Consider the following 72089-nt stretch of genomic DNA (forward strand, 5'->3'; position numbering starts at 1 on the left):
ATCTTGATTTCCTAATTTGGTTATTTAACAGGAGACTTTTGCCCACAACAGTGACCATGACGTAAATCACCAAAACACCCATATTGTTTTTGGCAGAATTTTTTTTTACCCTCAGAATATTGAAATGGTTAAATCTGTATTTATGACAGTTGAAATTATTACAATGATATGAAAAAAAAGTAATTGCTCCCTTCCCAGATGTCACCTGTTAGTGCTTAAGGGTTCCCGTACACATTAGAAAAATTTCACTCAAAAATTCTTGGTATTTGCCATTCTTCAAGATGGGCAGACAATTCATTAGTATGCATACACTTGCCATTTGAGATACCATCACCACCAATACTGTTCACAAAGTTTATGGTGGAAGTAGTGGTGTTTTTGAAACTTCCGGTTAATGCAATCATTCCTTATCGAGATGTACTTTTGTTCTAACAGCAAATTGTTCCTTTTTCCTCAAAAAAAGATATTAGAAGGAGTGAATCGTTTCCTCAAAATATAAGATTGATCCTAAACTTAAAAATATCTGCTTCCTTCCCACAGAAAAGAGAGAAACGAATCTCTAGTAGGGAGAAAAGATGTTCGTTCCACCAGAAAATCCATGTTCATCCTCCTACATTCTGTATTCCATCAGTAACTTGGTATCCTTTCTACTTGAATCCTTTAAAACTCAAGTTCTTCAACCTGGAACAAATTATTATTCCATATCTAGTGAAATAATCCTTAAATTGCTGGATAAAACCAATTAACCTAAGCAGAGGTGTTTTTTGGAATCCTGATCCAGAAGTGCTGTTGACCCTGGACGTAAGTGCCTGTGGATGGGGAGAAAAGTTTTTGGACATTCTTCTTCAAGGTCAATGTCCATCATCTCCAAGAACTCACTCTTCAAGTTATAATGAAAAAAAAACAACCTGTGAAGTACTCAAAAAACTATAAGTTCATCTAAAATGTCAAATCATCAACAGTAGCAATACTAAAGCACCAAGTAGGAGATCAAACTATAGGAAGACACAGCTATAGGACCTGCCAGGCCAAATCTTTCATTTGGCTGAACATCCTATTCTGTGTCTATCAGTGAAACACTTGAAGGGAAGAGGAAATAGAGAAACTCATTGTCAAAGGTCAACATATTTTCAAGACTAAATCCAAAGAAGGGCAACCACAAGTCTTCAATCTGAAAACTGGCAGACCGTCCAACTCTTAGACAATCCCTGATATTTTAGAGTCAGCAGACAACATCACTCAAGGTAGCAATTTCTGTTCCACTATCTTACCATAGCGTAACCATTGTTACGTTGATGGACTATGTTTTGATTCCTGATCTGATGCTGGCCCCTTGGCCTAATTACTTGGGATGACCACTCTTATGTTCCTTGCCACTTCTTTCTTTCCGAAACTATCAAGGGAAAGTGCAACCTTGAAAAAATTGTTACTCAAACCACCTTAAAAAATAGTATTGTTTCCTTAGCCCCAATTTTGCCAGCACCAATGATTTAAAGACATTTTTCAAATCTTCCACTTGCGTATCTGCATTCTACTAAATTTCACTCAGACTTCTGCATGTTCAGCTTGTTTTTACCTGACTTGTAGTGTTTCTAGAAATGTAAGCTCTGTCTGATCTGATTTTCCAATGACTGCTACACCAAAATGTTTACTTATCATATGTTACAGAATTGATAAAAAAAACAGTCACGTTTATCACACTAGCACCATCAATTTTTTCTCCTAAACTCTTCATAACTCAGGTCACTCACATGCCCTCACAATCACATTTTGAAGAAACGTGGGAGGAAATTTCAGAAACTATGAGAAAAAAATGCTACAATTTTTATACGCCACCAATTATTGGTTGCAATATCAGACGCAGTCAACACACAACTTTAAAAGTGTATTCTAATTTGATGAATTCACGGCATATTCACAGGATAGTCCATACATTTATGAAGGTCCTGAAGATATTTATCATCTCCATTCATTAGTAAAAATACTCTGAAAATGTTTGAGCGCACAATTATTGCTCTGCAAATGTGTCGAAATTCTAACTGGGCAGTTCGCTTCAATTTGGCCAGGAAAATTGATTTCCATAGAATTCATGCAATGTGAATCAAATGTGCAAAAGTCCTTGAAGTGATAATATGCCCTCCACTGAGCCCTATTCTCAAGATAATCAAGTCTGCTTGGGATCACATTAAGAGTAGTGTTGAGCCACCCCCGTAGTGTTCGGGTTCGGTTCGGTTCGTCGAACACCGGGATGTTCGAGGAACTGTTCGTCGAACACCTTAGAACACCGTCGAACACCGTTAAAACCAATGGCAGGCAAACAAAAACACATAGGAACACATGGAAAACACCTTCAAAGGTGTCCAAAAGCTCACAAACTGCTCAGAAGACGCTTTCTTTAAAAAAGCCGGCCGGCAATTCAGCAGCGGCATACACCGGTACCCGACAATTTAGACATGAAGGAATAGAGCATCACACATAGATTAGATAGATAGAAACATGTCAGTCACATATATATGAAGTACAGTGACAGTGTTGCTTACTGTACTTGTCATTTAGTGTAAAGGATTTATTAAAAAATATAATAGTGTTTTCGTGCACCGTCTCTTTAAAAAAGCCGGCCGGCAATTCAGCAGCGGTACCCGACAATTTATAACAGACAGAATAGAGCTTCACACATAGATTAGATAGATAGAAACATGTCAGTCACATATATATGAAGTACTGTGACAGTGTTGCTTACTGTACTTGTCATTTACTGCAAAGGATTTATTAAAAAAAATAATAGTGTTTTCATGCACCGTCTCTTTAAAAAAGCCGGCCGGCAATTCAGCATCTGTACCCGACAATTTATAACAGACAGAATAGAGCTTCACACATAGATTAGATAGATAGAAACATGTCAGTCACATATATAATAAGTACAGTGATAGTGTTGGTTACTGTACTTGTCATTTAGTATTAAAATAAAGGATTTATTATTAAAAAAAATTGGCGTGGGGTTCCCCGTAATTTTAGTCTCTAGCGGAGGTTAAGCAGACGGCTGGGGCAGATGTTTGAAGCCTGGGAAGGGGGTAATACCCACGGAGCTTCCCAGGCTACTAATATCAGCCCCCAGCTGAATACCTAGCCTTTACTAGCTATTAAAATGGAGGACCCCCCCCAAAAAAATGACGTGGGGTCCCCCCTAATTCAATAGCTAGCAAAGGCTAGGCAGACAGCTGGAGGCTGATATTAATTGCCCAGGAAGGGAGCCATGAATATTGGCCCCCTCCCAGACTAGAAACACCAGCCGTCAGCTGCCCCAGAAATGGCGCATTCATAGGATGCGCCAATTCTGGCACTTAGCCTCGCTCTTCCACGCTGCCCTGGTGCGGTGGCAGGGGGTAATAGGGTTGGGGTTGATGTCAGCTTATAATGCCAGCTGACATCAAGCCCAGGTTAGTAATGGAGAGGCGTCTATAAGACACCCCCATTACTAACCCCATAGTCAAAGTTAAAAAAAAAACACAAACACCCAGAATAAAGTCCTTTAATTGAAATAAAGACACAATTCTTTATTGTTCTAAATTAAACCATACTTACCATCACGCCCATTCCAGCTGAAGCCAACGATCTCCTGCAATAAAAGAAAAATAATAAAGCAACCTCATCCTTACCTTTCCATGGTTCCCAGGACAGCTTCAGCTCTGCTACATCGAGATGACAGGCTGGACCTGCAGAATGCTGCCATCCAGCCTGTCATCCCGCAGACATTGAGAAGCGCAGGCATGCTTGCGCTCCTCAGTGTCTGACTGTGACGGCATCCAGATGAGCCGACAATGAACTCGGCTCACCTCATGTACGTCACTGACAGCGTGGGAAAATTCTCCTGCACTCAGCGCTTCAGCGTGAGAATTTTCCCACGCTGTCAGTGACGTGCATGAGGTGCGCCGAGTTCATTGGACATGACCTCGGCCCCATCTGGATGCCGTCACAGCCAGACACTGAGTAGCGCAAGCAAGCCTGCGCTTCTCAGTGTCTGCGGCATGGCAAGCTGGATGGTAGCGTTCTGCTGCGGTCCAGCCTGTCATCTCGATGTAGCAGAGCTGAAGCTGTCGTGGGAGCCATGGAAAGGTAAGGATGATGTTGCTTTATTATTTTACTTTTATTGCAGGAGATCATTGGCTTCAGCTGGAATGGGCGTGATGGTAAGTATGGTTTAATTTAGAACAATAAAGAATTGTGTGTTTATTTCAATTAAAGGACTTTTTTCTGGGTGTTGTGTTTTTTTTAAATACTTTACTAGAAATTCATGGTGGTCATGTCTAATATTGGCGTGACCCCATGAATTTCGGGCTTAGGCCAGCTGATAATGCCAAGCTGGTCTTAACCCCTTTATTACCCAGTGAGCCACCGCACCAGGGCCCTGGATGAGTTGGGTACAGCGCCAGAAGATGGCGCTTCTATGAACGCGCCATTTTCCGGGGCGGCTGCGGACTGCAATTTGCAGCGGGTGGGGCCCAGAAAGCTTGGGCCTCCCTGCGCTGCAGATTCCAGCCCCCAGCTGCCTAGTTGTACCTGGCTGGACACAAAAATAGGGCGAAGCTCCACGTATTTTTTTTTTAAATTCATGAAATTCATGGAATAATTAAGAAAAAAAGGGCTTCTCTATATTGTTGTGTCCGGCCTGGTACAAATAGGCAGCTGGTGGTTGGGAGCAGCCCGTTCCTGCCTGCTGTACCTGACTGGACACAAATATAGGGCGAAGCCCCACATCAATTTTTTTTTCATTATTTCATGAATTTCCTGAAATAATTTAAAAAAAATTGACGTGGGGCTTCGCCCTATATTTGTGTCCAGTCAGGTACAGCAGGCAGGAACGGGCTGCCCCCAACCACCAGCTGCCTATTTGTACCTGGCCAGACACAACAATATAGGGAAGCCCTTTTTTAGAAAAATTATTTCATGAAATAATTTAAAAAAAATTGACGTGGGGCTTCGCACTATATTTGTGTCCAGCCAGGTACAGCAGGCAGGGACGGGCTGCCCCCAACCACCAGCTGCCTATTTGTACCTGGTTGGACACAACAATATAGGGAAGCCCTTTTTTTCTTAATTATTCCATGAATTTCATGAAATAATTTAAAAAAAAAATGCGTGGGGCTTCGCCCTATTTTTGTGCCCAGCCAGGTACAACTAGGCAGCTGGGAGCTGGAATCCGCAGCGCAGGGAGGCCCAAGCTTTCTGGGCCCCACCCGCTGCAAATTGCAGTCCGCAGCCGCCCCAGAAAATGGCGCGTTCATAGAAGCGCCATCTTCTGGCGCTGTACCCAACTCATCCAGGGCCCTGGAGCTGTGGCTCACTGGGTAATAAAGGGGTTAAGGCCAGCTTGGCATTATCAGCTGGCCCTAAGCCCGAAATTCATGGGGTCACGCCAATATTAGACATGACCACCATGAATTTCTAGTAAAGTATTTAAAAAAACACAACACCTAGAATAAAGTCCTTTAATTGAAATAAACACACAATTCTTTATTGTTCTAAATTAAACCATACTTACCGTCACGCCCATTCCAGCTGAAGCCAATGTCTTCTGCAATAAAAGTAAAATAATTAAGCAACCTCATCCTTACCTTTCCATGGTTCCCAGGACAGCTTCAGCTCTGCTACATCGAGATGACAGGCTGGACCGCAGCAGAAAGCTGCCATCCAGCCTGTCATCCCGCGGACACTGAGAAGCGCAGGCATGCTTGTGCTCCTCAGTGTCTCGCTGTGACGGCATAAAGATGAGACAAGTTCATGTCCAATGAACTCGGCTCACCTCATGCACGTCACTGACAGCGTGGGAGAATTCTCCTGCACTCAGCACTTCAGCGTGAGAATTCTACCACGCTGTCAGTGACGTACATGAGGTCAGCTGAGTTCATTGGACATGAATGAGCTCACCTCATGCACGTCACTGACAGCGTGGGAAAATTCTCCTGCACTCAGCGCTACAGCGTGAGAATTTTCCCACGCTGTCAGTGACGTGCATGAGGTGCGCCGAGTTCATTGGACATGACCTCGGCTCATCTGGATGCCGTCACAGCCAGACACTGCAGAGCGCAAGCATGCCTGCGCTTCTCAGTGTCTGCGGGATGACAGGCTGGATGGCAGCGTTCTGCTGCGGTCCAGCCTGTCATCTCGATGTAGCAGAGCTGAAGCTGTCGTGGGAACCATGGAAAGGTAAGGATGAGGTTGCTTTATTATTTTTCTTTTATTGCAGGAGATCGTTGGCTTCAGCTGGAATGGGCGTGATGGTAAGTATGGTTTAATTTAGAACAATAAAGGAATGTGTCTTTATTTCAATTAAAGGACTTTATTCTGGGTGTTTGTGTTTTCTTTTAACTTTGACTATGGGGTTAGTAATGGGGGTGTCTTATAGACGCCTCTCCATTACTAACCTGGGCTTGATGTCAGCTGGCATTATAAGCTGACATCAACCCCAACCCTATTACCCCACTGCCACCGCTACAGGGCAGTGGGAAGAGCGAGGCTAAGTGCCAGAGTTGGCACATCCTATGGATGCGCCATTTCTGGGGCGGCTGACGGCTGGTGTTTCTAGCCTGGGAGGGGGCCAATATTCATGGAACCCTTCCTGGGCTATTAATATCAGCCCTCAGCTGTCTGCCTAGCCTTTGCTAGCTATTAAAATAGGGGGGACCCCACGTCATTTTTTTGGGGGGTCCCCCATTTTAATAGCTAGTAAAGGCTAGGTATTCCGCTGGGGGCTGATATTAGTAGCCTGGGAAGCTCCGTGGGTATTACCCCCTTCCCAGGCTTCAAACATCTGCCCCAGCCGTCTGCTTAACCTCCGCTAGAGCCTAAAATTATGGGGATCCCCACGCCAATTTTTTTTTAAATAAATCCTTTATTTTAACACTAAATGACAAGTACAGTAATCAACACTGTCACTGTATTTCATATATATGTGACTGACATGTTTCTATCTATCTAATCTATGTGTGATTCTCTATTCCTTCTATTCTAAATTGTCGGGTACAGATGCTGAATTGCCGGCCGGCTTTTTTAAAGAGACGGTGCATGAAAACACTATTATTTTTTTAAATAAATCCTTTACACTAAATGACAAGTACAGTAAGCAACACTGTCACTGTACTTATTATATATGTGACTGACATGTTTCTATCTATCTAATCTATGTGTGATTCTCTATTCCTTCTATTCTAAATTGTCGGGTACAGATGCTGAATTGCCGGCCGGCTTTTTTAAAGAGACAGTGCATGAAAACACTATTATTTTTTTTAATAAATCCTTTATACTAAATGATAAGTACAGTAAGCAACACTGTCACTGTACTTCATATATATGTGACTGACATGTTTCTATCTACCTAATCTATGTGTGATTCTCTATTCCTTCTATTCTAAATTGTTGGGTACAGATGCTGAATTGCCTGCCGGCTTTTTTAAAGAGACAGTGCATGAAAACACTATTATTTTTTTTAATAAATCCTTTACACTAAATGACAAGTACAGTAATCAACACTGTCACTGTACTTCATATATATGTGACTGACATGTTTCTATCTACCTAATCTATGTGTGATTCTCTATTCCTTCTATTCTAAATTGTTGGGTACAGATGCTGAATTGCCTGCCGGCTTTTTTAAAGAGACAGTGCATGAAAACACTATTATTTTTTTTAATAAATCCTTTACACTAAATGACAAGTACAGTAATCAACACTGTCACTGTACTTCATATATATGTGACTGACATGTTTCTATCTATCTAATCTATGTGTGAAGCTCTATTCTGTCTGTTATAAATTGTCGGGTACAGATGCTGAATTGCCGGCCGGCTTTTTTAAAGAGACGGTGCATGAAAACACTATTATTTTTTTTGATAAATCCTTTACACTAAATGACAAGTACAGTAAGCAACACTGTCACTGTGCTTCTTATATGTGTGACTGACATGTTTCTATCTACCTAATCTATGTGTGAAGCTCTATTCTTTCGGTTCTAAATTGTCGGGTACCGGTGTATGGCGCTGATGAATTGCCGGCTTTTCATGTTTCACTGTTGGCACTGTTCCCATCGATTTGGGCAATCACTGTAATGCCACAACCACCATGGCTGTGGCATTACAGTGAGTGGCAGACAATCCCTGCATGATTGGTGCTCTAAATAGCACCAGACATGCAGGACACTCTTTTGGTGCACGAACAGTTATCGAACATAACCTCGAACAGCCGAATTTTTTGCAAATCGTTCGGGTTCGTCGAACAACTCGAACACCGCCCAAAACAGCTCGAATTTGAGATTGGCGAACAGTTCTAGTCGAACACCGCTCATCTCTAATTAAGAGACAGAAGGATCGGCACAAGCCTCATACACAGAAGATCTATGGCTGGTTCTCCAAGATGTTTGGAACAACCTCCCTGCAGAGTTACTTCCAAAACCGTGTGTACAAGTGACCGAGAATAAGTGCTGAGGCAGCTATGCCCAGATGCTACCAAGGTTCTTCTTAAGGATGCTTTAACATAAATGTAAATGTTAGGTTATGTTCACATCGCATTTGAGCCTATGGTCAGTGGATCCATCAGGGCTTTTTGTCTGAATAAGGAGACTCGGGCGTATGCACTGATGGTGCCATTGACTATAATGATGCAGACAGAGTCACAGTGTTGGACATAATTTTTGGATGTATGCGCCTGTCTGAAAAAGGCTCCAAGACTCAGTAGACCACATCTTGGAGTTGGCCTTCAATAGGTATATATGACCACAAATTATGTCAAGCAGAGCGCACAGTGACTCCGTCTGCATCATTACAGTCATTGGCCTCATGAGTGTATTCGCCCAAATCCCATTTTCTAGAGCTTCAAACATAACGTCACACAAAGCCACTGACAGTAGGCTTGATGTGAACATAACCTTACCTGTCATTATACATGTGGTGGCCTGGTGATCGACAACCAACATGAACCGATAGGACAGTTGAAACCGCAGAAGAAGGGAGAACTCTAGAGGCCATGTACAACATATTATTATGGGCCGCATATGGTCATGTTATAGGTACATCCATTACCCTTTTACATAAGCTTTACATTTAGGAGATTCACGGGCTGCAAGCCTATGCACTTAGGTTCATGTCTGGCTAATTTAAGATGGAGGCTCAAAGCAGAATACTTATCCGATTCTGTGCCAGCCAAAAAGGAGGGAAATGAACAGTTCTAAAGGAGAATACTTTGGGCCTTATATACCAAAGTATCTTCTAGTAACCAATCAGAGCACAATTTGTATTCCCTAAATTGCTCTTGCAAAATAAAAGCTGGCATCTGATTGGTTTCTTTAGGTGACAAGGGCTATTTTACTGTTCGTTTTCATTAATAAGACCTCATGTCTTGTCAGTGTTTGCGTGTACCCCACATTTCTACTATAATAAGACACATTACTAGAATATATTCTAGATAGCTTTAATACATTAGGCAGAAACATTTCAAGTAAAAAGTAATGCAATAATAAGAGAACATTTACAGTAGAAACGATTTTAAGGACTCAAATAAATTATTCTATTCAGCTAAATATTACAATTCCTCTAATAGTGAATCAGAAACATTTTACTGAATTTCAAGGAATCTGTAAATCTCCACGATGGCCACGACACAGAAGTGCTCCAGTGTTGGTAATCTGGTGCCGCGTGCCAAACGCCGTTCAGATTTGCCAATCCGCAGGCGTTAAACCACCAGCCTGCACCATATTGGTCACTGCAGCTCCTATACTTTATGTCACTACTACCACATAATGGGTGACACTTGTCATGGTAATTATCCCAAGTGCTGAAATAGCTGCCATGCTGGTTGCTCCCGGGAATGTCTGGAAATCCAAGGAAAGCATCACCTACAATGGAAAATAGAGAAAATGTTCTACGTCTTTCTTTAACAATTTTTTTTATGGTTTTGCACTTTTTATGGATTTGTTCTGAATCCGCTCACCTGCTGTACCCGAATAATTTGCTGCTGACAATTTATAGAATTTGTTAGCCTCTCCTATGCTAAAGGATCTGTATTCTGCGTAGGCTTCATTCCCATCAAAGTCCCCCAGACTGATGTGCAGTTTGCAGCGTCTTTGTGTCTGGTGGGTCAGGGCATACATGTTCTTGAGTCCAAGCCAATGTTCACCTTTAAGAAGAAAAAAAGTCAATTACATAGAGGAAAGAAATTGTAAACAGTAGTGATACAATAAGTAACTGGCAACAGCAGAAAATCTCCACTAAAGGGCTGTTTCTAGTAAAAGATCAACTTTTTCCACTTATAAAAAAATAAATTTTATGCCCATAAATAATCCTAAATACAAAATTGATGAAACCCTTTTGTCTCTGCATGAAAACCCTTTAAGTGATTCCCATATAGTTGTTAACGTTTTCCTCCATTCTGATGCCCACTTTACCTTGAAGTCTTCCGAATCCGTTCTCATACTCTATCCATGTTGCATAAAAGTCTAAATGATCTTCTCCATTGTGGTTTTGGATAAGAGTCCAGCCGCCACTTCCAGACATTTCACAGTAAACCTAAACGGGGAGAATAAAGATCATAAATGTAAATCTTAGAATAATGAATCAAAAATGACATTTCAAATTATTTCTACCTTAACGATACATAGAAAATTGTACGTTTACTGAAGATTTCTAAGTTTGTGGCCCATTGACGGTCACCATTTTACCATACTCCAAGGTGGGGTCTAACTCTAGGATGGAAAATTTCCAAATTTGTCCCCCAACCATGTTCTTAGACTAAGAGCCAGAGGAGCATGCACTCCACTCCATAGAAAACCAGGCCATTATGCTGAATGAGTACAAGAAGCTGTTTACAGAGGATCTGTCACCAGGTCAAAAGGGCCAAATTTTTCTCCTATTTTATTCCAATTTTACGCCGAGTATTCAGCTTTTTGTTTAAAAAAAAATCTGCCAAACATATCCAGAGATTTGGTCTTTTTATTTAGTGGTAATTTTTAGGGTCTTTACCAAGGGGACAAAGCTTCATAAATAGACGCCCCAGGGGATCCATTCCCACACCTGCTCGCTGCTTACAATCTACAAGGAAATAGTGGGACACAATAGGTGAGAAGTGCTTGTTATTTCAGGTCCAGCCATTATAATGAATAGGGATGTTCATATAAAGCTGCATGATCCGGTCATCAGACCGTATGTTCAAGTGCAATAATCAAGTGCAGTTATCATGTGCATGGAGGGTGTGGAGACAGATGAATAGGAGGGAGCAGATTCTGAATAATATTTAGAAGGAGGGAAGGGGGGAGAGTTGGGTTACAGAGTTCAGGTGATAGATTTGTCTAAAGAGATGGGTTTTTAAAGCACGCTTAAAAACGTGGGGGCTAGGAATCAGTCAGATCATCTGGGGTAGTGCATTCCAGAGAACTGGTGCAGCATGAGACAAGTCTTGGAGATGGAGGTGCACTAAAGAAATTTGCTCTTATCTCTTGATCAATAATGTGGATTAAATCTAAAAAAAATCATGAATAGTATGGGGGCAGAGGGATTAAAAAAAGAACAAAAGCACAAAAGCTGCCTACTTTTGACATGGTGACAGATCCTCTTAAAAATGCTCTATTTCATCTCTATGTAGAAAGACGATGAAAACTACTCCTGTCGTCCAGACCAAAATGGTCATTTTGGACACCTTTGCTCATAGCAATTGGGGCGGGATCCAAAGGTCTGTAGTAGATTGTAAATGAAAATAATGTCATTTTGGGCTCATCCCTTAAAAAAAAAATTTTTAGAAAAAATTTAAATTAAAATAATAATGAAAATAAAAATATCATTGGATATAGGCGCTGAAATTTTAAGAGTAAAAGTCCTTCTCATTTTAACCTTGAAAAAACAGCCAGGATTATTTTTACCGTCTCACCTGAAAACCAAATTGGGCATTTCTCGGTTTGATCATGTATATTCCACTGGTAGCGGTATGATTCCTTTCCCATATATTAGAGCAGTCATATCCTACCGAAAGTAAGAAATGAAATACAATGTGTTAAAAAAGAGACAAATTATCAACTTATGAAAATACAATAACTGATGTCAATTCATTATATTCTATATACTCTATATATATTTTTACAATCTCTACACTTGAAAACTAAATTTAAAAAATTTGTAGATTTTGACTATCTTACCTTGAGCCACTGGAGACTGAGCCTGAAAGCAAAAAAAACATTATTATTATTTAAAACATTTTAGAAGCATCACTTACTGTATATAAAAAATATAATTAAAAAATGTATGTTTTTGAATTCACCCAACAGGATAAGACTTGGTTTTAGTGGATTCCCGCCAATCTTTTTGAGGTGATTGCGTTCTTTTAGTCTATTTGCACTACTCTAGTGCCCTAACATTTCACCTATTACAGGACATTTGATACGACCATGAATCATCAGCATCCAATGAAAGTGAGAAGAGCAACAGTGCTCATGATTGACTATTGCTGCCCAATAATACGGGGCTCTTCAGCGACCCAGTTCTCAGGATCATAACGGCCATGTCGGTCGGAGCCCAACGATTGAAGAGCTGTTCCCTATCCTATGAAAATACCTCTTTAAGCATTGCCTCTTCATATATACATGTATATTCATACTACTGATGTATTTTCCTTTGTCCCATTTATAAACCAGTTTTTTACCTAATTTGCTATAATAAAACTTTTCAATTAAAGAGTTATAGCATTTTTATTTACTAAATCTAAAGGATTTAATTTTCTTAAATTCTATATTTCTTAAAAATTACAATTCATTAAATCTTTAAAAAAAAATTAAAATAAAATTGCTTTCAATTTCCTATGATATTTCAAAAAAATCAAGGTACTCACCTGTGATACAGTTAGGAGGCAATAATTGCTTACTAAAAAGAGACACATGAATATGTTTATGGCCGCCATGGTTCTATTCCTAAAAAAGGTAAAAATGCAAGTTAATTTGAATAATGATAAAAATTCTCAAAATATAAGGCACATCAGATTTTTTAGAAATTAGACAATTTGTAAAAAGTGTAACATGCATTACTTAATAGAGAGTTTAGTAAGAAAGACAATTCTTCTTGCAATTCTAACTCAAAGAAGCCAAAGTCCAGATCACCTACAACTGAGCCGAGTACAATGAACTTCTCATCACTTCCGTCCCTTTTTATAGCCCAAAGTAGAAGGTGGAGTCAAAAACTTGCAAATCCGGTGGCAGAAACTTCATTATCGCTCTTATTTATCACACAATTAGGACATTAACATTTTAGTTTCTCACTTCTGTAGGCTTTGATATCTCAGTGAATTTAAGGTTTCATTTTGTTTCTAAATGTTATTTTATTTTTATTATATCTAAAAAATAACTAATCTAAAAAGAGTTTGATAATTACAAATTAAAATATACAATGTATATAATATAGGTTTAACCCCTTCTGGATGTGGCCAGTTTTAGTTTTTTCCTCCCCATCTTCCCAGACCCATAACTTTTTTATTTTCCCGTCCACATAGCCATATGACGGCTTGTCTTTTGCAGGACGAGTTGTAATTTTGAATAACACATTGATTTTACCACATAATGTACTGGAAAACGGGAAAAAAATGTAAGTGCTGTGAAATTGTGAAAAAAACACAATTCTGACATAGTTTTCAGGAAATAGTTTTAACGACGTACATTGTCTGTTAAAAATGATCAAGATATATGATTCTACTCATAGGTACAATTACAGTGATACCAAACATGCCCAGGTTTTTCAATATTTTAGTGGTAAAAAGAAGTATGCAGAAAAAAATATGGGGGGGGGGTTGGGGTGTTGTGTCGTCATTTTCCGAGACCCATAAAGTTTTTATTTCTCAGTCAATGGAGCAATGTGATGGCTTATTTTTTTGCAGGGTGAGATTAAGTTTTTATTGATACCATTTTGGGATAGATTTGACATTTTGATCGCCTGTTACAGCATTTTTTCGAATATTGCAGCTTCATAAAAAACTTAATTTTGGCGTTGTTTAATTTTTTCTGTTTACAGTGTTTACCAATCGGGTTAATTATTTTTATATTTTGATAGATCGGACTTTTTTGGATGTGGCGATACCACATACAGTACAGACCAAAAGTTTGGACACACCTTCTCATTTAAAGATTTTTCTGTATTTTCATAACTATGAAAATCGTACATTCACACTGAAGGCATCAAAACTATGAATTAACACATCTGGAATTATATACTTAATAAAAAAGTGTGAAACAACTGAAAATATGTCTTATATCCTAGGTTCTTCAAAGTAGCCACCTTTTGCTTTGATGACTGCTTTGCACATTCTTGCCATTCTCTTGATGAGCTTCAAGAGGTAGTCACTGGAAATGGTTTTCCAACAATCTTGAAGGAGTTCCCAGAGATGCTTAGCACTTGTTGGCCCTTTTGCCTTCACTGTGCGGTCCAGCTCACCCCAAACCATCTCGATTGGGTTCAGGTCTGGTGACTGTGGAGGCCCGGTCATCTAGCGTAGCACCCCATCACTCTCCTACTTGGTCAAATAGCCCTTACACAGCCTGGAGGTGTGTTTGGGGTCATTGTCCTGTTGAAAAATAAATGATGGTCCAACTAAACGCAAACCGGATGGAATAGCATGCCGCTGCAAGATGCTGTGGTAGCCATACTGGTTCAGTATGCCTTCAGTCTTGAATAAATCCCCAACAGTGTCACCAGCAAAGCACCCCCACACCATCACACCTCCTCCTCCATGATTAACGGTGGGAACCAGGCATGTAGAGTCCATCCGTTCACCTTTTCTGCGTCGCACAAAGACACGGTGGTTGGAACCAAAGATCTCAAATTTGGACTCATCAGACCAAAGCACAGATTTCTACTGGTCTAATGTCCATTCCTTGTGTTCTTTAGCCCAAACAAGTCTCTTCTGCTTGTTGCCTGTCCTTAGCAGTGGTTTCCTAGCAGCTATTTTACCATAAAGGCCTGCTGCACAAAGTCTCCTCTTAACAGTTGTTGTAGAGATGTGTCTGCTGCTAGAACTCTGTGTGGCATTGACCTGGTCTCTAATCTGAGCTGCTGTTAACCTGTGATTTCTGAGGCTGGTGACTCGGATAAACTTATCCTCAGAAGCAGAGGTGACTCTTGGTCTTCCTTTCCTGGGGCGGTCCTCATGTGGGCCAGTTTCTTTGTAGCGCTTGATGGTTTTTGCAACTGCACTTGGGGACACTTTCAAAGTTTGCCCAATTTTGGGCAAATTTCGGACTGACTGACCTTCATTTCTTAAAGTAATGATGGCCACTCGTTTTTCTTTACTTAGCTGCTTTTTTCTTGCCATAATACAAATTCTAACAGTCTATTCAGTAGGACTATCAGCTGTGTATCCACCAGACTTCTGCACAACACAACTGATGGTCCCAACCCCATTTATAAAACAAGAAATCCCACTTATTAAACCTGACAGGGCACACCTGTGAAGTGAAAACCTTTTCCGGTGACTACCTCTTGAAGCTCATCAAGATAATGCCGAGAGTGTGCAATGCAGTCATCAAAGCAAAAGGTGGCTACTTTGAAGAACCTAGAATATAAGACATATTTTCAGTTGTTTCACACTTTTTTGTTACGTATATAATTCCACATGTGTTTATTCATAGTTTTGATGCCTTCAGTGTGAATGTACAATTTTCATAGTCAAGAAAATACAGAAAAATCTTTAAATGAGAAGGTGTGTCCAAACTTTTGGTCTGTACTGTATGTGTATTTCTTTTTTAAATGTTTTATTATCTTTATTTTATTGGGTAAAAGTTGTTGATTTGAACTTTTTTTTTTAGATTTTTTAAAATGTATTTTTTTACTTTTCACTGTACTTGTTAGAGCCCTTAAGGGGACTTACACCTGCGATTGTCGGATCGCTTGTGCCATTTACAGCGATACCTCAGGTTGGGTTTCAAGGGCGTTCTGTAATGACAAGCACGGAGGTCTTCAACAGACCCTCAGCTGCCTTTTTCTTTCCAACTTTTTGTCAGCCCTCTACTGTTCAGTAAAATGGTGACCGCAACTGGACAACATTTTGCTGAATTCACATGTAGATAATTGCAAAATATCTGTATTCTCCGGCATGCATATTTTCACAAAATTTGAGTACAATTAAATTTTACAAGAATAAATTCTCTCACCTCTTGTGACATGTTTGAAATTTATTCAACAAATAATTTAATAACAAAAATATTGAGGACACTTGCCAAATTGACTCATTGTGAAGCAGCTCAAGTTGCATTTCGAGGATTATACTTTTTCTGCAGGCAGGAGGGTGCCGGCATAGCAGGTGTAACCATGAGATCAGGAGTGAGGAAACAGCTCCAACCTGGTGCACAACTAGAATAGGTGCAGGGGTTGCAATTGCACCCAGGCCCTGGAACCTAGAGGGTCTAAAAATGTCCCTTCGGGCCACATGAAAAGACCATTACTATTAAAGGCTTGCAATAGCTGGAGGCCCCGTTGGTGTTTTTCCATTGGGGCACATGACTTTCAGGTTACGCCACTGGCTCCAACAATGGAGACCATTGCAGAAGAAACTCTGATCTGCAAGGATCAGGACTCATACCTTTTATACGCAGAAAGTGCAGTGTCCATTTCTGACTCCAGTGCTTTTTGGCCATATTTGAGTGAGCCCCTACTGCCATTAAAAAAGCAATTTATTATGCGCTGAGGTCTCCTGTTGCCAAAGCATAATGAGCCAATGTGTCAGGAAGTCAATAAAAACAACAAAAAAATCATACTGAACTAGCCCTTCACCAGTCCCTATCGGCACAGCTCAGTGCCAGCCCCCAGCTACCTTCTTAAGGCACCCACTCTGGAAGTTTTGTCTTCACACTACCCAAGTGCTTTCGGCAGCGGCTTAGCCTTGATGTATGATATGTCAGAACGTGCGCCGAAGTCAAGCTGCCACCAGAAGCGCAGGAAAAAAGGAAAGCAGAGACTGTTGTTAAAATGGTTTTTAACTCCCATCTAATTTATTTAGCATTTTTTTACATTGTCTTTAGTTCTCCAAAAGTTCAATGTTGAGTGTCTAAAACTCCCAAGAACATCTAAATGAAAACATTTTTCTTGTGGATAATAACAGCCCGTCTAGTCTTGTTTTGTGTCCGAAAAAATAAACTTGAAAGTTGAATGAAAGACAATGAGCCTTTCATAATGGGATGAAACTAAAGCAAACACAACACACAATGCAGACTGGAAAAACGACTTTGTGGAATATTCACTGCACATTCTCAACTTTCACCTGGAAAATCTTGATTTAAAAAGTTGTGCATTTAACAAGAGAACATCATACATTACTTATCAAACTATACAATCCATATACCCATTTTGGTTTTTGGTAGAACAAGTTTTTTTTTTTGTTTTGTTTTAAGTCAAATATAAATAAAAATGGTATAACTGAAAACGTCATCTTGTCCCGCAAAAAAAAAAGCTGCAATACAGCTCCATCAGTAGAAAAATAAAAAACGTATACATCTCAGAATTAAGCGATCCAAAAATAATTCTACTTTCTATAAAATTTTATTGTGTAAAAGTGACAAAACATTAAAAAAATATATATGAATGTGGTATCGCTGTAATCATACTGACACAAAGAATAAAGCCACATGGCAAATTTCTGTTTTTTAAAAATGTCAACTCGTCCCACAAAAAATAAGCCCTCATATGACTCTGTCGGCAGAAATATGGAAAAATGATAGCTCTCAAAATATAGTGATGCGAAAAATTTTTTTTTTGCAAAAAAGGTGTCTTTTAGTGTGTGACAGCAGCCAAACAGAAAAACCCGATATAAATCTGGTATCACTGTAATCGCACCGACCCGAGGAATAAAGTCGTCTAATCACTTATAACGCACGAGGAACGACGTAAAAAATAAACTCTAGGTTTAGGGTTGTGCTAGGGTTAGGGTTCTGCTAGTGTTAGGGTTGGGTTAGGGTTGTGTTAGAGTTGTGTTAGGGTAAGGGTTGTGCTAGGGTTTGGATTGTGCTAGGGTTAGGGTTGTGCTAGGGTTAGGGATGTGATAGGGTTAGGGTTGTGCTAGGGTTAGGGTTGTGCTAGGGCTATGTTTGTATTACAGTTGGGGTTAGGATTGTGCTAGAGTGGGTTGTATTAGGGTTGGGGTTAGGGTTGTGTTGATGTTGGGATTTTTTCAAAGGAAAAAAAAAATTGTCAGCAAATGACGACAATATGGCAACTAGTGTTGAGCGCAAGTGCTCGCTACTTGAGTTTGCATCGGGTGCTCGGTTATGCACCGAGTATCAGGGGTGCTCGAGTGACATGCTCGAGTCTCCGCCCCATATGCTTTGTGGCTGTTATACAGCCAAAAAGCATGCGGGGATTGCCTGCCATGTTATTTTGGGTGTCTACCAACTGTGAAACATGCAGGGCGGGGACTCGAGCATGTCACTCGATCACCTGCGATACTTGGTGAATACCCGAGTACCCGCCGCAAACTCAAGTAGCGAGCACTTGCGCTCAAAACTAATGATAACTTATTCAAAATGACGACCTATTGTTATCAAATTCTGTGTCGTACCTCTGGGTTCAAAATGTTCACCATACCCTTTGATAAAATCCTTGAGGGGTCTAGTTTCCAAAATGGGGTCACTTGGGGGGGGTGGGTTCCACTGTTTCGGTGCATCAGGGGCTCTCCAAACACAACATGGCGTCGGCTCTCGATTCCAACCAATTTTGCATTCAAAAAGTCGCACAGTGCTCCTTCCATTCTGAACATTGCCGTGCGCCCAAACTGTGTTTTTTCCCCACATATGGGGTTTTGGCATACTCAGGAGAAATTGCACAACAAACTGCATTGTGCAATTTCTCTTGTTACTGTGACGCCCGTGGCAGCAGCAGATGGTACTACTCCCCACAGGCAGAGCAGGGCCTCAGGGCAGAGGAGACAGGAGGATGGGAATTGTAGTGGGAGCTGTGGTGCGGTGTCGTGCGGTGCCGCGTTGCAATAAGAAACCGGAGGCCATAGGGCTATTCTTCCAAGCTTTACTCACGGTAGAATGTACAGCCGCAAGGCTTCTCCCTGCTGCTCACGGCACGCTGCGGCCACCAGGATCGGGGTCGACAACCTCCGAGTAGTTCAGGTGCTTTGGTCAGGACCCCGCACCAGAGTGTTCCTAGACTTTTCCCACTAGGTCCTCTCCTGTCCGTTTGTGGTACGTGTACTAAGGCCGGGTCTCCCTCTGGACTATGCACAGAACAAGGGTACAGGTGGCAACTCCGCTCCGTCCGTTACCCGGTGGGATCCACTGAGCCTCCGGGCTTCTCCAACTAAGACTTAAAGTGACAGAGTCAGATAACGGTGGCCGGTACCCCTTTTGCAGCAGGAGTCCCTCTGGCTAGGCCAGAATAGTGAGGACAGGTGGTGTATACCGCTCCGTCTGCATCCCCCTGGGATTCTTTTGCCTGCGGAGCTTTACTTCTCCGCTCCGCTCCAGGCCTTCTTGGGTAGGGACCTTGACTGGGTAGAGACAGCCGTTAACTCTAGCCCGCTCATCGCCTCAAGGCCAGAGCACTAGGACCGTGTCCCCATCAACAGCAGGTTCACACAGAAAGCCACGTTCAGTGATGAAGATCACAATTAAAGACCATAAGCCCAAGATGGCTGTTTATTAAATATGAATTTTTGTTGTGTAACCTAAATGTGCGTCCTCCACCCTCACCTACTACCAGGTCCCCCTATCTTTTGGTTCCCCCCATCTCCTCTTATCCCGGCTGGGGCAGTACCCTGGTGCCTATAAGCCCCCCTCAGGTGGGAGAGGTGTAGTGTTGGATGCAGAGGTGGGGTCCTGACCGTTACACCATCCTTACCTTGAAGAAGAGATACCACACCTCATTAAAGAGATGCAGTACCCCTGTGGCGATCGAACCCTCAGGGGCGCCACATTCCCCCCTGGAGAAACACAGCACGTCCGCGGGCTGCAATGAGAGCAAAACCTGGTACAGACTTTTTATATTTTTGGCGTAACAATTCAACAATCTTCCCATTATGCGAGGCACTTTTTCTTAAACGATGCAAACTTTAAATAGTACAAAAATATACACAAGTATAAAAACATCACAGAGACATAATGCATATAGACAGACTAATTAAAGTGCAGTATGAAAGAGTCAGTTTCAGAAGCAAGAGGGACCTGTCCCAAACCCTCAACGTAGGCCCTGGGGTGGCTGCAGGGCATGAAGATCCCGAGTTGGACATCCAGGAGAGCCACGCCAGACAGGTTTTTCTTCTGAGGTCTGAGGTAGAAGTAATATCTACTAAGGTTCTGTCACTCGAATAATGATGGAGAGTCAATTGATGTGTTTCAAACAGGTGGATGCTTTATTAGATTCTCCAAGTTAGAGGTAGCTCAAACAGGTGCCCAACGTTTCAACCCCACCGGGGTTTTCATCAGGGGCTTCAAAGGAGCTTGAAATTGGAGCATAGACATAAATACATATATGAGTATTAGTAAAACAAAAAATACACATGAAAACATATCAAAAAGTAGTGTGTCCCTGTCGGGAAAAAAGGAAACAACGAAGGAACAAAAGGGAGAGAAATGTACCGTAATACCAGGTTGGACCCTACTTAATCAACAAAAGGAAAGAACTGGAGGGGAACCGGGACTAAGATAGTGATGGCAGTACCTATGTGGTAGAATCCACAGCGTTCCGTGGGATCCTGGAAAATAACGTGGTATAAACCGGCCTCTTAGGTGCAATTAGCTAGAACAGAAGGGGAATATTAGAATCCACTTCATACCCCAAGGACAGCCATAAGATGGAGACAATTGAAATAATGGGAGTAATAGCGGCTAACCTTACACCAATACGATATGGGAGAATTCCCGAGATTCGGAGAGATGGGGTTTATGTCCTAGCTTTATGTGATCCGTGTACCTGTGAAACATATACATGTACATATAGACATATACACACATGTAAAGAAATACATATATAAATATCCATACGTCCACACACATATGTACTAAAAAGTGGTACTGGAAATACATGGGTAAATAAGTTTTGGGGAGCTGTATGGACAGAGTCTAGGAGGAAGAGGAAAGTGGACTATCAAAGAGAGCGGCACATACCTGCGGACAAAAAAGGTATCCCTTCAGATAGGGGTACACAGTAAGGTGGTGTATACCTAATATGGTGCTTGGTCCTATTGAAGGAGGTAAGTATTAGTGTCAGGCTAAACATTCTAGTTGGTGCCCTACTAGAAGGGTGTTCCGACCTGGGGATGGCTGTATACCAGGGGACCAGTGGATAGTAGTCAGGGTAAAGGTAAGCGTACCTGTAAAGGGGAAAAAAAGAGACCAAAGGATAGGTCTTATGTGGGTAGTGGTAGCGGATGTAGAGACTAACCCAAAGGACATTGGTGAGTCAGTGTCCAGGGCACATACCTGGATAAGGTCTACTGGTCTTCTGGGTCCTGTAGCGGTGGTGGTGTAGTGTTGTGTGCAGTGATATCGCTTAAATAGCGATGTGACATAGTACACTTCCTGTTTCCGGTTATCGGGGGTACAACATCCGGTCCGTGGAACGCAACTTCCGGTTGCGTGGAACGCACCAACGCGCATGCGCATTGTGCGTTATGGTGTGTTGGAACGCAAAATGCGTTCCACCGCCGATAATAATGAATAGAGGGCAAATGTGGGGGTCAAAATGCCCGCAAGTAAAATCATTATTATGTAGATGTACATAGGGAGCAAAAAAAGGGGGGATATAATGGAAAAAGGAAGAAGGAGAAAGGGGGAAAAAGGGACAAAAAAGACAATACTAAAAGGAGGGGAAAAAAGGATAATACATACAGAAGAGGAAAAAAAGGAAGAAAGAAAGAAGAAAAGAGAGGACAAGTGAAATCCATATTGCGGATAATAAAAAGGGGGAAGAGGACTGTAAATAAGTGGCTCAAGAATGGAAGAAGGGAGAAGACAATATGGGTGAGAGAGTAAACTTGTATCAAATATATAATGGACATTTGTCACGAGGTCAAGAGACCTTGGATACATACAGACCATATAATAAATACAATAGGCTCAGTGGGAAGGATACATCAATCAGATGTGAAGAGTCTGAAACAAGATAATATCAACAAAGTGTAAGATATAGCACATTGAAAAGATCGACATAATATCCCACAGATCAGGGCACAGACAGTAATCATAGTATACAACACAATATTAGGCCTGAATCTCATATTCTCTATTCAACCCATGGGGTTCTAATGTTTTTAGGGTAAAGATCCAGTAGGCCTCTCTTTCTTTGAGTTTCTTGATCCTATCACCTCCCCTTCTGCCGGGTGGGACATGGTCAATGACCTGGAAGCGGAGTTGCGCAATAGAGTGTTGATGAGTAAGAAAATGATTGGGAACTGGTAACAGATTGTATTTACACCGAATCGTAGATTTATGTTTACTGATGCGGTCCCGGATATGCTGGGTGGTCTCTCCAACGTATCCCAGACCGCACGGGCACTTAATCAAGTACACCACAAAGGATGAGTCACATGTAAAATATCCTCTAATCGGGAACCTTCTGCCTGACAAGGGATGAGTGAATGAACTGCCTCTAGTAATGTTAGAACATTGTCTACATCCCAAGCATGGGAAATTGCCCAAGCGAGGCGTCGTCAATGTTGTTTGGCGCATTGTGGTTTGAAGGCTGCCAATGTCGGCCCGTACTAACCTGTCTCTTAAGTTGGGAGGTCGTTTGTTGCATATCATGACCGGCTGTTGGAAATCTGTTATGCCTGGGTATGATCTGCTCAATAGCGGCCAGTGGACCTTGAGGATATCCCGAATAAGGGTCTGGTACGGATGATAAGTGTTAACAAACACCATGCGGTTGGTTATAGGTGTGCGTGGTCGTGGATCAAGTAATGGGAAAGCTGTGGAAAATGGATATCCCCTATTAACAAATTTGTGTCCCATTTCTATGTGGCGCCTAGTCCGTAGTAGGGGATCAGACACTATACGCTTAACCCTGCATTGTTGTGAAATGGGAAGGGAGTTCTTAACATGTCGGGGATGGCAACTGGTGTAATGTAAGAGGCTATTGCGATCTGTGGGTTTGACGAAAAGATCAGTGGAGAAATGTCCACTGCTATCCAAAATGACAGTGACATCGAGGAAATGGATTCGATGTACATCGAAATGGGCATCTGATTTTTTGTCACATCTTCAACATCTGAGTGCCATTTCCCCTGGATGCATTCTGGTCACTTTAGATGTAAACAGTTTGTATACATCCATCGATCACGATCTCAGCCTTGAGGCACTGAAATGGTTCCTTGATAGATACAGTAACTATCCTGAATCACGTAGAGATCTCTGTGTAGATCTTTCACATACCATTTTACACAATAACTTTTTTCTTTTTGGAGACAAATTTTACTTACAGAAACGGGGAACGGCCATGGGGTCCAACATGGCCCCTCCATATGCCAACATCTTTATGGCCCATTTCGAGGAACAATATGTACCTTTGGACAAATTTCCAAAGATCATAACATGGAAACGTTACATAGACGACGTCTTTACAATCTGGAACGGTAATGACCATGAACTGGAAGAATTTGTTATTTATCTCAACAATTGCACACCCCAAATCTCGTTCACAATGAACCATGATGTACATCGAATCCATTTCCTCGATGTCACTGTCATTTTGGATAGCAGTGGACATTTCTCCACTGATCTTTTCGTCAAACCCACAGATCGCAATAGCCTCTTACATTACACCAGTTGCCATCCCCGACATGTTAAGAACTCCCTTCCCATTTCACAACAATGCAGGGTTAAGCGTATAGTGTCTGATCCCCTACTACGGACTAGGCGCCACATAGAAATGGGACACAAATTTGTTAATAGGGGATATCCATTTTCCACAGCTTTCCCATCACTTGATCCACGACCACGCACACCTATAACCAACCGCATGGTGTTTGTTAACACTTATCATCCGTACCAGACCCTTATTCGGGATATCCTCAAGGTCCACTGGCCGCTATTGAGCAGATCATACCCAGGCATAACAGATTTCCAACAGCCGGTCATGATATGCAACAAACGACCTCCCAACTTAAGAGACAGGTTAGTACGGGCCGACATTGGCAGCCTTCAAACCACAATGCGCCAAACAACATTGACGACGCCTCGCTTGGGCAATTTCCCATGCTTGGGATGTAGACAATGTTCTAACATTACTAGAGGCAGTTCATTCACTCATCCCTTGTCAGGCAGAAGGTTCCCGATTAGAGGATATTTTACATGTGACTCATCCTTTGTGGTGTACTTGATTAAGTGCCCGTGCGGTCTGGGATACGTTGGAGAGACCACCCAGCATATCCGGGACCGCATCAGTAAACATAAATCTACGATTCGGTGTAAATACAATCTGTTACCAGTTCCCAATCATTTTCTTACTCATCAACACTCTATTGCACAACTCCGCTTCCAGGTCATTGACCATGTCCCACCCGGCAGAAGGGGAGGTGATAGGATCAAGAAACTCAAAGAAAGAGAGGTCTACTGGATCTTTACCCTAAAAACATTAGAACCCCATGGGTTGAATAGAGAATATGAGATTCAGGCCTAATATTGTGTTGTATACTATGATTACTGTCTGTGCCCTGATCTGTGGGATATTATGTCGATCTTTTCAATGTGCTATATCTTACACTTTGTTAATATTATCTTGTTTCAGACTCTTCACATCTGATTGATGTATCCTTCCCACTGAGCCTATTGTATTTATTATATGGTCTGTATGTATCCAAGGTCTCTTGACCTCGTGACAAATGTCCATTATATATTTGATACAAGTTTACTCTCTCACCCATATTGTCTTCTCCCTTCTTCCATTCTTGAGCCACTTATTTACAGTCCTCTTCCCCCTTTTTATTATCCGCAATATGGATTTCACTTGTCCTCTCTTTTCTTCTTTCTTTCTTCCTTTTTTTCCTCTTCTGTATGTATTATCCTTTTTTCCCCTCCTTTTAGTATTGTCTTTTTTGTCCCTTTTTCCCCCTTTCTCCTTCTTCCTTTTTCCATTATATCCCCCCTTTTTTTGCTCCCTATGTACATCTACATAATAATGATTTTACTTGCGGGCATTTTGACCCCCACATTTGCCCTCTATTCATTATTATCGGCGGTGGAACGCATTTTGCGTTCCAACACACCATAACGCACAATGCGCATGCGCGTTGGTGCGTTCCACGCAACCGGAAGTTGCGTTCCACGGACCGGATGTTGTACCCCCGATAACCGGAAACAGGAAGTGTACTATGTCACATCGCTATTTAAGCGATATCACTGCACACAACACTACACCACCACCGCTACAGGACCCAGAAGACCAGTAGACCTTATCCAGGTATGTGCCCTGGACACTGACTCACCAATGTCCTTTGGGTTAGTCTCTACATCCGCTACCACTACCCACATAAGACCTATCCTTTGGTCTCTTTTTTTCCCCTTTACAGGTACGCTTACCTTTACCCTGACTACTATCCACTGGTCCCCTGGTATACAGCCATCCCCAGGTCGGTACACCCTTCTAGTAGGGCACCAACTAGAATGTTTAGCCTGACACTAATACTTACCTCCTTCAATAGGACCAAGCACCATATTAGGTATACACCACCTTACTGTGTACCCCTATCTGAAGGGATACCTTTTTCGTCCGCAGGTATGTGCCGCTCTCTTTGATAGTCCACTTTCCTCTTCCTCCTAGACTCTGTCCATACAGCTCCCCAAAACTTATTTACCCATGTATTTCCAGTACCACTTTTTAGTACATATGTGTGTGGACGAATGGATATTTATATATGTATTTCTTTACATGTGTGTATATGTCTATATGTACATGTATATGTTTCACAGGTACACGGATCACATAAAGCTAGGACATAAACCCCATCTCTCCGAATCTCGGGAATTCTCCCATATCGTATTGGTGTAAGGTTAGCCGCTATTACTCCCATTATTTCAATTGTCTCCATCTTATGGCTGTCCTTGGGGTATGAAGTGGATTCTAATATTCCCCTTCTGTTCTAGCTAATTGCACCTAAGAGGCCGGTTTATACCACGTTATTTTCCAGGATCCCACGGAACGCTGTGGATTCTACCACATAGGTACTGCCATCACTATCTTAGTCCCGGTTCCCCTCCAGTTCTTTCCTTTTGTTGATTAAGTAGGGTCCAACCTGGTATTACGGTACATTTCTCTCCCTTTTGTTCCTTCGTTGTTTCCTTTTTTCCCGACAGGGACACACTACTTTTTGATATGTTTTCATGTGTATTTTTTGTTTTACTAATACTCATATATGTATTTATGTCTATGCTCCAATTTCAAGCTCCTTTGAAGCCCCTGATGAAAACCCCGGTGGGGTTGAAACGTTGGGCACCTGTTTGAGCTACCTCTAACTTGGAGAATCTAATAAAGCATCCACCTGTTTGAAACACATCAATTGACTCTCCATCATTATTCGAGTGACAGAACCTTAGTAGATATTATTCAGTCTTGTTGAGTTCCTGTCACCTTCACTCCATTGGTTGAGCCTGGACTTTATATATTGTGCTGTGAGGTAGAAGTAAAGCGGTTTCGTATAAAACCAATAGGGAGCACCTAAATAGATGCAAACTATTTACAAGAAGTAAAAGAGTCTGTCTACTGCCAGTCCGCAGGGACAATTGTCCCTTTAAACCGGGAGAAAAACATTATCAAAACATAAACAGTTTAACTGAAAAGGTTACAGCCGCCGGGGCCCTTACTCCATACGTCCCCACCGGGGAAAAGGTTCATTCCTCCCAATGGAGGCTGACCGGTCCTCCACTGTCGAGCGCAAGGTGGCGTCACTCCTGGACACTTTGTGCACATCCAGGGCGTACCACCCCCGCACCCCGTGGTGGCGGGTGTACGAAACAAAGTCACCTGGGAAGAAATTCCCGCCAGGGTGTCCCTTCTTTAGTCGCGGCTCGACGTCCCGCCGGCTGACAAAGACGTCGTGCTCAAACTGGGAACTCCTAATGAAGCCCCATCCCGCCTCCTGGTGGAAGCGGACAATCTACCCTTCCTCCCGGGGGCTTGGACAGGCTGCCTCCTCCTGGCGGGCCTTGGATTTTGCGGCCTTGGTGCGCACTTAATGGCGCTCTCAGCGAACCTTCCTCTGCCGTTGCTCCCGGTCAAGCTGGAGGATTTGCTGCCTACACAGTTCGCTCCTCCTCCGCGCTTCAGCCCGTGTCTCCCGGGGGAAGCCCATCAGGTCCCCCCCCTGGTTGTCCCAGGTCAACTCCTCAGCCGCCGGCAAGGTGACTGGAGGTGCGGGTAGCGGTGACAGCAGGGGTTGCTGCAGGTCCTCGGGGAGTGCGGACCAGTCCGGGTTGGGGTCGGTGGATTCCATAGCAGGCACAGGTTCCTCCAAGACGGGAGACGGGAGGCAATGCAGACCTCCGGCGATGGCGGAGGCTTCCAGCTCCGGGGCAAAGACTTGCTCCCAAGTTACCACGCCAGGTAGCAGGTACTCCGTCATCAGATCCAGGAGGGGCACGGTGGGCTCAGCAGCCGGGACGGGGGTATCACTCTTACCTGATCCTGGGCTGCACGCAACTTCCGTTGCTTCTTCTGCCTGAGTTGCTGCTCCTTGGCGGCGGGCCCGGATCCTCTGCAGCATCTCTCTCCGCCACGCGGCGGACGCCGCATGCTGGGCCTCAGCTACCCATCGGGCAAGCTCCGGGGTTTCCCTACGAAGGAATTCTGCTTCCCCCGGGGTCAGGATCATGCCTCCCTCCTCTCCGACGGGAGTAGGACCTGGGCCGGGTTCGGAAGGCTCCGGTAGACTTACCTCAGCAGCGTCAATGACTGCTCCTGAGTATGGTGAGTCTTGGACTGTTATGGCCGCACCTAGTGGTTTTCCTCGTTCCCTCCTCTTTTCGGGGTGGCTTCAGGGCGGTAGGCTGACAGGCCCCCCTCCGGACATTTAAGTGGAAAACGACAGTCTGAGGTATAAAGGCGCGCAGTACCCGGTAGCAATGGGCAATCCTCTTCCGTTGCTGCGGGCACGCAATCCTGCCGACTACACCAACTTGTGTGATGCCCGGGTGGAGGAGAGAGAGAGATGGATGATAATAATGCGTCCGAGTCGGTGGGACTAGGGGACTCCTCTCCTTCCCCTCCCCCACTCGCTAGCCCACCCTGAGAGTTGGGGTACTCGGAAGCCGGGCCACTGTGCAGGGTGGATGTAGTCGCGGGCTAGGCCCGGTCCTTGCCCAGGGTTGTCACATTAAAAAGTTAAGTGCTAGGAGGGACGGTGACAGTGATTCGAGTGGTGTTAAAGACTACGCCTTCTGTGGTTTCTGGTGATCCTCCACCAATGCTGCGTTCAGTCCTCTGAGGCGGGATGTAGTAGCAGCAGCAGATGGTACTACTCCCCACAGGCGGAACAGGGCCTCAGGGCAGAGGAGACAGGAAGATGGGAATTGTAGTGGGAGCTGTGGTGCGGTGTCGTGCGGTGCCGCGTTGCAATAAGAAACCGGAGGCCATAGGTCTATTCTTCCTAGCTTTACTCACGGTAGAATGTACAGCCGCAAGGCTTCTCCCTGCTCCTCACGGCGCGCTGCGGCCACCAGGACCAGAGGTCGACAACCTCCGAGTAGTTCAGGTGCTTTGGTCAGGACCCCGCACCAGAGTGTTCCTAGACTTTTCCCACTAGGTCCTCTCCTGTCCGTGTGTGGTACGTGTACTAAGGCTGGGTCTCCCTCTGGACTATGCACAGAACAAGGGTACAGGTGGCAACTCCGCTCCGTCCGTTACCCGGTGGGATCCACTGAGCCTCCGGGCTTCTCCGACTAAGACTTAAAGTGACAGAGTCAGATATCGGTGGCCGGTACCCCTTTTGCAGCAGGAGTCCCTCTGGCTAGGCCAGAATAGTGAGAACAGGTGGCGTATACCGCTCCGTCTGCATCCCCCTGGGATCCTTTTGCCTGCGGAGCTTTACTCCTCCGCTCCACTCCAGGCCATCTTGGGTAGGGACCTTGACCGGGTAGAGACAGCCATTAACTATAGCCCGCTACTCGCCTCAAAGCCAGAGCACGAGGACCGTGTCCCCAACAACTGCAGGTTCACACAGAAAGCCACGTTCAGTGATGAAGATCACAATCAAAGACCATAATCCCAAGATGGCTGTTTATTAAATATGAATTTTTGTGGTGTAACCTAAATGTGCATCCTCCACCCTCACCTACTACCAGGTTCCCCGTATCTTTTGGTTCCCCCCCATCTCCTCTTATCCCGGCTGGGGCAGCACCCTGGTGCCTATAAGCCCCCCTCAGGTGGGAGAGGTGTAGTGTTGGTTGCAGAGGTGGGGTCCTGACAGTTACACCATCCTTACCTCGAAGGAGAGATACCACACCTCATTAAAGAGATGCAGTACCCCTGTGGCGATCGAACCCTCAGGGGCGCCACATTGCCATTAAGAAAATGCAAAAACATTTTTTGGGGAAAAATATGAAAATTTTATTTTTACTGCTGAATGTTATAAACTTCTGTGAAGCACCTGGGGTTCAAGGTGCTCACTATACATCTAGATAAGTTCCCTGAGGGGTCTAGTTTCCAATACAGTGTCACTGTTCAGGCACATCAGAGGCTCCCCAAACGCAACATGGCATCCGCTAATTATTCAAGCAAATTTTACATTCAAAAAGTCAAATGGCGCTCCTTCCCTTGCGAACCCTGCCGTGCCCCCAAACAGTGGTTTTCTCCCACATATGGGGTATCGGCTTACTCAGGAGAAATTGCACAACAAATTTTGGGGTCCATTTTTTCCTGTTACCATTGCAAAAATAAAAAAAATTTGGTCTAAAATAACATTTTTGTGAAAAAAAATAAATGTTCATTTTTTTCTTCCACATTCCAAAAATTCCTGTGAAGCACCTGAAGGGTTAATAAACTTCTTGAATGTGGTTTTGAGCACCTTGAGGGATGCAGTTTTTAGAATAGTGTCACATTTGGATATTTTCTATCATGAAGGTCCCTCAAAGTCACTTCAAATGCGATGTGGTCCCTAAAAAATGGTTCTGTAAATTTTGTTGGAAAAATGAGAAATTGCTGGTCAACTTTTAAGCCTTATAACTTCCTAAGCAAAAAAATTTGGTTCCAAAATTGTGCTGTTGTAAAGTAGACATGTGGGAAATGTTATGTATTAACTATTTTTGTGACATATCTCTCTGATTTAAGGGCATAAAAATTAAAATTTTGAAAACTGCTAAATTTTTTTGCCAAATTTCTGATTTTTTCACAAATAAACGCAAGTCATATCGAACATTTTTTACCACTATCATGAAGTACAATATGTCACGAAAAAACAATCTCAGAATCAATGGGATCCTTTGAAGCGTTCCAGAGTTATTACCTCGTAAAGTGACAGTGGTCAGAATTGTAAAAATTGGCCCTGTCATTAACGTGCAAACCAACTTCGGGGGTAAAGGGATTAAAAAGCAAAAATATCTGCTAGAGCCACGTTATTAAACAAGCAGTTTGGATACCCATTGCCATGTTTTTTGAGCACACTTACTTAGACATTACTAAGGCTGCATTTGTTGTGGGGACAGCATCTGCAGCAGTGACTGCAAGGACAACCCCCTGATGACATCTCGTTTGACATTCCCCAGTGCATGATGGGAGAATCAAACAAAACATCATCAGATGGGAAAAAGAAAAAAAAACATAGTAGAAACTTTTTAACTGAAGCTTTTCAGAAAAGCAATTTTTTTATATTAATTAGATTATCATATTAAATTCCTCACCTACTACCAGGTTCCCCGTATCTTTTGGTTCCCCCCCATCTCCTCTTATCCCGGCTGGGGCAGCACCCTGGTGCCTATAAGCCCCCCTCAGGTGGGAGAGGTGTAGTGTTGGTTGCAGAGGTGGGGTCCTGACAGTTACACCATCCTTACCTCGAAGGAGAGATACCACACCTCATTAAAGAGATGCAGTACCCCTGTGGCGATCGAACCCTCAGGGGCGCCACATTGCCATTATGAAAATGCAAAAACATTTTTTGAGGAAAAATATGAAAATTTTATTTTTACTGCTGAATGTTATAAACTTCTGTGAAGCACCTGGGGTTCAAGGTGCTCACTATACATCTAGATAAGTTCCCTGAGGGGTCTAGTTTCCAATACAGTGTCACTGTTCAGGCACATCAGAGGCTCCCCAAACGCAACATGGCATCCGCTAATTATTCAAGCAAATTTTACATTCAAAACGTCAAATGGCGCTCCTTCCCTTGCGAACCCTGCCGTACCCCCAAACAGTGGTTTTCTCCCACATATGGGGTATCGGCTTACTCAGGAGAAATTGCACAACAAATTTTGGGGTCCATTTTTTCCTGTTACCATTGCAAAAATAAAAAAAATTTGGTCTAAAATAACATTTTTGTGAAAAAAAATAAATGTTCATTTTTTTCTTCCACATTCCAAAAATTCCTGTGAAGCACCTGAAGGGTTAATAAACTTCTTGAATGTGGTTTTGAGCACCTTGAGGGATGCAGTTTTTAGAATAGTGTCACATTTGGGTATTTTCTATCATGAAGGTCCCTCAAAGTCACTTCAAATGCGATGTGGTCCCTAAAAAATGGTTCTGTAAATTTTGTTGGAAAAATGAGAAATTGCTGGTCAACTTTTAAGCCTTATAACTTCCTAAGCAAAAAAATTTGGTTCCAAAATTGTGCTGTTGTAAAGTAGACATGTGGGAAATGTTATGTATTAACTATTTTTGTGACATATCTCTCTGATTTAAGGGCATAAAAATTAAAATTTTGAAAACTGCTAAAATTTTTTGCCAAATTTCTGATTTTTTCACAAATAAACGCAAGTCATATCGAACATTTTTTACCACTATCATGAAGTACAATATGTCACGAAAAAACAGTCTCAGAATCAATGGGATCCTTTGAAGCGTTCCAGAGTTATTACCTCATAAAGTGACAATGGTCAGAATTGTAAAAATTGGCCCTGTCATTAACGTGCAAACCAACTTCGGGGGTAAAGGGATTAAAAAGCAAAAATATCTGCTAGAGCCACGTTATTAAACAAGCAGTTTGGATACCCATTGCCATGTTTTTTGAGCACACTTACTTTGACATTACTAAGGCTGCATTTGTTGTGGGGACAGCAGCTGCAGCAGTGACTGCAAGGCCAACCCCCTGATGACATCTCGTTTGACATTCCCCAGTGCATGATGGGAGAATCAAACAAAACGTCATCAGATGGGAAAAAAAAAACATAGTAGAAACTTTTTAACTGAAGTTTTTCAGAAAAGTAAATTTTTTATATTAGATTATCATATTAAATTCCGTTAGGTTTTGGACAACCTCATTAATTTATTTTCAATATAACATTTTTATAATGTTTTTCACAGTTGAAAGTTATATTTTTTATTATGCAATTTTTTATTCACTAAGATAATGTCACTAGTTTCTCCAATGTTCCTCTCAACTTAGTATTCTTCCATGCCTAAAACTACCCAAAACTATAAAATCTGAAAGTTTCTGTTTTGGACAATGGCATCCCGTTTTGTTTTGTCTCTGACACCACAAACTTGAAAAGCTGAACCTTTGAAAGCAACACAAAACTAAAACCAACACAATATACCAAACAAACTGGAAAAGCCATTATGCAGAATATTCAGGGCACATCTTAAACCTCATTTCCTATGGAAAATCTTGATTTCCTAATTTGGTTATTTAACAGGAGACTTTTGCCCACAACAGTGACCATGACGTAAATCACCAAAACACCCATATTGTTTTTGGCAGAATTTTTGTTTTACCCTCAGAATATTGAAATGGTTAAATCTGTATTTATGACAGTTGAAATTATTACAATGATATGAAAAAAAAGTAATTGCTCCCTTCCCAGATGTCACCTGTTAGTGCTTAAGGGTTCCCGTACACATTAGAAAAATTTCACTCAAAAATTCTTGGTATTTGCCATTCTTCAAGATGGGCAGACAATTCATTAGTATGCATACACTTGCCATTTGAGATACCATCACCACCAATACTGTTCACAAAGTTTATGGTGGAAGTAGTGGTGTTTTTGAAACTTCCGGTTAATGCAATCATTCCTTATCGAGATGTACTTTTGTTCTAACAGCAAATTGTTCCTTTTTCCTCAAAAAAAGATATTAGAAGGAGTGAATCGTTTCCTCAAAATATAAGATTGATCCTAAACTTAAAAATATCTGCTTCCTTCCCACAGAAAAGAGAGAAACGAATCTCTAGTAGGGAGAAAAGATGTTCGTTCCACCAGAAAATCCATGTTCATCCTCCTACATTCTGTATTCCATCAGTAACTTGGTATCCTTTCTACTTGAATCCTTTAAAACTCAAGTTCTTCAACCTGGAACAAATTATTATTCCATATCTAGTGAAATAATCCTTAAATTGCTGGATAAAACCAATTAACCTAAGCAGAGGTGTTTTTTGGAATCCTGATCCAGAAGTGCTGTTGACCCTGGACGTAAGTGTCTGTGGATGGGGAGAAAAGTTTTTGGACATTCTTCTTCAAGGTCAATGTCCATCATCTCCAAGAACTCACTCTTCAAGTTATAATGAAAAAAAAACAACCTGTGAAGTACTCAAAAAACTATAAGTTCATCTAAAATGTCAAATCATCAACAGTAGCAATACTAAAGCACCAAGTAGGAGATCAAACTATAGGAAGACACAGCTATAGGACCTGCCAGGCCAAATCTTTCATTTGGCTGAACATCCTATTCTGTGTCTATCAGTGAAACACTTGAAGGGAAGAGGAAATAGAGAAACTCATTGTCAAAGGTCAACATATTTTCAAGACTAAATCCAAAGAAGGGCAACCACAAGTCTTCAATCTGAAAACTGGCAGACCGTCCAACTCTTAGACAATCCCTGATATTTTAGAGTCAGCAGACAACATCACTCAAGGTAGCAATTTCTGTTCCACTATCTTACCATAGCGTAACCATTGTTACGTTGATGGACTATGTTTTGATTCCTGATCTGATGCTGGCCCCTTGGCCTAATTACTTGGGATGACCACTCTTATGTTCCTTGCCACTTCTTTCTTTCCGAAACTATCAAGGGAAAGTGCAACCTTGAAAAAATTGTTACTCAAACCACCTTAAAAAATAGTATTGTTTCCTTAGCCCCAATTTTGCCAGCACCAATGATTTAAAGACATTTTTCAAATCTTCCACTTGCGTATCTGCATTCTACTAAATTTCACTCAGACTTCTGCATGTTCAGCTTGTTTTTACCTGACTTGTAGTGTTTCTAGAAATGTAAGCTCTGTCTGATCTGATTTTCCAATGACTGCTACACCAAAATGTTTACTTATCATATGTTACAGAATTGATAAAAAAAACAGTCACGTTTATCACACTAGCACCATCAATTTTTTCTCCTAAACTCTTCATAACTCAGGTCACTCACATGCCCTCACAATCACATTTTGAAGAAACGTGGGAGGAAATTTCAGAAACTATGAGAAAAAAATGCTACAATTTTTATACGCCACCAATTATTGGTTGCAATATCAGACGCAGTCAACACACAACTTTAAAAGTGTATTCTAATTTGATGAATTCACGGCATATTCACAGGATAGTCCATACATTTATGAAGGTCCTGAAGATATTTATCATCTCCATTCATTAGTAAAAATACTCTGAAAATGTTTGAGCGCACAATTATTGCTCTGCAAATGTGTCGAAATTCTAACTGGGCAGTTCGCTTCAATTTGGCCAGGAAAATTGATTTCCATAGAATTCATGCAATGTGAATCAAATGTGCAAAAGTCCTTGAAGTGATAATATGCCCTCCACTGAGCCCTATTCTCAAGATAATCAAGTCTGCTTGGGATCACATTAAGAGTAGTGTTGAGCCACCCCCGTAGTGTTCGGGTTCGGTTCGGTTCGTCGAACACCGGGATGTTCGAGGAACTGTTCGTCGAACACCTTAGAACACCGTCGAACACCGTTAAAACGAATGGCAGGCAAACAAAAACACATAGGAACACATGGAAAACACCTTCAAAGGTGTCCAAAAGCTCACAAACTGCTCAGAAGACGCTTTCTTTAAAAAAGCCGGCCGGCAATTCAGCAGCGGCATACACCGGTACCCGACAATTTAGACATGAAGGAATAGAGCATCACACATAGATTAGATAGATAGAAACATGTCAGTCACATATATATGAAGTACAGTGACAGTGTTGCTTACTGTACTTGTCATTTAGTGTAAAGGATTTATTAAAAAATATAATAGTGTTTTCGTGCACCGTCTCTTTAAAAAAGCCGGCCGGCAATTCAGCAGCGGTACCCGACAATTTATAACAGACAGAATAGAGCTTCACACATAGATTAGATAGATAGAAACATGTCAGTCACATATATATGAAGTACTGTGACAGTGTTGCTTACTGTACTTGTCATTTACTGCAAAGGATTTATTAAAAAAAATAATAGTGTTTTCATGCACCGTCTCTTTAAAAAAGCCGGCCGGCAATTCAGCATCTGTACCCGACAATTTATAACAGACAGAATAGAGCTTCACACATAGATTAGATAGATAGAAACATGTCAGTCACATATATAATAAGTACAGTGATAGTGTTGGTTACTGTACTTGTCATTTAGTATTAAAATAAAGGATTTATTATTAAAAAAAATTGGCGTGGGGTTCCCCGTAATTTTAGTCTCTAGCGGAGGTTAAGCAGACGGCTGGGGCAGATGTTTGAAGCCTGGGAAGGGGGTAATACCCACGGAGCTTCCCAGGCTACTAATATCAGCCCCCAGCTGAATACCTAGCCTTTACTAGCTATTAAAATGGAGGACCCCCCCCAAAAAAATGACGTGGGGTCCCCCCTAATTCAATAGCTAGCAAAGGCTAGGCAGACAGCTGGAGGCTGATATTAATTGCCCAGGAAGGGAGCCATGAATATTGGCCCCCTCCCAGACTAGAAACACCAGCCGTCAGCCGCCCCAGAAATGGCGCATTCATAGGATGCGCCAATTCTGGCACTTAGCCTCGCTCTTCCACGCTGCCCTGGTGCGGTGGCAGGGGGTAATAGGGTTGGGGTTGATGTCAGCTTATAATGCCAGCTGACATCAAGCCCAGGTTAGTAATGGAGAGGCGTCTATAAGACACCCCCATTACTAACCCCATAGTCAAAGTTAAAAAAAAAACACAAACACCCAGAATAAAGTCCTTTAATTGAAATAAAGACACAATTCTTTATTGTTCTAAATTAAACCATACTTACCATCACGCCCATTCCAGCTGAAGCCAACGATCTCCTGCAATAAAAGAAAAATAATAAAGCAACCTCATCCTTACCTTTCCATGGTTCCCAGGACAGCTTCAGCTCTGCTACATCGAGATGACAGGCTGGACCTGCAGAATGCTGCCATCCAGCCTGTCATCCCGCAGACATTGAGAAGCGCAGGCATGCTTGCGCTCCTCAGTGTCTGACTGTGACGGCATCCAGATGAGCCGACAATGAACTCGGCTCACCTCATGTACGTCACTGACAGCGTGGGAAAATTCTCCTGCACTCAGCGCTTCAGCGTGAGAATTTTCCCACGCTGTCAGTGACGTGCATGAGGTGCGCCGAGTTCATTGGACATGACCTCGGCCCCATCTGGATGCCGTCACAGCCAGACACTGAGTAGCGCAAGCAAGCCTGCGCTTCTCAGTGTCTGCGGCATGGCAAGCTGGATGGTAGCGTTCTGCTGCGGTCCAGCCTGTCATCTCGATGTAGCAGAGCTGAAGCTGTCGTGGGAGCCATGGAAAGGTAAGGATGATGTTGCTTTATTATTTTACTTTTATTGCAGGAGATCATTGGCTTCAGCTGGAATGGGCGTGATGGTAAGTATGGTTTAATTTAGAACAATAAAGAATTGTGTGTTTATTTCAATTAAAGGACTTTTTTCTGGGTGTTGTGTTTTTTTTAAATACTTTACTAGAAATTCATGGTGGTCATGTCTAATATTGGCGTGACCCCATGAATTTCGGGCTTAGGCCAGCTGATAATGCCAAGCTGGTCTTAACCCCTTTATTACCCAGTGAGCCACCGCACCAGGGCCCTGGATGAGTTGGGTACAGCGCCAGAAGATGGCGCTTCTATGAACGCGCCATTTTCCGGGGCGGCTGCGGACTGCAATTTGCAGCGGGTGGGGCCCAGAAAGCTTGGGCCTCCCTGCGCTGCAGATTCCAGCCCCCAGCTGCCTAGTTGTACCTGGCTGGACACAAAAATAGGGCGAAGCTCCACGTATTTTTTTTTTAAATTCATGAAATTCATGGAATAATTAAGAAAAAAAGGGCTTCTCTATATTGTTGTGTCCGGCCTGGTACAAATAGGCAGCTGGTGGTTGGGAGCAGCCCGTTCCTGCCTGCTGTACCTGACTGGACACAAATATAGGGCGAAGCCCCACATCAATTTTTTTTTCATTATTTCATGAATTTCCTGAAATAATTTAAAAAAAATTGACGTGGGGCTTCGCCCTATATTTGTGTCCAGTCAGGTACAGCAGGCAGGAACGGGCTGCCCCCAACCACCAGCTGCCTATTTGTACCTGGCCAGACACAACAATATAGGGAAGCCCTTTTTTAGAAAAATTATTTCATGAAATAATTTAAAAAAAATTGACGTGGGGCTTCGCACTATATTTGTGTCCAGCCAGGTACAGCAGGCAGGGACGGGCTGCCCCCAACCACCAGCTGCCTATTTGTACCTGGTTGGACACAACAATATAGGGAAGCCCTTTTTTTCTTAATTATTCCATGAATTTCATGAAATAATTTAAAAAAAAAATGCGTGGGGCTTCGCCCTATTTTTGTGCCCAGCCAGGTACAACTAGGCAGCTGGGAGCTGGAATCCGCAGCGCAGGGAGGCCCAAGCTTTCTGGGCCCCACCCGCTGCAAATTGCAGTCCGCAGCCGCCCCAGAAAATGGCGCGTTCATAGAAGCGCCATCTTCTGGCGCTGTACCCAACTCATCCAGGGCCCTGGAGCTGTGGCTCACTGGGTAATAAAGGGGTTAAGGCCAGCTTGGCATTATCAGCTGGCCCTAAGCCCGAAATTCATGGGGTCACGCCAATATTAGACATGACCACCATGAATTTCTAGTAAAGTATTTAAAAAAACACAACACCTAGAATAAAGTCCTTTAATTGAAATAAACACACAATTCTTTATTGTTCTAAATTAAACCATACTTACCGTCACGCCCATTCCAGCTGAAGCCAATGTCTTCTGCAATAAAAGTAAAATAATTAAGCAACCTCATCCTTACCTTTCCATGGTTCCCAGGACAGCTTCAGCTCTGCTACATCGAGATGACAGGCTGGACCGCAGCAGAAAGCTGCCATCCAGCCTGTCATCCCGCGGACACTGAGAAGCGCAGGCATGCTTGTGCTCCTCAGTGTCTCGCTGTGACGGCATAAAGATGAGACAAGTTCATGTCCAATGAACTCGGCTCACCTCATGCACGTCACTGACAGCGTGGGAGAATTCTCCTGCACTCAGCACTTCAGCGTGAGAATTCTACCACGCTGTCAGTGACGTACATGAGGTCAGCTGAGTTCATTGGACATGAATGAGCTCACCTCATGCACGTCACTGACAGCGTGGGAAAATTCTCCTGCACTCAGCGCTACAGCGTGAGAATTTTCCCACGCTGTCAGTGACGTGCATGAGGTGCGCCAAGTTCATTGGACATGACCTCGGCTCATCTGGATGCCGTCACAGCCAGACACTGCAGAGCGCAAGCATGCCTGCGCTTCTCAGTGTCTGCGGGATGACAGGCTGGATGGCAGCGTTCTGCTGCGGTCCAGCCTGTCATCTCGATGTAGCAGAGCTGAAGCTGTCGTGGGAACCATGGAAAGGTAAGGATGAGGTTGCTTTATTATTTTTCTTTTATTGCAGGAGATCGTTGGCTTCAGCTGGAATGGGCGTGATGGTAAGTATGGTTTAATTTAGAACAATAAAGGAATGTGTCTTTATTTCAATTAAAGGACTTTATTCTGGGTGTTTGTGTTTTCTTTTAACTTTGACTATGGGGTTAGTAATGGGGGTGTCTTATAGACGCCTCTCCATTACTAACCTGGGCTTGATGTCAGCTGGCATTATAAGCTGACATCAACCCCAACCCTATTACCCCACTGCCACCGCTACAGGGCAGTGGGAAGAGCGAGGCTAAGTGCCAGAGTTGGCACATCCTATGGATGCGCCATTTCTGGGGCGGCTGACGGCTGGTGTTTCTAGCCTGGGAGGGGGCCAATATTCATGGAACCCTTCCTGGGCTATTAATATCAGCCCTCAGCTGTCTGCCTAGCCTTTGCTAGCTATTAAAATAGGGGGGACCCCACGTCATTTTTTTGGGGGGTCCCCCATTTTAATAGCTAGTAAAGGCTAGGTATTCCGCTGGGGGCTGATATTAGTAGCCTGGGAAGCTCCGTGGGTATTACCCCCTTCCCAGGCTTCAAACATCTGCCCCAGCCGTCTGCTTAACCTCCGCTAGAGCCTAAAATTATGGGGATCCCCACGCCAATTTTTTTTTAAATAAATCCTTTATTTTAACACTAAATGACAAGTACAGTAATCAACACTGTCACTGTATTTCATATATATGTGACTGACATGTTTCTATCTATCTAATCTATGTGTGATTCTCTATTCCTTCTATTCTAAATTGTCGGGTACAGATGCTGAATTGCCGGCCGGCTTTTTTAAAGAGACGGTGCATGAAAACACTATTATTTTTTTAAATAAATCCTTTACACTAAATGACAAGTACAGTAAGCAACACTGTCACTGTACTTATTATATATGTGACTGACATGTTTCTATCTATCTAATCTATGTGTGATTCTCTATTCCTTCTATTCTAAATTGTCGGGTACAGATGCTGAATTGCCGGCCGGCTTTTTTAAAGAGACAGTGCATGAAAACACTATTATTTTTTTTAATAAATCCTTTATACTAAATGATAAGTACAGTAAGCAACACTGTCACTGTACTTCATATATATGTGACTGACATGTTTCTATCTACCTAATCTATGTGTGATTCTCTATTCCTTCTATTCTAAATTGTTGGGTACAGATGCTGAATTGCCTGCCGGCTTTTTTAAAGAGACAGTGCATGAAAACACTATTATTTTTTTTAATAAATCCTTTACACTAAATGACAAGTACAGTAATCAACACTGTCACTGTACTTCATATATATGTGACTGACATGTTTCTATCTACCTAATCTATGTGTGATTCTCTATTCCTTCTATTCTAAATTGTTGGGTACAGATGCTGAATTGCCTGCCGGCTTTTTTAAAGAGACAGTGCATGAAAACACTATTATTTTTTTTAATAAATCCTTTACACTAAATGACAAGTACAGTAATCAACACTGTCACTGTACTTCATATATATGTGACTGACATGTTTCTATCTATCTAATCTATGTGTGAAGCTCTATTCTGTCTGTTATAAATTGTCGGGTACAGATGCTGAATTGCCGGCCGGCTTTTTTAAAGAGACGGTGCATGAAAACACTATTATTTTTTTTGATAAATCCTTTACACTAAATGACAAGTACAGTAAGCAACACTGTCACTGTGCTTCTTATATGTGTGACTGACATGTTTCTATCTACCTAATCTATGTGTGAAGCTCTATTCTTTCGGTTCTAAATTGTCGGGTACCGGTGTATGGCGCTGATGAATTGCCGGCTTTTCATGTTTCACTGTTGGCACTGTTCCCATCGATTTGGGCAATCACTGTAATGCCACAACCACCATGGCTGTGGCATTACAGTGAGTGGCAGACAATCCCTGCATGATTGGTGCTCTAAATAGCACCAGACATGCAGGACACTCTTTTGGTGCACGAACAGTTATCGAACATAACCTCGAACAGCCGAATTTTTTGCAAATCGTTCGGGTTCGTCGAACAACTCGAACACCGCCCAAAACAGCTCGAATTTGAGATTGGCGAACAGTTCTAGTCGAACACCGCTCATCTCTAATTAAGAGACAGAAGGATCGGCACAAGCCTCATACACAGAAGATCTATGGCTGGTTCTCCAAGATGTTTGGAACAACCTCCCTGCAGAGTTACTTCCAAAACCGTGTGTACAAGTGACCGAGAATAAGTGCTGAGGCAGCTATGCCCAGATGCTACCAAGGTTCTTCTTAAGGATGCTTTAACATAAATGTAAATGTTAGGTTATGTTCACATCGCATTTGAGCCTATGGTCAGTGGATCCATCAGGGCTTTATGTCTGAATAAGGAGACTCGGGCGTATGCACTGATGGTGCCATTGACTATAATGATGCAGACAGAGTCACAGTGTTGGACATAATTTTTGGATGTATGCGCCTGTCTGAAAAAGGCTCCAAGACTCAGTAGACCACATCTTGGAGTTGGCCTTCAATAGGTATATATGACCACAAATTATGTCAAGCAGAGCGCACAGTGACTCCGTCTGCATCATTACAGTCATTGGCCTCATGAGTGTATTCGCCCAAATCCCATTTTCTAGAGCTTCAAACATAACGTCACACAAAGCCACTGACAGTAGGCTTGATGTGAACATAACCTTACCTGTCATTATACATGTGGTGGCCTGGTGATCGACAACCAACATGAACCGATAGGACAGTTGAAACCGCAGAAGAAGGGAGAACTCTAGAGGCCATGTACAACATATTATTATGGGCCGCATATGGTCATGTTATAGGTACATCCATTACCCTTTTACATAAGCTTTACATTTAGGAGATTCACGGGCTGCAAGCCTATGCACTTAGGTTCATGTCTGGCTAATTTAAGATGGAGGCTCAAAGCAGAATACTTATCCGATTCTGTGCCAGCCAAAAAGGAGGGAAATGAACAGTTCTAAAGGAGAATACTTTGGGCCTTATATACCAAAGTATCTTCTAGTAACCAATCAGAGCACAATTTGTATTCCCTAAATTGCTCTTGCAAAATAAAAGCTGGCATCTGATTGGTTTCTTTAGGTGACAAGGGCTATTTTACTGTTCGTTTTCATTAATAAGACCTCATGTCTTGTCAGTGTTTGCGTGTACCCCACATTTCTACTATAATAAGACACATTACTAGAATATATTCTAGATAGCTTTAATACATTAGGCAGAAACATTTCAAGTAAAAAGTAATGCAATAATAAGAGAACATTTACAGTAGAAACGATTTTAAGGACTCAAATAAATTATTCTATTCAGCTAAATATTACAATTCCTCTAATAGTGAATCAGAAACATTTTACTGAATTTCAAGGAATCTGTAAATCTCCACGATGGCCACGACACAGAAGTGCTCCAGTGTTGGTAATCTGGTGCCGCGTGCCAAACGCCGTTCAGATTTGCCAATCCGCAGGCGTTAAACCACCAGCCTGCACCATATTGGTCACTGCAGCTCCTATACTTTATGTCACTACTACCACATAATGGGTGACACTTGTCATGGTAATTATCCCAAGTGCTGAAATAGCTGCCATGCTGGTTGCTCCCGGGAATGTCTGGAAATCCAAGGAAAGCATCACCTACAATGGAAAATAGAGAAAATGTTCTACGTCTTTCTTTAACAATTTTTTTTATGGTTTTGCACTTTTTATGGATTTGTTCTGAATCCGCTCACCTGCTGTACCCGAATAATTTGCTGCTGACAATTTATAGAATTTGTTAGCCTCTCCTATGCTAAAGGATCTGTATTCTGCGTAGGCTTCATTCCCATCAAAGTCCCCCAGACTGATGTGCAGTTTGCAGCGTCTTTGTGTCTGGTGGGTCAGGGCATACATGTTCTTGAGTCCAAGCCAATGTTCACCTTTAAGAAGAAAAAAAGTCAATTACATAGAGGAAAGAAATTGTAAACAGTAGTGATACAATAAGTAACTGGCAACAGCAGAAAATCTCCACTAAAGGGCTGTTTCTAGTAAAAGATCAACTTTTTCCACTTATAAAAAAATAAATTTTATGCCCATAAATAATCCTAAATACAAAATTGATGAAACCCTTTTGTCTCTGCATGAAAACCCTTTAAGTGATTCCCATATAGTTGTTAACGTTTTCCTCCATTCTGATGCCCACTTTACCTTGAAGTCTTCCGAATCCGTTCTCATACTCTATCCATGTTGCATAAAAGTCTAAATGATCTTCTCCATTGTGGTTTTGGATAAGAGTCCAGCCGCCACTTCCAGACATTTCACAGTAAACCTAAACGGGGAGAATAAAGATCATAAATGTAAATCTTAGAATAATGAATCAAAAATGACATTTCAAATTATTTCTACCTTAACGATACATAGAAAATTGTACGTTTACTGAAGATTTCTAAGTTTGTGGCCCATTGACGGTCACCATTTTACCATACTCCAAGGTGGGGTCTAACTCTAGGATGGAAAATTTCCAAATTTGTCCCCCAACCATGTTCTTAGACTAAGAGCCAGAGGAGCATGCACTCCACTCCATAGAAAACCAGGCCATTATGCTGAATGAGTACAAGAAGCTGTTTACAGAGGATCTGTCACCAGGTCAAAAGGGCCAAATTTTTCTCCTATTTTATTCCAATTTTACGCCGAGTATTCAGCTTTTTGTTTAAAAAAAAATCTGCCAAACATATCCAGAGATTTGGTCTTTTTATTTAGTGGTAATTTTTAGGGTCTTTACCAAGGGGACAAAGCTTCATAAATAGACGCCCCAGGGGATCCATTCCCACACCTGCTCGCTGCTTACAATCTACAAGGAAATAGTGGGACACAATAGGTGAGAAGTGCTTGTTATTTCAGGTCCAGCCATTATAATGAATAGGGATGTTCATATAAAGCTGCATGATCCGGTCATCAGACCGTATGTTCAAGTGCAATAATCAAGTGCAGTTATCATGTGCATGGAGGGTGTGGAGACAGATGAATAGGAGGGAGCAGATTCTGAATAATATTTAGAAGGAGGGAAGGGGGGAGAGTTGGGTTACAGAGTTCAGGTGATAGATTTGTCTAAAGAGATGGGTTTTTAAAGCACGCTTAAAAACGTGGGGGCTAGGAATCAGTCAGATCATCTGGGGTAGTGCATTCCAGAGAACTGGTGCAGCATGAGACAAGTCTTGGAGATGGAGGTGCACTAAAGAAATTTGCTCTTATCTCTTGATCAATAATGTGGATTAAATCTAAAAAAAATCATGAATAGTATGGAGGCAGAGGGATTAAAAAAAGAACAAAAGCACAAAAGCTGCCTACTTTTGACATGGTGACAGATCCTCTTAAAAATGCTCTATTTCATCTCTATGTAGAAAGACGATGAAAACTACTCCTGTCGTCCAGACCAAAATGGTCATTTTGGACACCTTTGCTCATAGCAATTGGGGCGGGATCCAAAGGTCTGTAGTAGATTGTAAATGAAAATAATGTCATTTTGGGCTCATCCCTTAAAAAAAAAATTTTTAGAAAAAATTTAAATTAAAATAATAATGAAAATAAAAATATCATTGGATATAGGCGCTGAAATTTTAAGAGTAAAAGTCCTTCTCATTTTAACCTTGAAAAAACAGCCAGGATTATTTTTACCGTCTCACCTGAAAACCAAATTGGGCATTTCTCGGTTTGATCATGTATATTCCACTGGTAGCGGTATGATTCCTTTCCCATATATTAGAGCAGTCATATCCTACCGAAAGTAAGAAATGAAATACAATGTGTTAAAAAAGAGACAAATTATCAACTTATGAAAATACAATAACTGATGTCAATTCATTATATTCTATATACTCTATATATATTTTTACAATCTCTACACTTGAAAACTAAATTTAAAAAATTTGTAGATTTTGACTATCTTACCTTGAGCCACTGGAGACTGAGCCTGAAAGCAAAAAAAACATTATTATTATTTAAAACATTTTAGAAGCATCACTTACTGTATATAAAAAATATAATTAAAAAATGTATGTTTTTGAATTCACCCAACAGGATAAGACTTGGTTTTAGTGGATTCCCGCCAATCTTTTTGAGGTGATTGCGTTCTTTTAGTCTATTTGCACTACTCTAGTGCCCTAACATTTCACCTATTACAGGACATTTGATACGACCATGAATCATCAGCATCCAATGAAAGTGAGAAGAGCAACAGTGCTCATGATTGACTATTGCTGCCCAATAATACGGGGCTCTTCAGCGACCCAGTTCTCAGGATCATAACGGCCATGTCGGTCGGAGCCCAACGATTGAAGAGCTGTTCCCTATCCTATGAAAATACCTCTTTAAGCATTGCCTCTTCATATATACATGTATATTCATACTACTGATGTATTTTCCTTTGTCCCATTTATAAACCAGTTTTTTACCTAATTTGCTATAATAAAACTTTTCAATTAAAGAGTTATAGCATTTTTATTTACTAAATCTAAAGGATTTAATTTTCTTAAATTCTATATTTCTTAAAAATTACAATTCATTAAATCTTTAAAAAAAAATTAAAATAAAATTGCTTTCAATTTCCTATGATATTTCAAAAAAATCAAGGTACTCACCTGTGATACAGTTAGGAGGCAATAATTGCTTACTAAAAAGAGACACATGAATATGTTTATGGCCGCCATGGTTCTATTCCTAAAAAAGGTAAAAATGCAAGTTAATTTGAATAATGATAAAAATTCTCAAAATATAAGGCACATCAGATTTTTTAGAAATTAGACAATTTGTAAAAAGTGTAACATGCATTACTTAATAGAGAGTTTAGTAAGAAAGACAATTCTTCTTGCAATTCTAACTCAAAGAAGCCAAAGTCCAGATCACCTACAACTGAGCCGAGTACAATGAACTTCTCATCACTTCCGTCCCTTTTTATAGCCCAAAGTAGAAGGTGGAGTCAAAAACTTGCAAATCCGGTGGCAGAAACTTCATTATCGCTCTTATTTATCACACAATTAGGACATTAACATTTTAGTTTCTCACTTCTGTAGGCTTTGATATCTCAGTGAATTTAAGGTTTCATTTTGTTTCTAAATGTTATTTTATTTTTATTATATCTAAAAAATAACTAATCTAAAAAGAGTTTGATAATTACAAATTAAAATATACAATGTATATAATATAGGTTTAACCCCTTCTGGATGTGGCCAGTTTTAGTTTTTTCCTCCCCATCTTCCCAGACCCATAACTTTTGTATTTTCCCGTCCACATAGCCATATGACGGCTTGTCTTTTGCAGGACGAGTTGTAATTTTTAATAACACATTGATTTTACCACATAATGTACTGGAAAACGGGAAAAAAATGTAAGTGCTGTGAAATTGTGAAAAAAACACAATTCTGACATAGTTTTCAGGAAATAGTTTTAACGACGTACATTGTCTGTTAAAAATGATCAAGATATATGATTCTACTCATAGGTACAATTACAGTGATACCAAACATGCCCAGGTTTTTCAATTTTTTAGTGGTAAAAAGAAGTATGCAGAAAAAAATATGGGGGGAGGGTTGGGGTGTTGTGTCGTCATTTTCCGAGACCCATAAAGTTTTTATTTCTCAGTCAATGGAGCAATGTGATGGCTTATTTTTTTGCAGGGTGAGATTAAGTTTTTATTGATACCATTTTGGGATAGATTTGACATTTTGATCGCCTGTTACAGGATTTTTTTCGAATATTGCAGCTTCATAAAAAACTGAATTTTGGCGTTCTTTAATTTTTTCTGTTTACAGTGTTTACCAATCAGGTTAATTATTTTTATATTTTGACAGATCGGACTTTTTTGGATGTGGCGATACCACATACAGTACAGACCAAAAGTTTGGACACACCTTCTCATTTAAAGATTTTTCTGTATTTTCATAACTATGAAAATTGTACATTCACACTGAAGGCATCAAAACTATGAATTGACACATGTGGAATTATATACTTAATAAAAAAGTGTGAAACAACTGAAAATATGTCTTATATTCTAGGTTCTTTAAAGTAGACACCTTTTGCTTTCATGACTGCTTTGCACATTCTTGGCATTCTCTTGATGAGCTTCAAGAGGTAGTCACTGGAAATGGTCTTCCAACAATCTTGAAGGAGTTCCCAGAGATGCTTAGCACTTGTTGGCCCTTTTGCCTTCACTGTGCGGTCCAGCTCACCCCAAACCATCTTGATTGGGTTCAGATCTGGTGACTGTGGAGGTCAGGTCATCTGGCGTAGCACCCCATCACTCTCCTACTTGGTCAAATAGCCCTTACACAGCCTGGAGGTGTGTTTGGGGTCATTGTCCTGTTGAAAAATAAATGATGGTCCAACTAAGCGCAAACCGGATGGAATAGCATGCCGCTGCAAGATGCTGTGGTAGCCATACTGGTTCAGTATGCCTTCAATTTTGAATAAATCCCCAACAGTGTCACCAGCAAAGCACCCCCACACCATCACACCTCCTCCTCCATGCTTCACGGTGGGAACCAGGCATGTAGAGTCCATCCGTTCACCTTTTCTGCGTCGCACAAAGACACGGTGGTTGGAACCAAAGATCTCAAATTTGGACTCATCAGACCAATGCACAGATTTCTACTGGTCTAATGTCCATTCCTTGTGTTCTTTAGCCCAAACAAGTCTCTTCTGCTTGTTGCCTGTCCTTAGCAGTGGTTTCCTAGCAGCTATTTTACCATAAAGGCCTGCTGCACAAAGTCTCCTCTTAACAGTTGTTGTAGAGATGTGTCTGCTGCTCGAACTCTGTGTGGCATTGACCTGGTCTCTAATCTGAGCTGCTGTTAACCTGTGATTTCTGAGGCTGGTGACTCGGATAAACTTATCCTCAGAAGCAGAGGTGACTCTTGGTCTTCCTTTCCTGGGGCGGTCCTCATGTGAGCCAGTTTCTTTGTAGCGCTTGATGGTTTTTGCAACTGCACTTGGGGACACTTTCAAAGTTTGCCCAATTTTTCGGACTGACTGACCTTCATTTCTTAAAGTAATGATGGCCACTCGTTTTTCTTTATTTAGCTGCTTTTTTCTTGCCATAATACAAATTCTAACAGTCTATTCAGTAGGACTATCAGCTGTGTATCCACCTGACTTCTGCACAACACAACTGATGGTCCCAACCCCATTTATAAAACAAGAAATCCCACTTATTAAACCTGACAGGGCACACCTGTGAAGTGAAAACCTTTTCCGGTGACTACCTCTTGAAGCTCATCAAGATAATGCCAAGAGTGTGCAATGCAGTCATCAAAGCAAAAGGTGGCTACTTTGAAGAACCTAGAATATAAGACATATTTTCAGTTGTTTCACACTTTTTTGTTAAGTATATAATTCCACATGTGTTAATTCATAGTTTTGATGCCTTCAGTGTGAATGTACAATTTTCATAGTCAAGAAAATACAGAAAAATCTTTAAATGAGAAGGTGTGTCCAAACTTTTGGTCTGTACTGTATGTGTAATTCTTTTTTAAATGTTTTATTATCTTTATTTTATTGGGTAAAAGTTGTTGATTTGAACTTTTTTTTTTAGATTTTTTAAAATGTATTTTTTTACTTTTCACTGTACTTGTTAGAGCCCTTAAGGGGACTTACACCTGCGATTGTCGGATCGCTTGTGCCATTTACAGCGATACCACAGGTTGGGTTTCAAGGGCGTTCTGTAGTGACAAGCACGGAGGTCTTCAACAGACCCTCAGCTGCCTTTTTCTTTCCAACTTTTTGTCAGCCCTCTACTGTTCAGTAAAATGGTGACCGCAACTGGACAACATTTTGCTGAATTCACATGTAGATAATTGCAAAAAATCTGTATTCTCCGGCATGCATATTTTCACAAAATTTGAGTACAATTAAATTTTACAAGAATAAATTCTCTCACCTCTTGTGACATGTTTGAAATTTATTCAACAAATAATTTAATAACAAAAAAATTGAGGACACTTGCCAAATTGACTCATTGTGAAGCAGCTCAAGTTGCATTTCGAGGATTATACTTTTTCTGCAGGCAGGAGGGTGCCGGCATAGCAGGTGTAACCATGAGATCAGGAGTGAGGAAACAGCTCCAACCTGGTGCACAACTAGAATAGGTGCAGGGGTTGCAATTGCACCCAGGCCCTGGAACCTAGAGGGTCTAAAAATGTCCCTTCGGGCCACATGAAAAGACCATTACTATTAAAGGCTTGCAATAGCTGGAGGCCCCGTTGGTGTTTTTCCATTGGGGCACATGACTTTCAGGTTACGCCACTGGCTCCAACAATGGAGATCGTAGCAGAAGAAACTCTGATCTGCAAGGATTAACCATTTGAATGTCATGATTAGGATAAGGCTGATATGATCAGATCAGGACTCATACCTTTTATGCGCAGAAAGTGCAGAGTCCATTTCTGACTCCATTGCTATTTGGCCATATTTGAGTGAGCCCCTACTGCTATTAAAAAAGCAATTTATTATGCGCTGAGGTCTCCTGTTGCCAAAGCATAATAAGCCAATGTGTCAGGAAGTCAATAAAAACAACAAAAAATCATACTGAACTAGCCCTTCACCAGTCCCTATCGGCACAGCTCAGTGCCAGCCCCCAGCTACCTTCTTAAGGCACCCACTCTGGAAGTTTTGTCTTCACACTACCCAAGTGCTTTCGGCGGCGGCTTAGCCTTGATGTATGATATGTCAGAACGTGCGCTGAAGTCATGCTGCCACCAGAAGCGCAGGAAAAAAGGAAAGCAGAGACTGTTGTTAAAATGGTTTTTAACTCCCATCTAATTTATTTAGCATTTTTTTACATTGTCTTTAGTTCTCCAAAAGTTCAATGTTGAGTGTCTAAAACTCCCAAGAACATCTAAATGAAAACATTTTTCTTGTGGATAATAACAGCCCGTCTAGTCTTGTTTTGTGTCCGAAAAGATAAACTTGAAAGTTGAATGAAAGACAATGAGCCTTTCAAATTGGGATGAAACTAAAGCCAACACAACACACAATGCAGACTGGAAAAACGACTGTGTGGAATATTCACTGCACATTCTCAACTTTCACCTGGAAAATCTTGATTTAAAAAGTTGTGTATTTAACAAGAGAACATCATACATTACTTATCAAACTATACAATCCATATACCCATTTTGGTTTTGGTAGAACAAGGTTTTTTTTTGTTTTGTTTTTTTTACTCTCAGGATATTTAAAATGGTTGAAACTGAAATGTATTACAGTGATTTGAAAAAGCATTTGTCCCTTTCCTAAATGTTCCTAGTTAGAACCTACAGGTGCCCATACATGGTAGATGAATTTCATTCCAAAACTCTTGCAATTTGGCATTCTTCACGTCAAGGAGACACTTTATTAGTATACATAGCCTTGCCATTTGAGATTGTATCAGCACCAAGACTGTTAAAGATTATGTCGGAAGTAGTGGCATTCATGAGACTTCCAGATATCACAATCATTTTTAACTTAGAGGATTTCCCATAAAATCTAATGTTTCCTATCTTCTAGAAGACGATATTTGAAGGACCAAATGTTTTCAAAATTTAAGGAACTATCAGATGTGCCTACTTCCTACAGAAAAATGTTTCTGGGGTAGTTTCTAAACTCAAAGAGTCAGGACTTGTTACTTCCTCAAGAGAAAGGGACTCTATTTGGGACAAGTCTTGTTCCATTCAAAGAAAAAGAAACTATACCAAAAGAGAAGCTATGTCCATGCTTGGAATGATGACGTCCTATATCCCAGCAGTAGCTTCATGTCAGTTGCGCTCAAATCTTCTGCAAGCTCAAGTTCTTCAATTTGGAACAAATCCCAGCTGTCATTGGGCAAATATATTAATCTTCCATATCTAGTGCGAAAATAGTCAAATTAGTAAATAATTTCAAACAACATGAAAAAAGATTATCTCAGGAATCCTGACCCAGATGTGCTGCTGACCACAGATGCAGGTTCTTGTGGATGGGGAGCGCAGTGTTTGGACATTCTTCTTCAAGGTCAAGAATATCCTGTCATTGATGGTGGGCTAGTTCACGAACACCATTTTGTCTCTTGCCACCTTTTCACTAGTGTCTACTGGGAAAATTGTTACTCAACCTATTTTGAAAAATATATAGATTCATCATTGTTGTTTCTGCACTTTTCTGGAGTAATTTGCTCCTTTTTTTTTAGCTTCACTATTTGCACCTTATTCTCTATCATTTTGCACCACTTTTTAAGTTGTGTTTCTTTTTTTGAGTCTTTTTCTTTTATTTGTCTGCAACAACTTTGCTTACCGAAAATTTTAGACAGATTCAGGACATTTACCAAATGTAGCATTTTTTTGGCGCTTCTTACTTCATTCTTGTCTGGAGGAGATATTAAATTCCAATTTTTTACAGATTTGCAATTGCAACCAATGATGCTAAAAAGTTGCGAAAACTGATCAAAGACACAAATAAAGAGCAATTTTTTATTTTGCGCCATCTTCATGAACCACGTGCATAATTTAGAAAAATTTGCCACAATAAAACCTAAGAGAATACTGTAAGACAAAATATGAAAAGTGACTTCAATAAGTGCCAAATTATGAATTGGGACCCTAGTTTGTTTCCTAAGCTCCAAATTAGCCAACGTCAATGATCTAAAAGGTATTTTTCCAATTTGCCCCCTGTCGGTCTTTGTCTGCCTCCTATTTGATGTCATGAATAGACTTCTGCCTATTCGGCTTGGTGTTTCCTGAACGGGGAGGAGTTCTCAAGAAGCTAAATTCTGGATGATCATATTTTGCAACAAGATGAGATATTAGTAAGACATCTATCAGTAAATATAAGTTATTATATATTATATGGTACAGAATTTATAAAATATATAATTTTTCTCATGTCAACCACATGTTGTCCATTCAGTGTAGTAAGATCAATGCAATCAACACAGTGAGCATATGGTAGTAGATACCACTAGTACATAGGTGCTCGGTATGGCATATGTGCATTATGTACCAATAAATCACCGATTATGTTCTCTATTATTCATTTTCCCTGATTAACTCTATCCAGCCCAGATCGCCATGACAACTTCATTCTATGCACATCCACCACACAATGAAACAGATATTTCGCCCATTGTTTTTACCCAACTGTAAATGAACTAAATGGCGCCCTATATAGTAGTCATTCCAACCTCATTGCCATACCCCAGTGTTGTGCTAACACCGCCCCCTTCTACCTCAGTATAGTTAAAGTGCCTGTTCTATGCCTCCACACAGTAATAGTGCCTCTGTTGTGCCCCCATGCAGTGGTCTTGTCCCCTTTACAATGTTCGGCTTTCTGCCCCATATAATAATCATGCCTTCCATTTGTGCCCCCCATATAGTAATTGTGCTACCCTTTGCCCCCCCCCAATGCATTATGTCCCCCTTTCTGCACCCTACACAATAATTATGTCCCTCTTTGTGGAACCATACCATAATTATGTTCCCCTTCGCAGCCCGATACAATAAATTATAACTCTTTGTGGCCACATACAATATCTAAGTCCCTCTTCGCAGCCCTATACAATAATTATGCCCATCTTGGTGCTCCATACAATAATTGTCCTTTCTTGTGCCCCAATACAAATACAATAATAATGTCCCCCATTGCAGCCCCATACAATAACTATGTCCTTGTTTGTGCCCTCACATGATATTTAAGTCCCTTTTTGTGGCCCCATACAATAATCATGCTGCTTCGGCACCCCTTCATACAAGAGTAATTTTCCCTTTCTGCATAATAATGACCCTTTGTGCCATCCCATGCTCGGATGTTTCATTTAAAAAAATATATTCAAACTTCCCTCACCCTGCTCCCTGATGAGCAGCGAGACCCTCATTCTCATTGTAGCCACCAGCCAGGTGCAGGAAGAGCGTTGATGTTACATCATCACACAGTCTACCTTCCTCCATGGATTCTTGAGCTCTGGAAGACCTCAGGCCACTGTGACTTACCAGTGCTAGTGGCGGTGCATGGAGCCAAGGGCTCTCTGCTCCACCAGTGTTTAACTGTATCTGCGTCATGAAAACATGGACACAATTAAAAGCAGTGCCTGCCTGGGCCAGGTCGCAGTAGCATTCCCTACAACTGTGAACATTACACCCCTATGCATGATTGTTAATGAAACAAATTGGTTTGGTAACCAGTTTGGTTAAATTTGGCCAGGAAACTTTATTGGCATTGAATTTATGCAATGTGAATCATATGCCTCTTACTATGCTAAGGGATGTCCCTAGACACCCCATTATAATAAATATAAGGGTTCAAAAATGAAAATATAGTATAATCACCTAGCTGCTGCTCCTATCGCTTCTGGTCTTCATGGCCAGTGATGTCCTCTTCCCTTAGAGGCCTACTCAGCACAGAGAGAACTGCTGCAGTCTAAGGGTATGTGCACACGGTGCATTTTTTATGCGGTAAATCCGCACAGAATTGACCCCAAAATTGCATTGCAAAGCTTATCCCAGCATTTTCTATGATATTTTGTAAGATCTGTGCACATGATCAGGATTTTTCCTTACAGAATTTCATGGGCGTTAAAATACAATGCATAGGAAAGAACTCATGGCAAATCCGCAGGCGAAAACGCATAAAAAAATGCATGAAAACGCATCAAAAATGCTGTGGATTTTCTGCAGCATCTTTGTTGCCTAGAGGTGAAGAACCTTGCAGAAGCGCTGCAGAAATTTCTGCAAGCACAACCTAATCATACGCACATAACCTTTAGGAATACGAGGAAGAGGCCCCTGCCATTAAGACCAGAAAAGGCCTAAGCTGGAGGCAGTCATCGGAGGACCAGAACGGAAGCTAAAGTGGAAGAACAGGTGAGTGGCAAGAGGAGTATACTTTATTTTATTAACCCAGCTGGATTCAGATTTTTTTGAAAAATTTAATGCAAATTCGATTATCCTTGAATCGATTTCCTCATCTCTAAGTGGAATTTTTGCAGCTCCCATACAAATGAATGGAAAGAACTATGAGTGGCCACATCTTCATTGACATTTACACTTTGTGGAGGACCTCATATTTTTGTGATTGATGTGGATCACAGTGGTTTGATTACCATCGATCTAGGATTTATAGTACATTTCTTTTGGAGATTGGAAGGCGGGACTTAAAGGGAACCTTTCATGGCCTTTTAAGCATGTAAAACTGTCTCCAGTGTGTTGTTCGTGATGCAATCTGCATTTATTAAAAACAGTGGTTTAATTATGTGCAAAAAACACTTTATATAGTTAGATTGCACCTGCTCATTTGGTCATAGGGGTGAGCTTCATGTCAATCAGTCACCCTTGTCGCTGCCCATGTAATGTGAATGATGTTCCGGGGTTGCGCCTACATCACACAAATACGCTTTGATAAATCCTGTGCTTGTGCAGTGTCGATCATGGAGCCGCACTTGGCTAAGCAGAAATTGTGGGACAAATGTTGGTGCCATTTCTACCCATTTCCCTGTGTGAAAATATAAAAATCTGGGGCTAAAACAAAACTTTGGTGGTAAAAATGTACATATTCTTTCTTCACCACCCATTGGTGTAAATTTCGGTGAGGCACATGTGGTGTCAACATGCTCACTGCACCCCTAGATGAATTCATTGAGAGGTGTAGTTTGTAAAATGGGGTCTCTTAGTGGGGGTTCTGCTGTTCTGGCACCTTAGGGGCTCTGCCAATGTGACATTGCACCATCAAACCAGCCCAGCAAAATATGAACTCCAATATGGCGCTTCTTCCCTTCTGAGCTTTGCAGTTTTCGACCACAAATAGGGTATCAGCATACTCAGGAGAAATTGTACAACAAATTTTGGGGTCGATTTTCTCCTGCTATCCTTGTAAAAATGAAAATATTGGGGTTAAAAACATTTTTGTGGGAAAATATATATTTTTCATTTTTACAGATCCACGTTGTAAAATTCTGTGAAGCACCTGTAGGTTCGAGGTGTTCACCACACATCTAAATAAATTCCTTGAGGAGTCTAGTTTCCAAAATGGCATCAGTTGTGGGGGGTTTCCACTGTTTAGACACATCAGGGGCTCTCCAAAAGCGATGACACCCGGAGACCATTCCATCAAAGCCGGTGTTTCAAAATGTAACTCCTTCATTTCTGAGCCTTGCCGTTCTCCCAAACAATAGTTTTCTCCCACATATGGGGTATCTGCATGCTCAGAAGAAATTGCACAACAAATTTTGGGGTCCATTTCTCCCATTACCCCTTTGAAAATAAAATTTGGGGCTAAAAAAACATTTTTGTGGGAAAAATGTGATTTATTTTCACGGCTGCACATTATAAACTTCTGTAAAGCATTTGGGGGTTCAAGGTACTCACCATACATCTAGATTAGTTCACTGAGGCATCTACTTTCCAAATTGGTGTCACTTGTGGGGGTTTTCCACTGTTAAGGCACATCAGCGGTTCTCCAAACGTGACATGGCATCCGCTAATTAGATTAGGAAATTTTACATTCAAAAAGTCAAATGGTGCTCTTCCCTTCCGAGCCCTGCTGTGCGCCCAAACAGTGGTTTTCCCCCACATATTTGATATCAGTGTGTGCAGAAAAAATTGCACAACAAATTTTGGGTTCCTTTTTTTCCTGCTACCATTGTGAAAGTAAAAAGAAAAAAAAAAAAAGGAGGATCTAAAAGTAAAATTTGTGTGAAAAAAAGTCAAAGTTTATTTTGAGTCAAGTTTATTCCTTCTGGGCAAGGAGGAAGCAAAAGAGTACACAGACATTACAGCACGGGATCACAGTGGATTCCTTTTGTGAGTAAAACATTTCCCTGCCTGTTTTTAAACTATATTTTACCTCAAAGAAAGAATCATCTGCGATACCGTGCTGTCTTGTCTGTACGCTCTTTTTCTCCCTCCCGCCCAGGAGATGTGGTATGATCAGACCATGTTCCTGTACGGTCAGACACATCCATTACACAGTGCACAGCAGGGGCACATTTATAAGATTATCTCAGCACAGGAATTGTGGAACTGCTCTTTTAAAGTCTCAGGGGCAGTTTGTCTTTTCTCCATAGTGAAGAAATATGTGGGGCATCATATTGTTTTGGGGGGGACTCTGGGGGAACTATGCTTTATGTTGTGGGTTCTAGGGCATAATACTTTGTGGGGGGGAAATTAAACTGTATGGGTGGTGCAATGTGTGTTAATGGAAAGGGAGAGTCCGTTCTGTCATTCAGTGGTGGAGTCATTCTTTCTTCCCCAGAAAATCCTTGCAAGGAGCTGCCCTGGTTTGGGTCGATTCAATAGTAGCACAAAAGGGAAATCTCTCCAGTGAAGAAAGGGTTAAAAACTTCAATCTTCCTTTATTAAATACAAGTTAAAAATATGTTCCAAAATAGAGGAGTACAACCACCAGTTAATAATCCCAGAAGCTGGGTATTAAACAGTCTGATTGACGCGTTTCGACTCAATAGGTCTTAATCATGATTGAAGTTTTTAACCCTTTCTTCACTGGAGATATTTTCCTTTTGTGCTACAATGTGTATTAAGAGGGCAATGTGGAAGCATATTGTCTAGGGAACTGTGGGTGCACCATGATCTATGTAGGGGAAAAATATGGAACTATAATACTTTGTGTGAAGACACTGGGACATCATAATGTTAGGGGGACTGTGGGAGGTGTCATGCTGTGTGGTAGATTCCATGTAGTGGATCATACTGTTTGGGGGACTGTGGGGGCATCAAGCTGTGTGTTGAGGGTAATTGAGCGAATCATGTGTGTTGAAGGACAATATGGGGCATCATTCCATGTGTGGTGGTGAATGGGAGTGGGTGAAATCTAAGGAGCATCATACTTTGTGAGGGGGAGTGGGAGCATCATACTGTGTGTGGTAAGCACTGGGGGATATGAAGTGAGTCTTCTACTATGTGGGAACACTTATGGATTTAAGCAATATTTATGTAAATCTCCAGTATAAGAACCCACAAGTTCTCAACAGGGTTTAGGTCAGGTGAGGAAGGGGCTACGTCATTATTCTGTCATCTCTAAAACCTTTACCGGCAGCCGAGCAGTGGAGACATCAATGCTTCGATGAAGCATTGTCCTGCATAAAAATCATGATGTTCTTGAAAGATGTAGACTTTTTCATGTACCACTGCTTGAAGAAAGGGTCTTCTGAAAACTTGCAGTAGAGTCTCTGAGCACTGAACACCTTATACTTCTGCGTCTTGTTTAGTGGTGGTCGGGCTCAGCCTCCTTGCCTCGGCCATGTCTCTGAGCACTGAACACCTTGTACTTCTGGCCTCCAGGGAGGCTGCTGCTCTAGAATATGACAGCACTGAAAGATAATGGCTTCCGAATCACTTAACGTTTGATTCTTCTCAAATTTTTGCCAGATAATGTTTGTCTTTTTGTCTCTCAACACCTTTTTTGGCGACATTGTCGACTATTTGCAACTAAACCATGAGGATTCTGTGACCGCACCCCAATATGTGAGCAATTTCAGGAGCTGCATCCCTCAGTAAGACTTGTAACAATTTTTGACTTTTTAGAGTCAGTTAAATCACTTTTTGCCCCATTTTGCCTGAGGAAAGCAAGCTTCCTAATTATTCTGCACAACTTGATAAGGGGTGGGGTATCCTTATGCTGCATCCTCCGCATTACACATCATGTGATCTGCTTCGTCCAATAAGCATTGAAGTTTATACAGCTCGTAGATGGAAAATCTGCATAAAAATTATGAAATTGTCAAAATAATCACACTGTGTGCACAATTATTGGGTATTATATAATTTTGATTGCTTTAATGCATAAGAGAGACCTTACAAGTAAAAATGAAATTAAATAAGATTAATAGTTTTAAACAATTTTAATGACACAGTTTATTCTATAGTGTTAACTGTCAATTCTACTAAATGTAAATTAGAAACATTTTGCTGAATTTCAAGGACTCTGAAAATTTCCATGATGGCCATAACACAGAAGTGCTGTGGTGTCGATGTGCTGGTGCCGCGTGCCAAACGCCATTCAGATTTGCCAATCCGCAGGCGTTAAACCACCAGCCTGCTTGGTATTGGTCACTGCAGCTCCTATACTTTACATCAGTAGTACCACATAACGGGTTACACTTGTCATGGTAATTATCCCAAGTGCTGAAATAGCTGCCATGCTGGTTGCTTTTGGGAATGTTTGGAAATCCAAGGAGAGCATCACCTACAATGGAAAATATAGAACATTTTCTACATCTTTGACAATTTTTAAACTGCATAATATTTAATTTTTACAATTTTTATATAATTATTCTGGATCTGCTCACCTGCTGTACCCGAATAATTTGCTGCTGACAATTTATAGAATTTGTTAGCATCTCCTATGCTAAAGGATCTGTATTCTGCGTAGGCTTCATTCCCATCAAAGTCCCCCAGGCTGATGCGCAGTTTGCAGCGTCTGTCAGTCTGGTGCGTCAGGGCATAAATGTTCTCGAGTCCAAGCCAATGTTCACCTTTGACAATAGAAAGTCAATTCGATTAGTAATTTACCATAACTTTAACCCCTTACCAACATATGTTGGCTCCCTATTTTTGATGCCAGATCTTACATGGCAGAAGATGGCTGTATTATTCAGCTGTTATCTGCCTCTAACAGATAAGAATGGAGCAGACCTCCAACTATGGCTGTTAACCTGTTAAATGTCGCTGTCATTCTGTGCAGCATGATAGGTGTACAGTCATGATAGGCATGGCGGTCTATGAATGCCATAGGAGACAGTGAAATAGTATTGCTGTATAAAAGTACAAATGACCAGACAAGCGCTGCTTCCCTAAGGGAACTATACACTGTGTGCAGAATTATTAGGCAAGTTGTATTTTAGAGGATTATTTTTATTATTGAACAACATCTATGTTCTCAATCAACCGAAAAGACTCATGAATATCCAAGCTTAATATTTTTGGAAGTTGGAGTGTTTTTTTTTTTAGATTTGGCTATCTTAGGAGGATATCTGTTTGTGCAGGTAACTATTACTGTGCAGAATTATTAGGCAACTTAATAAAAACCAAATATAATCCCATCTCACTTGCTTATTTTCACCAGGTAAACCAATATCAGTGCGCAAAATTAAGAAATAAACATTTCTGACATGGAAAAAACAAAAAAAAAATAGTGATCAATATAGCCACCTTTCTTTATGATGACACTCAACAGCCTTCCATCCATAGATTTTCTCAGTTGCTTGATCTTTTTTCGATCAACATTGCGTGCAGCAGCCACCACAGCCTCTCAGACACTGTTCCCAGAGGTGTACTGTTTTCCCTTCCTGTAGAACTCACATTTTATGATGGACCACAGGTTCTCTATGGGGTTCAGACCAGGTGAACAAGGGGGCCAGGTCATTATTTTTTCTTCTTTTAGACCTTTACTGGCCAGCCACGCTGTGTAGTAGTTGCATGCATGTGATGGAGCATTGTCCTGCATGAAAATCATGTTTTTCTTGAACGATACCGACTTCTTCCTGCACCACTGCTTGAAGAAGTTGTCTTCCAGAAACTGGCAGTAGGTCTGGGAGTTGAGCTTCACTCCATCCTCAGTGTGAAAAGGTCCCACAAGTTCATCTTTGATGATACCAGCCCATACCAGTACCCCACCTCCACCTTGCTGGCGTCTGAGTCGGAGTGGAACTCTCTGCCCTTAACAGATCCAGCCTCTGGCCCATCCATCTGGCCCATCAAAAGTCACTATCATTTTATCAATCTATAAAACCTTTGAAAAATCAGTCTTAAGATATTTCTTGGCCCATTCTTGACGTTTTATCTTATGTTTCTTGTTCAAAGGTGGTCGTTTTTCAGCCTTCCTTACCTTGGCCATGTCCCTGAGTATCACACACCTTGTGCTTTTTGATACTCCAGTAACGTTGCAGCTCTGACATATGGCAAAACTGGTGGCGAATGGCATCTTGGCAGCTTCACGCTTGATTTTCCTCAATTCATGGGCAGTTATTTTGCGCCTTTTTTGGCCAACACGCTTCTTGCAACCCTGTTGGCTATTTGCGATGAAACGCTTGATTGTTCGGTGATCCCGCTTCAAAAGTTTGGAAATTTCAAGACTGCTGCATCCCTCTGCAAGACATCTCACAATTTTGGACTTTTCAGAGCCCGTCAAATCTCTCTTCTGACCCATTTTGCCAAAGGAAAGGAAGTTGCCTAATAATTAAGCACACCTTATATGGGGTGTTGATGTCATTAGTCAACACCCCTCCTCATTACAGAGATGCACATCACCAGATTTGCTTAATTGGTAGTTGGCTCTCAAGTCTATGCAGCTTGGAGTAGGACAACATGTATAAAAAGTATCATGTGATCAAAATACTCATTTGCCTAATAATTCGGCACACAGTGTAAATACTGTGTTTCCTGTGTGCCTTAGAGCCGAACAAGTCGCTTTACCACAGTTGGTGCGAGAGTGCGTGCAAGATTCCAGGAACACATGTACCTGCCACAGAGAATGGTGGATGTCCTGGGTAAAGGCCGTCAGCCAGCAACAGATGTCCGGCAGCATGGAGGAGCTCATCAAGCACCTGATCCAAAGCCAACAGCAGCACCGGCGGGAGCAGCTACAGCACCACCGAGAGCAGCAGCAGAAGAACCAGGAGCACCTGCAGCAGCAGGTACAGCAGGAGACAAAAACTCCTGATGCAGCAAATTAAACAGCAGCAATGTCAGATGGAACTCCCAGCAGGGGAAGTCCGCAGCAGTGAAACTGCCCCTCCCCCAACTCCAGGTGATGTCCGGAAGGCAGTAAGGCGAGCTATGCAAAATATGACCCCAGGTGATGATGTGGAGGCATTTTTGACTGTGTTCAAGAGGGTAGCAGACCAGGAAAAGCTGTCACCATAGCAGTGGGTGGAGGTGCTGGCCCCCTATTTAATGGGTGAACCCCAAAAGGCCTACTTTGACCTGGCCCTACAGGATGCACAGGAGTATGCCAAGTTAAATACAGAGATTTTGGCACGCTCTGAAGGTGACTATGCCAGTCAGAGCACAAAGGGTCCACCACTGGGTGTATGCTGGCGACAAACCTCCTCGCTTGCAGAGGTTTGACTTGCTTCATTTAGTCCAGAAGTGGCTGTAGCCAGAGTCTTCCACTCCTTCCCAGATGGTCAAGCGTGTGGTGATGGACAGATTCATCCATTCCCTTCCCAGGCCAGTGTAGACTTGGGTTGCCCAGGGTGACCCTTGGAAAGCGGACGACCTCATAGGCCTAGTAGAGAGGTACCAAGTGGTCGAAAAATCCCTCGGGAAACCGGACATAGCCACTTCCCAGTACTTGAATACCCAAAGGGGGGCGGGTTCACCACAGAGGGGATTTAGGGCCACAACTGGGGGGGCATCCCGGTTTCACTGAGGGTCCCGCAAAGACTGTTAAGGATGTGGTCTGTTGGCAGTGTCACAATCCTGGACATGCAGCCACCCAGTGTCATATGTCCCCCGAGCCAATGGGCTACCGCCTAGGCAGACGTTGTTCTCATTATGCTTATCCAGCCTGTACTGTGGACTGTCAACCCAGTGAGGGGCCGCAGTCGTATGCAGTGTCCATTAATAGAGTGAGTGTGCTTGGCCTATTGGACTCTGGGAGCCTGGTGACCCTAATCAGTGCCACCCTTCCCCACCAGCTGATCCATGCCAAAACTGTGGGCATTCGCTGCATAAATGGGGACGCCAAACACTACCCTGTGGCCAGAGTGACAGTGGGAACAGACTGTGGTGCCCAGTCCCACAAGGTCAGAGTGGTCAAGGACCTGATGCACCCCAATATGATGGGACATGATTTTTCTTTGTTTTGAGACTTGTGGGGGAACGGAACCGGACTGAGTTGCACGGACAAAAGCCAGGTCCCTATGGAAGAACCCCAGTCGAAATCTCAAGTGGATGAGTTCCCACTGTGTCCTTGCTGAGAGGACGAGACGGTGACCGAGGAAGCCAACCTCCTTGAGTTAGATGTGTCTGGAGAGAACTTTGGGACTGCTCAAGTTCGGGACCTAACCTTAAAAAGGGAGCGTTTGAACAGGTTACTGTCTGTAACGGGGTTGCTCAAGAGCTGGGGGACGACACCAGATTCCACCACTTTGCAGTTCAGGGGGAGTTATTCTATCGGGTGACCAAACTAAGGGGTGATGAGATAGTGAAACAGCTGTTAGTTCCAGGGCCATACTGACGGAGGGTATTAGACATTGCCGATTCTCATGTTCTTTGGGAAGGGGGGGGTCAAGAAGACTCAGGAGAGGATATTGAGGAGGTTTTATTGACCAGAGTGTTACCGGGAGATCCTAAACTATTGTAGGTCCGCCCATACCTGCCAGATAACCGCTCCCTCTTCCCAATTCCATAGTCCTCTAATCCCAATACCTGTGATAGAAATCCCCTTTGAGAGGATTGCCATGGACCTAGTGGGGCCCTTAGTTAAATTGGCATGGGGCCATCAATGCAGCCTGGTGGTCATGGACTATGCGACCCGGTACCCAGAAGCAGTACCACTAAGGAACTTGTCGAGCAGGAGCATAGCCCAGGGAAATTGGACATATATTTGCCAGGACCGGACTGCCGAAGGAGATACTAACCAACCAAGGAACCCTATTCGTGAGCAAGGTAATGAAGGAGCTGTGTAGGGTCCTCTAGATTGCAGATGGTAAACAGAGGTTCACAGCTGGGTAGACAGATGGCCTGGTGAAGCGCTTTAATAAAATCTTAAAAGCGATGCTCAAAAAGGTCGTAGAGAAGGATGGTTATGACTGACTACCTGCTACCGTTCCTGCTCTTCTCGGTAAGGGAGGTTCCGCAAGCCTCTGGTTTCTCCCAGTTTGAGCTACTATATGGACGAAATCCGTGAGGGCTCCTGGATATTGCCAAGGAAACCTGGGAAGCCGAGGTTACGCCCCATAGGAACATCATAGAACATTTCGCCAAGATGCAGGAGAGAATGGCGAAAGTGATGCCTATAGTGAAGGTGCATCTCCTCCAGACACAGGAGGCCCAGGCAAGGGTCTATAACCAATCAGCAAGGCTGAGGCAGTTCCAGCCTGGGGACCGTGTTCTGGTGCTAATCTCCACAGTCAAGAGCAAGTTCCTGGCCAAGTGGCAAGGCCCGTATGAGGTGGTGGAGTAACTCAACGAAGTTAATAATAAAGTTCACCAGCAAGGCCAAAGAAAGCCACACCAGTTATATCATTAAACTTACTCAAGCCGTGGCGAGATTGGGAACCCGTGGGAGCTCCTTGCCTGGGAGCCGCTCCCAAAGCAAAGGTGGAAGATGTCACGATAGCAGTGACTATCGTCGGTCCAGAAGCAACAGTGTTGAGAACTGCTGCAGCAAAATAGTTTCTTGTTCTCAGAGTTGCTGGGGCATACGCAGGTGGTAGAGCATGATGTGTTAACAGAGCAGCATATAAGCATGAATCTGAAGCCCTATAGGATTCCTGAAGCACTCCGGGAGGTGATCTCAACTGAGGTAAAAAGGATGTTAGACCTCGGCGTGATAGAGGAGGCAAAGAGTGGATTGTCAAGTCTCATCGTTCTCATGGCAAAACCCAACGGGGAGTGGAGGTTTTGCAATGACTACCGCTGGCTGAATGAGGTATTCAAGTGTGACGCACACCTGATGCCCTGCATCGATGAACTCATCGAGAGGCTTGGACCTGCGAGGTATATTACCACCCTTGACCTGATGAAGGGCTACTGGCAGATCCCCATGTTCCAGAAGACCATGGAAAAGATGGAAACACCCATCAGGTGTTGAGAAATCCAATACAGTCAAATGTCTTTTGGACTGCAGGGGGCCCCAGCCTCCTTCCAGAGGGCCATGGATCGGATCCTCGCCCCACAAGTATTTCGCAGCCTACCTTGATGACATTGTCGTCTTTAGCCCAGATTGGGCTACTCATCTACCAAAAGGTACAGGCGATTGTGGATGCTCTGAGGAAGGCAGGATTTACTATAAATCCAAAAATATGTGCTGTTGGAAAGCAGGCCAAGTACTTAGGCTATATCATCGGGAGAGGCGAAATTAGGCCACAAGTCAAACTCGAGGCAATCCAGAACTGGCCGCAACCGATCTCCAAGAAGCAGGTGAGAACGTCTCTTGGAATCGTGGGATATTACCGGTGGTTTAGGTTGTCAGGCGCGGCCACATGGTCTTCACCATAATGCCCTGCAGCTATTGCATCACATGGTCCGGCAGAGTTAATCAAGGGGGCTATTCCAGGCAGCATAAAAGATGGGGATACATAGGTAGGTGCTATAGCTCTATAGTCGGAATACTCAGTGTGATACATAGGGAGTCGCTGTAGTTGTAAAGTCATGCAGTGTAATTGTGAATTGATCCATCTGAGATATACTACAGTAACACCTTCATAACATACAGTGGCTTGTGAAAGTATTTGGCTTCAAACAAAGATATAAAATTCTAATTTTTGGGGGAAAAATCAACAAGTGGGACACAATCGTGAAGTGGAACGAAATTTATTGAATATTTTAAACAAATTAAAATCTGAAAAGTGGGGCGTGCAATATTATTCGGCCCCCTTGAGTTAATACTTTGTAGCGCCACCTTTTGCTGCGATTACAGCTGCAAGTCGCTTGGGGTATGTCTCTATCAGTTTTGCACATAGTGAGGCTGAAATTCTTGCCCATTCTTCCTTGCAAAACAGCTCGAGCTCATTGAGGTTGGATGGAGGGTGTTTGTTAACAGCAGTTTTCAGCTCTTTCCACAGATTCTCGATTGGATTCAGGTCTGGACTTTGACTTGGCCATTCTAACACCTGGATACATTTATTTTTGAACCATTCCATTGTAGATTTTGCTTTATGTTTGGGATCATTGTCTTGTTGGAAGATAAATCTCCGTCCCAGTCTCGGGTCTTTTGCAAACTCCAACAGGTTTTCTTCCAGAATGGTCCTATATTTGGCTTCATCCATCTTCCCATCAATTTTAACCATCTTCCCTATCCCCGCTGAAGAAAAGCAGGCCCAAACCATGATGCTGCCACCACCATGTTTGACAGTGGGGATGGTATTTTGAGGGTGATTAGCTGTGTTGCTTTTATGCCAAACATATCGTTTTGCATTGTGGCCAAAAAGTTCGATTTTGGTTTCATGTGACCAGAGCACCTTATTCCACATGTTTGGTGTGTCTCCCAGATGGCTTGTGGCAAACTTCAAAATGAGACTTTTTATGGATATCTTTAAGAAATGGCTTTGTTCTTGCCACTCTTCCATAAAGGCCACATTTGTGCAGTGTACGATTGTTGTCCTATGGACAGACTCTCCCACCTCAGCTGTAGATCTCTGCAGTTCATCCAGAGTGATCATGGGCCTTTTGGCTGCATCTCTGATCAGTCTTCTCCTTGTTCGAGATGAAAGTTTAGAGGGACGGCCGGGTCTTGGTAGATTTGCAGTGGTCTGATACTCCTTCCATTTCAATATGATCGCTTGCACAGTGCTCCTTGAGAGGTTTAAAACTTGGGAAATCTTTTTGTATCCAAATCCAGCTTTAAACTTCGCCACAACAGTATCTCGGACCTGCTTGGTGTGTTCCTTGGTCTTCATGATGCTCTCTGCACTTGAAACAGAACCCTGAGACTATCACAGAGCAGGTGCATTTATACGAAGACTTGATTACACACAGGTGGATTCTATTTATCATTAACAGTCATTTAGGAGAACATTGGATCATTCAAAGATCCTCACTGAACTTCTGCACTGAAAGTAAAAGGGCGGAATAATATTGCACGCCCCACTTTTCAGTTTTTGATTTTTTTAAAAAGTTTAAAACATCCAATAAATTTTGTTCCACTTCATGATTGTGTCCCACTTGTTGTTGATTCTTCCCCCAAAAAATTAGAATTTTATATCTTTATGTTTGTTCAAGGGGGCCAAATACTTTCACAAGGCACTGTAATTGTTTTAAATCTTCAAACACTGCAAACAAGGAAGGCAATATTAAACCCCTCGTGCTCTCTCTCATTTTTCAGAGCGATCAGTGGCTTTTCAGTATTGTGATTCACAGCAAATTTATTCAACGCAAATCAACTTTATGGGGAAAATTCGGTGAACTCAACAAATTTTATAAGACTTGCTTCTCTCTAACAGTAACAAAATAATTCTAAAAAACATATTTGATGAAACACTTCTTTCTTGACAATGCAACCCCTTTAAAGTGTTCCCATTCATTACCTTGAAGACTTCCAAATCCGTTTTCATACTCGCTCCATGTTGCATAAAAGTCTAAATGATCTTCTCCATTGTGCTTTTGTATAAGAGTCCAGCCGCCATTTTTAGACATTTCACAGTAAACCTTAATGGGGAGCATAAATATCTTGACAGCAAGTCAAAAATTATAATAAAAATAAGATTGCTTAGAAAATTGAGTGAGAAATCTCTAAGTTGGTTGTCATTGCGCCACAATCTTTTTTTGCTAAAATAATTAAACTGTCAATTAGACAGGTTGTGGGTCTGACTTCTAGGACAAATAGTTTGCAACAAAAAGGAGTCCTAAATCTGTGTCCAAAACATGTTATTGTCTGGAGAGGCAGATGAGCATGAGACTTCGATAGAAAATTTGGTCATAAGGCTTTAGAATGAGTACAATGAGCTGTTTCCACTCCCATTCTTCTCTATGTAGAGTGTCAATATAAACTAGTCTTGAAGTCCAGACCAAAATGGGAATTTTTTCTTTGCAATGGCGGGGTATCTGAAGATCTGATACCAGGTGTCCTATCAAAGAACTTCAGATGTCCTTCTTTTGGTATCTTTATTAGTACAGAAAAATCACAATGTTTAGGCCACACAGGGCCTTTATCAAGCCACAAGAAAAGATAGATATGTATTTTTATGGCTTGATAAAGGCCCTGCCCCCCGAAACATTGTGATTTTTCTGTACTACAACTTTGTGGAGGGTTGCACCTAGTGTGTACAGACAACAGAGTGGTACACAGGACTCATCTATTGCAAGTATCCCATCATTAGATAAATAATTTGATCTTGGGCTACTCCCTTTAAATAAATGCTGCCTATAAAATTAATAAAAGAAAAACAGCATTTGATATAGGCATTAATATTTAAAGAAATAAAACTTTTTTATGCTTAAAAATAACCAAAATTATATGGTCTCTTACCTGAAAACCAAATTTAGCATTTCTTGGTTTTATCATGTATATGCCACTGGTAGCAGCATTATTTCTTTCCCATATATTTGAGCAGTCATATCCTATCAAAAGTGAAAAAATAAATACAATGTATTAGGAAGAGACAAATTTTCCATATATCAAAATATAATAAATTTATACAATTTACTAGAGATTTTATAGATCACCCAACTTCCCTATATTTTATATAATTACCAAGCTTCAGTAGATGTGTTTGTAAAGCACGTTTAAAAACTTGGAGGCTAAGTACACTGCTCAAAAAAATAAAGGGAACACTTAAACAACAGAATATAACACCATTAGACACAGTGACGCGATACCACCAGGCTATCTAGCCCTCATCAACAGGTCAGTACCACTATACCTGCACAACACCACCAACGAGTGAAGCTCCAGGAAGTTACGTGCTTGCAACGCCAGCAGCCGCCACCGGTATACAAGGTACACCACCACTGAACTACTTACCGATACAGCAAGTAGATGCGGTCACCGACTCCTGCCCAATACCACGGACAGTGATCGCTGAGCTAAAAAGGAGGAAATCCCCCCCTTGCTCACCAGCCCTCAGCATCAATTGCTAATTCTAATACAGAAACAATGTGGTTTACAGGAACCGAGTCCTCCTTCAACGCAGGGTAATTTAACATCTGCACCCCCCTCTATAACGAGACATTATATCCTAACTAGTGTTGAGCCACCCCCGTAGTGTTCGGGTTCGGTTCGGTTCGTCGAACACCGGGATGTTCGAGGAACTGTTCGTCGAACACCTTAGAACACCGTCGAACACCGTTAAAACCAATGGCAGGCAAACAAAAACACATAGAAACACATAGAAAACACCTGCAAAGGTGTCCAAATGCTGACAAACTGCTCAGAAGACACTCTCTTTAAAAAAAGCCGGCCGGCAAATTCAGCAGCGGCATACACCGGTACCCGACAATTTAGACAAGAAGGAATAGAGCATCACACATAGATTAGATAGATAGAAACAGGTCAGTCACATATATAATAAGTACAGTGATAGTGTTGCTTACTGTACTTGTCATTTAGTGTAAAGGATTTATTTAAAAAAATAGTGTTTTCATGCACTGTCTCTTTAAAAAAGCCGGCCGGCAATTCAGCAGCGGTACCCGACAATTTAGAACAGAAAGATAGAGCATCACACATAGATTAGATAGATAGAAACATGTCAGTCACATATATATGAAGTACAGTGATAGTGTTGGTTACTGTACTTGTCATTTAGTATTAAAATAAAGGATTTATTATTAAAAAAATTGGCGTGGGGTTCCCCTTAATTTTAGGCTCTAGCGGAGGTTAAGCAGACGGCTGGGGCAGATGTTTGAAGCCTGGGAAGGGGGTAATACCCACGGAGCTTCCCAGGCTACTAATATCAGCCCCCAGCTGAATACATAGCCTTTACTAGCTATTAAAATGGGGGACCCCCCCAAAAAAATTACGTGGGGTCCCCCCTAATTTAATAGCTAGCAAAGGCTAGGCAGACAGCTGGGGGCTGATATTAATAGCCCAGGAAGGGAGCCATGAATATTGGCCCCCTCCCAGGCTAGAAACACCAGCCGTCAGCCGCCCCAGAAATGGCACATTCATAGGATGCGCCAATTCTGGCACTTAGCCTCGCTCTTCCACGCTGCCCTGGTGCGGTGGCAGGGGGTAATAGGGTTGGGGTTGATGTCAGCTTATAATGCCAGCTGACATCAAGCCCAGGTTAGTAATGGAGAGGCGTCTATAAGACACCCCCATTACTAACCCCATAGTCAAAGTTAAAAAAAACACAAACACCCAGAATAAAGTCCTTTAATTGAAATAAAGACACAATCCTTTATTGTTCTAAATTAAACCATACTTACCATCACGCCCATTCCAGCTGAAGCCAACGATCTCCTGCAATAAAAGAAAAATAATAAAGCAACCTCATCCTTACCTTTCCATGGTTCCCACGACAGCTTCAGCTCTGCTACATCGAGATGACAGGCTGGACCGCAGCAGAACGCTGCCATCCAGCCTGTCATCCCGCAGACACTGAGAAGCGCAGGCATGCTTGCGCTGCTCAGCGTCTCTCTGTGACGACATCCAGATGAGCCGAGTTCATGTCCAATGAACTCGGCTCACCTCATGCACGTCACTGACAGCGTGGGAAAATTCTCACGCTGAAGCGCTGATTGCAGGAGAATTTTCCCACGCTGTCAGTGACGTGCAGGAGGTGAGCTGAGTTCATTGGACATGAGCTCACCTCATGCACATCACTGACCGCGTGGGAGAATTCTCCTGCACTCAGCACTTCAGCGTGAGAATTTTCCCACGCTGTCAGTGACGTGCATGAGGTGAGCCGAGTTCATTGGACATGACCTCGGCTCATCTGGATGCCGTCACAGCGAGACAGTGAGGAGCGCAAGCATGCCTGCGCTTCTCAGTGTCTGCGGGATGACAGACTGGATGGCAGCGTTCTGCTGCGGTCCAGCCTGTCATCTCGATGTAGCAGAGCTGAAGCTGTCGTGGGAACCATGGAAAGGTAAGGATGAGGTTGCTTTATTATTTTTCTTTTATTGCAGGAGATCGTTGGCTTCAGCTGGAATGGGTGTGATGGTAAGTATGGTTTAATTTAGAACAATAAAGAATTGTGTCTTTATTTCAATTAAAGGACTTTATTCTGGGTGTTGTGTTTTTTTTAAATACTTTACTAGAAATTCATGGCGGTCATGTCTAATACTGGCGTGACCCCATGAATTTTGGGCTTGGGGCCAGCTGATACCAAGCTGGCCCTAACCCCTTTATTACCCAGTGAGCCACCGCACCAGGGCCCTGGATGAGTTGGGTACAGCGCCAGAAGATGGCGCTTCTATGAACGCGCCATTTTCCGGGGTGGCTGCGGACTGCAATTTGTAGCGGGGGGGGGCCCAGAAAGCTTGGGCCTCCCTGCGCTGCAGATTCCAGCCCCCAGCTGCCTAGTTGTACCTGGCTGGACACAAAAATAGGGCGAAGCCCCACGTACTTTTTTTTTAATTATTTCATGAAATTCATGAAATAATTAAGAAAAAAAGGGCTTCCCTATATTGTTGTGTCCGGCCAGGTACAAATAGGCAGCTGGTGGTTGGGGGCAGCCCGTTCCTGCCTGCTGTACCTGGCTGGACACAAATATAGTGCGAAGCCCCACTTCAATTTTTTTAAATTATTTCAGGAAATTCATGAAATAATTTAAAAAAAATTGACGTGGGGCTTCGCACTATATTTGTGTCCAGCCAGGTACAGCAGGCAGGAACGGGCTGCCCCCAACCACCAGCTGCCTATTTGTACCTGGCCGGACACAACAATATAGGGAAGCCCTTTTTTTCTTAATTATTTCATGAAATAATTTAAAGAAAATTGACGTGGGGCTTCGCCCTGTTTTTGTGTCCAGCCAGGTACAACTAGGCAGCTGGGGGCTGGAATCCGCAGCGCAGGGAGGCCCAAGCTTTCTGGGCCACCCCCGCTGCAAATTGCAGTCCGCAGCCACCCCGGAAAATGGCGCGTTCATAGAAGCGCCATCTTCTGGCGCTGTACCCAACTCATCCAGGGCCCTGATGTGGTGGCTCACTGGGTAATAAAGGGGTTAGGGCCAGCTTGGCATTATCAGCTGGCCCTAAGCCCGAAATTCATGGGGTCACGCCAATATTAGACATGACCACCATGAATTTCTAGTAAAGTATTTAAAAAAAACACAACACCCAGAAAAAAGTCCTTTAATTGAAATAAACACACAATTCTTTATTGTTCTAAATTAAACCATACTTACCATCACGCCCATTCCAGCTGAAGCCAACGATCTCCTGAAATAAAAGAAAAATAATAAAGCAACATCATCCTTACCTTTCCATGGTTCCCATGACAGCTTCAGCTCTACTACATCGAGATGACAGGCTGGACCGCAGCAGAACGCTGCCATCCAGCCTGTCATCCCGCAGACACTGAGAAGCGCAGGCTTGCTTGCGCTCCACAGTGTCTCTCTGTGAGGGCATCCAGATGAGCCGAGTTAATGTCCAATGAACTCGGCTCACCTCATGCAAGTCACTGACAGCGTGGGAAAATTCTCAAGCTGAAGCGCTGAGTGCAGGAGAATTCTCCCACGCTGTCAGTGACGTGCATAAGGTGAGCTCATGTCCAATGAACTCAGCTCACCTCCTGCACGTCACTGACAGCGTGGGAGAATTCTCCTGCACTCACCGCTTCAGCTTGAGAATTTTCCCACGCTGTCAGTGACGTGCATGAGGTGAGCCGAGTTCATTGGACATGAACTCGGCTCATCTGGATGTCGTCACAGAGAGACGCTGAGCAGCGCAAGCAAGCCTGCGCTTCTCAGTGTCTGCGGGATGAGAGGCTGGATGGCAGCGTTCTGCTGCGGTCCAGCCTGTCATCTCGATGTAGCAGAGCTGAAGCTGTCGTGGGAACCATGGAAAGGTAAGGATGAGGTTGCTTTATTATTTTTCTTTTATTGCAGGAGATCGTTGGCTTCAGCTGGAATGGGCGTGACGGTAAGTATGGTTTAATTTAGAACAATAAAGAATTGTGTGTTTATTTCAATTAAAGGACTTTATTCTGGGTGTTTGTGTTTTTTTTTTAACTTTGACTATGGGGTTAGTAATGGGGGTGTCTTATAGACGCCTCTCCATTACTAACCTGGGCTTGATGTCAGCTGGCATTATAAGCTGACATCAACCCCAACCCTATTACCCCCTGCCACCGCTACAGGGCAGCGTGGAAGAGCGAGGCTAAGTGCCAGAATTGGCGCATCCTATGAATGCGCCATTTCTGGGGCGGCTGACGGCTGGTGTTTCTAGCCTGGGAGGGGGCCAATATTCATGGCTCCCTTCCTGGGCTATTAATATCAGCCCCCAGCTGTCTGCCTAGCCTTTGCAAGCTATTAAATTAGGGGGGACC

The 72089-nt window shown here is 42.3% G+C and overlaps 3 protein-coding genes across 3 annotated transcripts in view; all 3 read right to left on the reverse strand.

The window, feature by feature from the left end:
- Positions 1–9581: 9581 nt before the first annotated feature.
- On the reverse strand, positions 9582–22963 carry LOC141155413 (fibrinogen-like protein 1). Its single transcript, XM_073642280.1, has 9 exons — positions 22719–22963; positions 21265–21324; positions 20850–20924; positions 12862–12940; positions 12173–12194; positions 11908–11999; positions 10433–10553; positions 9979–10164; positions 9582–9883 (listed from the first exon to the last, which is right to left on the reverse strand). The coding sequence occupies exons 1-9, from the start codon at positions 22961–22963 to the stop codon at positions 9582–9584; spliced, it is 1182 nt and encodes a 393-aa protein (XP_073498381.1).
- A 19373-nt stretch (positions 22964–42336) lies between these two features.
- Positions 42337–49427, reverse strand: LOC141155414 (fibrinogen-like protein 1). Its single transcript, XM_073642281.1, has 7 exons — positions 49387–49427; positions 45617–45695; positions 44928–44949; positions 44663–44754; positions 43188–43308; positions 42734–42919; positions 42337–42638 (listed from the first exon to the last, which is right to left on the reverse strand). Exons 1-7 carry the CDS (start codon positions 49425–49427, stop codon positions 42337–42339), a joined length of 843 nt encoding a protein of 280 aa, XP_073498382.1.
- Positions 49428–57876: 8449 nt separating this feature from the next.
- The window catches only part of LOC141155415 (fibrinogen-like protein 1), a 15352-nt gene continuing 1139 nt past the window's right edge, over positions 57877–72089 (reverse strand). Inside the window, exons 2-5 of the mRNA XM_073642282.1 lie at positions 67128–67219; positions 66187–66307; positions 58282–58467; positions 57877–58178 (exon numbers count right to left, since the gene is read on the reverse strand). Of these exons, the coding sequence (XP_073498383.1) occupies positions 57877–58178; positions 58282–58467; positions 66187–66307; positions 67128–67219 (701 nt within the window). The remainder of the gene's footprint in view (positions 58179–58281; positions 58468–66186; positions 66308–67127; positions 67220–72089) is intronic.

The sequence above is a fragment of the Phyllobates terribilis genome, unplaced genomic scaffold (genome assembly GCF_046119375.1).
Source record: "Phyllobates terribilis strain yellow unplaced genomic scaffold, ASM4611937v1 Scaffold_7__3_contigs__length_470593459, whole genome shotgun sequence".
Lineage (NCBI taxonomy): Eukaryota > Metazoa > Chordata > Amphibia > Anura > Dendrobatidae > Phyllobates > Phyllobates terribilis.

Excerpts from the sequence above, each read along its gene's own strand:
- LOC141155413 (XM_073642280.1), bottom strand. The coding sequence starts at position 22,963 with ATGGGACACAAATTTGTTAATAGGGGATATCCATTTTCCACAGCTTTC. Across the intron at positions 10,554-11,907 it reads ATGCCCAATTTGGTTTTCAG|GTTTACTGTGAAATGTCTGG; the intron begins GTGAGACGGTAA and ends CTCCCCGTTTAG. Across the intron at positions 10,165-10,432 it reads CGGATTCGGAAGACTTCAAG|GTGAACATTGGCTTGGACTC; the intron begins GTAAAGTGGGCA and ends TTCTTCTTAAAG.
- LOC141155414 (XM_073642281.1), bottom strand. The coding sequence starts at position 49,427 with ATGGAGTCAGAAATGGACTCTGCACTTTCTGCGCATAAAAG. Across the intron at positions 45,696-49,386 it reads GCACTTTCTGCGCATAAAAG|GAATAGAACCATGGCGGCCA; the intron begins GTATGAGTCCTG and ends TACCTTTTTTAG. Across the intron at positions 44,950-45,616 it reads GCCTCCTAACTGTATCACAG|GCTCAGTCTCCAGTGGCTCA; the intron begins GTGAGTACCTTG and ends TTTTGCTTTCAG.